At 37.5% G+C, this 72089-nt stretch overlaps 4 protein-coding genes, 1 long non-coding RNA gene and 1 other non-coding gene across 6 annotated transcripts; 3 read left to right on the top strand and 3 right to left on the bottom strand.

Annotated features, from left to right (window-relative positions):
- The first annotated feature begins 3161 nt into the window (after positions 1-3161).
- On the top strand, positions 3162-14082 carry LOC143858745 (uncharacterized). The gene is made up of 4 exons (XM_077369457.1): positions 3162-3338; positions 4931-4982; positions 5113-5274; positions 13968-14082. Exons 1-3 carry the CDS (start codon positions 3236-3238, stop codon positions 5267-5269), a joined length of 312 nt encoding a protein of 103 aa, XP_077225572.1. The 5' UTR covers positions 3162-3235; the 3' UTR covers positions 5270-5274; positions 13968-14082.
- LOC143858746 (uncharacterized) lies at positions 6742-11393 on the bottom strand. Its single transcript, XR_013239027.1, has 3 exons — positions 11315-11393; positions 7617-7775; positions 6742-7149 (listed from the first exon to the last, which is right to left on the bottom strand). It is a non-coding gene; the product is annotated as an uncharacterized LOC143858746 (long non-coding RNA).
- LOC143858469 (potassium channel KAT3-like) lies at positions 14045-26135 on the bottom strand. The gene is made up of 9 exons (XM_077369118.1): positions 25871-26135; positions 22361-22576; positions 20936-21097; positions 19304-19361; positions 16744-17061; positions 15594-15833; positions 14853-14951; positions 14725-14757; positions 14045-14167 (listed from the first exon to the last, which is right to left on the bottom strand). The coding sequence occupies exons 1-9, from the start codon at positions 26050-26052 to the stop codon at positions 14045-14047; spliced, it is 1431 nt and encodes a 476-aa protein (XP_077225233.1). The 5' UTR covers positions 26053-26135.
- A 2889-nt stretch (positions 26136-29024) lies between these two features.
- Positions 29025-29096, top strand: TRNAD-GUC (transfer RNA aspartic acid (anticodon GUC)). The gene has a single exon. It is a non-coding gene; the product is annotated as a tRNA-Asp (tRNA).
- Positions 29097-29684: 588 nt separating this feature from the next.
- On the top strand, positions 29685-31756 carry LOC143858527 (phospholipase A1-IIdelta-like). Its single transcript, XM_077369175.1, has 2 exons — positions 29685-30251; positions 30792-31756. Exons 1-2 carry the CDS (start codon positions 29837-29839, stop codon positions 31640-31642), a joined length of 1266 nt encoding a protein of 421 aa, XP_077225290.1. The 5' UTR covers positions 29685-29836; the 3' UTR covers positions 31643-31756.
- Positions 31757-33331: 1575 nt separating this feature from the next.
- Positions 33332-57215, bottom strand: LOC143858398 (protein ROOT HAIR DEFECTIVE 3-like). The gene is made up of 23 exons (XM_077369051.1): positions 56962-57215; positions 54806-54955; positions 52151-52217; positions 51932-52034; positions 50583-50653; positions 50133-50196; positions 49983-50048; positions 49810-49857; positions 49661-49723; positions 49501-49557; positions 49110-49268; positions 48954-49022; positions 48774-48865; positions 47710-47788; positions 45214-45379; positions 42834-42958; positions 41776-42038; positions 41586-41682; positions 41301-41462; positions 38073-38177; positions 34335-34429; positions 34152-34248; positions 33332-34045 (listed from the first exon to the last, which is right to left on the bottom strand). The coding sequence occupies exons 1-23, from the start codon at positions 56963-56965 to the stop codon at positions 33797-33799; spliced, it is 2451 nt and encodes an 816-aa protein (XP_077225166.1). The 5' UTR covers positions 56966-57215; the 3' UTR covers positions 33332-33796.
- Between the last annotated feature and the right edge of the window lie 14874 nt (positions 57216-72089).

The raw sequence follows: 72089 nt of genomic DNA on the forward strand, positions 1-72089 counted from the left end.
CATAAGAAATGCAAGTATAATCCACCATTGATCTTGTAGACGACCCCCATTCTTGATCTCATGCCGAACTGGCATCCCATTCATAGAATAAAGGTTTAGGAAAAGGGAAATGATATATTTGCCCCCTTCTCTACCCTGGCGTTAAAAAGAGTACGGGGGTTGAATATATCATCTCCCTTAGAAAAAGGGGAATGGTATCCCCCCCCCCCCCCCCATCCTCCCCCGCGAACGTTATTCGTTAAGTTATAAAGGCAAAGAAAAACGTTAAATGGGGTGAATTTATCCTAACGCAGTGAACCATTCTGACAGAAACGTTGGGGTATCATTTTCCTAGAAAATCAATGATTTATGAACTTTTCTTAACAGAGGCTTGATGGATCAATTTGAATAGTTTGATCAAGATATACAAAACGGTAATTACCTTAGAATAGAACTTACTTGTGATTGAAGATTCCCATACTGAACGGACTTCCCATATGTAAGCTAAAGAACTATAGAAATCATCAGTTTAGCTTTTGTTGTCGGAGGGCTCCGTTTGGTTGCCAGTTAAATTTTTGTCCCAGGAAGAGTTAGTTAAATTTTGGTCCCATCCCATGTTTGTTTGCCTTTTAGCACTAGGTTTTTTTTAATCCCACTCTTGTAATGATTGCTTGTGTGGTGAATTTTTTAATCCCACTTTTGTAATGATTGCCTTTACATCCCATCCCAAAATAACTCCAGGAACAAAAATAAACTTAGGAACCAAAAATAAGCTTGAGAAGAATTTTTTTCTACCCAACAGTTCAAGCAACCAAACAAAGGTTTTTTTTTTCCCCGCCATTATCCGGTCAACCAAACATGGGATTTTTATTTTACCAGGATACTTCTAGGACTTTTTTTTTCCCACCTATCTCCCAGGGTATTTTTTTCTCCCACATAACTCCCAAGAACAAAAAAAACCTGGCAACCAAAAAGATGCTTTATTAGACTTAAGATCGTTGATCAGGATGTACTCAACATCATTTGGCACGACTTCAGATCACCTTACGGACCAAGGAATCTTATCACATAGAAGTAATTTCGATTGGCCGTTGGACCGAAGGATCCTATCACAAAGAACTATAGACGTGGCAAAAGCAGGGCCCACTGAGTGTCTTAGGAATGAGCCTAACAACCACAGTCCTTATAATATTTGAGTATCAAAGCTACCCTACCTTTTTTTTTTGGATGCATATGGTATCCCCACGCTATTTTAGGGCAGGACTAATTCCAATGGATGCGTGCAATCAAGGTTTTACATTTCGACCGAAATCTGAAATTTCGGACTGAACTTTCGAGTTTTGGTCAACCCCGAAATCGAAATTGGGTAAACTCGAAATGGTACAAAATTTCAGACCGAAATTTTAGGAAAATCTCCCAAAAATTCTGGATTTTAATCTTTAATTAAAATCTGATCTTGTACGTTATAAAATATTATCTGATTTGATTTAGTCCGAAATTTCAAATTTTCGGCTGAAATTTCGGTTTCGGTCACCCGTAAACGATGCGCATTGGGTTTACTACAGGGGATTCGAACTCTCGTCACTGGGAGCATACCCTTGACTTTAAGCCAAAGAGCCGAAGTTACCCTGCCTTCTAAAAGTGGAGAGATTAGGATGACATTTGTTTGATCACATGGAATTCTTTTCCAACCATTTCAATTTCAAAAACAGAAAAAAGAAAAAAATAGTTTGCATATGGAAGTGGCATAAGCAGAGCCCAATGAGCGTTCGTGGCTCTGTTTGATTGCAAGTACTTACCTTGTAGATTAGTGGTATAAGTAGTCAACAAAGAGGAGACAAGCATTGGATTTACGTGGAACTTACCTTGCAGAATAGTGGTATGTAGTGATTGGTTGTCAACCTTGTAGAGTAGAGGGATGGGTTGTCATTACCAATGTAGAGATAGAAGAGAGAAATAGAAAAGGGGAGAGAAAGAAAGAAAGTAAAGCATCATTTCTAGGAAATCCAAACAAAATTACACCTCTTGGAGGGATTTTGGCTTGGATTTCAAATGGAGGGGACAAGACTGACACACCACCGGACATGAAGCAGATTAACAAGGAGACTTGAGACATCCATAGTAGTCTCCTGGAATATCAATGCTAAATTGGCAACCAAACAAGGAGTTTTGCTTACATGACGCCCAAATGCCAAGCTAAACTGCAAGCCATCATTCTAGAAAGGAAACAGGTGATAAAGAAAACCCCAAAATGGGAGCCTCCCCCAACGGGATTTTTGAAGCTTAATTTCGACGGAAGTTCGATTGGCTACCCCGGAAAAGCTGGAATAGGGGGTGTTATACGTGACGAGTTGGGCAGAGTTGTCATGTCCTACTTGGGTCCAGTTGGGATATGTGACGCCAACGAGGCGGAAGTACGGGCACTTTTGTTCGGGATAAAGTTGTTCTCATCTACATGCTCAAAACGGTTGATTGTCGAGGGGGACTCCACAAACTCGATTGTGTTGGCCAATAACTTTTCAAAAGCACCCTGGTGGATACATTGTCTCGTCGCGGAAATTAAGGATCTGGTGCGTGAGTTAGGACCGAGGATAGTGCATAGAAGGCGCTCGGCTAATGAAATGGCCGACGAATTGGCGAAAAAGGGTGTAACATCGGACGACATGGTCATCCATTATGTACCCGAGGCTTTCGGGAATAGTTTTATGTAGACTAACGGAACCATCATGATGTAATTGGGATGTTATATATACTATTTCAGGGCACATCTTGTCCCTTGTTATAGTTTTTATTAATAAAAGTCAATTTAAAAAAAAAAACAAAAAACGCAAGCCATCCAGGCTTTTATGCAACAATCACTATTTTTACTAGCATATTTTCCTTTTAAGCCCTCTTCATTTTGGATTTTGAGAATCGATTGAGTCCAAAACTGATTATTGGGTAAGTAATCTAAAACGAAGGGAGCCTTATAACAAGGCCTTAGAGTTAGAGGCGAGGTTGTTTCACATCATCAAAACTTCAAAAGGCATGAATAGTAAAAGGCTGATATCTGGGTTACGGTCCAAGCTTTCCTAACTTGGTAAACGTGGCAGCACCATAAGAGCTGTTTGGGACAATCGTAAAACAAACGCGTCTTGGTATCGTTCTAAATTTTAAGCCCCGCGCCCCACATTTCCCTCTAAATATCATTCAGTCATTCACCCCCTCTATCTATATAAAGTCGAAACCCTATCTCGATCTCGATCTCGATCTGGACATGGAAGCTTCAAAAGCTCTAGTAACTGTTTCTTCTCCCTCGGAAAATCTTCACCTTTCTTCCATTCCCGAAGCAGATTCTCAACTTTCAACTCTCATTTACGGTACGCTCTCTCTTTCCCTGATGATCTGATTTTTCTTTCCACATTTTCTAAGATCTAAACCTGATGAATTTGTCCCTAGCATTTTGATCTTATGTGAAATTACGCGGATTTCAGTTTGATTAGATTTTGTTGAAATGAAAACAAAATTCATACGGTATCCTTCAATTTTTCCAAAGATAGATGGAAAATTCACTCCAAAAGTTAATTTCCTGTCAGATCTTGTGATTTTCAAAGGAATTTTTGTTACGAAAATGCGTATAAATTTGTAAATATCATCTGATCTTACTACGAGATCTACGATTAAAAAAATTCATCCAGTATACTTAGACTGAGATTTCATCCAGTATGCTTAAACTGAGTTAGTGATGATTTTTTCAAAATTAGACTGAGTTAGTGATGATTTTATGGAAATTAGACTGAGTTAGTGATGATTTTATTGAAATTAGGTCATATAATTTCAATACAAACTGGTAGATGGTATCTGGATCTTATTATACAATTTTAGGCTTGAATCTTATGAAATCTGTCAAGATATTTTAATGTTTTAATGAGTTTGTGCGGTGTTCGGTAGGAATTAGGTTATTTTATTTAAAAGAGCTTCAGTTTCCTTATTTATTTATATATTTTTCAGTTTTTAGAAATTTTGATTGGAAACTATAAGATTGTGTGATTTTCGAAGGATTTTTTGTTACGAGAATGCGTATAAGTTTGTGAATATCATCCGATCTTACTACGGGCTCTACGATTAAAAAAATCATCCAGTATACTTAGACTGAGAATTCATCCAGTATACTTAAACTGAGTTAGGGATGATTTTGTTGAAATTAGACTGAGTTAGTGATGATTCTGTTGAAATTAGGTCATACAATTTCAATGCAATTTGGTGGATGTTATCTGGATCTTATTATACGGTTTTAGGTTTGATTTTTATGAAATCTCTCAAGAAATTTTAACTTCTAATGAGTTTCTGCGGTGTTCAGTAGTAATTAGGTTATTTTCTTTAAAAGAGCTTCAGTTTCCTTATGTATTTATATATATTTTTTAGTTTTTAGAGATTTTAATTTGAAAATAACCGTTTTTTATTATATGCATAATGACTTAGAAAATATTGTCGGGAATTGGTGAACTGCTCCAAGGTTATGTGGATGTCCTTGACGTTCTGGTCATATGATTAAGGACTTCCTACAATTGTAATATCTAGTTTGTTGTGCGAATAAGCAATCGGTGGATAATCATGAAAGAACTGGTTAGATGGCTAAAATTTAAAACTTGATATATTCCATCAATTCACTCCCTAAAGTGTGTTATGTGGAAAATCTATTTTATATGTTTCAATTTTTTGACTAGAATGATCAAAGATCCGATCATCTGCTCAATGTTTTAAAAAAATTGCAAATCTTCTGGTTTTGCAAGTAAGTTCTTGGAGCTTGGACCTATGCTTATTTTTCTGATAGGTTTGCATATTGTTTGGATAGATTTTGCTGTATCATTTTGGACGTCAAGATTTTTACGTTCTTGTTCTCATGAAATATTCTTATTATCTTCCTTGTCTTTTTACTTTTATTCTTCTTCTCATTTCTGGATAAATTTAGATGTTTCACGGCAGGTTCAAGTAGCAATGGGGAACATGCTTAAGATGATAAGGTGAGATGTCTTCTTTAATTTCACATCATTGTAATTTCTTGTTTTTTCTGTCAGCTTCTTCTTTCTTTTCTCTTCTCTTTTGTTCCCCTCCTTGATGAACTTTCCAATTTCACTAAAACCAAAATTTCAGTGAAATAGAGCAAAGCTCTGCTGGAATAATGGAAGAGATAGAGAAGTGCAAAGAGTCTGCAGTTGAGAGAAGGAGAATGTTAAATGATGAGAAAGAATGCTTCCAAAAGGCTGCTTTCACTGCATTGGAGATGCTGAACACTGGAGAGATCAGTTAAAAGCTGTGAGCTTCCAGTTTTTTCTCTCATTTCATGCATACTTGTTATTCAATGGTTTACTTATTTGTTGGCACCAATTCCACATATTTTTGTTTCTTTGATTCACATCACATGATGAATGAAGTGCACTAGGAGATTGAGAGAAACTGGTTAAATGAAAATTTTCAAATGTGCTGTTGTCATGAGTGATTAGTACCGACATGTACTATTGGAACAATTTGGATGAGATTGATAGAAAGCAATAGGGTTATCCACTTCATGTAAATTTTTTTCAATTTTGTTCCTTTTGTTCTGGTAAATGCCATCTCATGTTTGTTAACGGTTAACACTATTGAAACTATGACAATAAGATGTCATATTGTTCATACGTATCTTGTACAAGTGACTGCATACAAGAAAGTGTTGAAGTGCAGAGATGGGTGTCTTAGGAATGATGCTTTCTAGTTTCTACCATTTGCATAATGCTGGAAAGTTCACTAAACAAGTACTTGAATGAAGACCTTTTTACTTGTATCTTGTTGTAAACTAGTACACGAAAGAAGGATGGATTGGAAGCCCTGGCATTTGATCGCATAAGATTTCTTGTAGACGAGCCTTGCACACACCTTTAGTCAAAATATTAGTCACTTGTTCTTCCATTCTAACATAGAGTGTACAAACCTGAGCTGCCCCCAGTTTCGTAATAAAGTTTTTATCAATTTCAATATGCTTTATATGATCATGTTGAACTGGGTTGTGAGCAAAGCTAATTGCTTCCCTATTATCACAATACAAACTCATAGGTTCCTGAACACTAGTCCCAATTCATGTGGCATTTTCTTTAGCCCCAATAGCTCACACGCCCCATGAGCCATGGATCTGAACTCTGCCTTTGCACTAGATCCAGCCACCACTGATTGCTTCTTTCTCCTCTAGTTAAACGGATTACCACCAGACTAATGTAAGGTTTTTTCTCAACCAGTTTCAATTTTTTAATCTCTTCTTGTATTTCATTCTTGGTGTAAGTTTACTAATGCAGCATATGTGGAACCTCATGCAACCTTACCCTATGGTTTTGACCCTTCCTCATAGTTGGCATCTCGTATCCTCTTGGCCTTTAGCAGTCTTTTGCTAAAGTTTCTCATGACTCATCAAGGTTTCTCATGACTCTTGTCAAGCTTTTGAAAGAAGAGAGCAGATATACTATTCACACCTATTTTTCAAGGAATAGTACTTCTGGGCACATGTATAAGTGGGGTCCACCTGTTTGATGATACAACTCGTGTATATGTTGGCCCTCACAATGTATGGGCTGTCCACGGGAAATCTTTCCAATTGAGAAATGCTAGCCATCTGATCTTTGTAGATTTTGTTGCTGAATTTGGACTTGTTGTTGCCCTTTTTATTTCTTAACAGTCCACATAAAGTCCAGACAAAGACACATATTATCCAATCCAGAGATTTTTGTTTCCTGGTCTGTCCACAATGGGTCTAGGAAATGGATGGTTTTGGATCATTAAACAGGTACCCCATCTGTACCTTTACGAACTGGTATTTTCACTTGGAAAATACACACAAGCATCATATAAACTCTCTTGAAAGAATCTAATAGATATTAGGAGTTTCCCAATTCTTCAGAGGTCATTCAATTTGTTGTTGATTAGTTATTAATTTTATTTTATTCTTCTTTCATATTCAGGTCAAGCTTTATCTACAATTTTGTTATAAATGGCCCCTTATACCAACAAGCATTGATAGATAGGCACCTGTTGCTCCAAGCAATCTTTTTTTCCCTTTTTAACAGAGAAACAAGTGATCATTCTCTCGTATGACACCCAACTCTTCCACTTGTGAGCCGTCGCCAATGAGAATTTTACTCCCTGCTTTCCCAAACTTTTTCTCTGCATCCACCAAATTTGATAATGTTAATCAGTCATTCTTTTCATTTGATGAGCTGTAAATGTTATATGCAAACCTAATGCCAATTTTGAATTTCTTTTTTATGCAACTTTTTATAAAATGCTTCAAGCAATTCCAACCATCTAAAATCTATTTCCTGAAAAAATGAGACATTTTCTTTATTAGAATGAGAGATTAAACACTGCTAAACTTTTCTTGAAAACAATTAGGTACATTTTGAAGTCTAAGTAACTCATTTATTTATGCAACCCATGGGGTTTCATGTTGGTCAACTTGGAATAATAGTGACTAATTTTATGAAAATTGTTATTTGTGAAGGAAAATTAATTGCGGTTTGTATTATGGACAAAAATCTTTGAATGTTATGTTTTTATAAGAAACTTCTCTTGGGTGTAATATATAAAATCAACTAATTTTGGAATTTGTTGTGGCACGGATCTCGTATTACCTGCCAATTGTAAAAGCTCTTTCATTGAGTCTGGAAGATGGATAAGTTTTCCCAGCTTATTGCCTTCCATTATATCAAATTCATTTGGATGATGCCCATGAATTACCACTCTCATGGGTTGTTTGCTTGAGCATTGACTGGAGGAAGTTGTTGTTGATCCTGCAAGATTGTAACATGAATTCATCTACCTTTTTTATTTCAAAAAATAGAAGTATTTATGAAACTTATAGCTAATCGTAGCTATTTTGATAAAAAATGACAAACATGTTTCTGTTTACAGTTGATTACATCTACTATTTTAAGGCTACCCATGTCCCTAGGTTTTCCCTAAATGAGAACTATATAATTCACAATATACAATTGGTATTTTCTCTTGGATGATGAAGTAAACTTATATTAATGCAAAATAACAGAAGCTACAAATGCATTCATGACCAATCTGGTCACGAGAAACCAATCCATATACTGCAACAGCACCTCATACATCTTCTTCTAATGGGAAATAATCTCTTAACAACCAAAGAACCTCTAGAAATACCACTAAGCGCCAGAGAGTTAGCCTCTGAGTTCACCGAGCTTTCGGCATGCTGGAAAAAGACACTATGACTCCCAATGCAATCAAATACCTCAATGGCATCAGAGAACCTTCACGTGAATTCCTTCTTAGCTTTTATCGTTCTAACTTCCATAAGCAATGTAACAAAATTGGAAAGAGCAACAACTTCTTCTCTACAACAATGAAAGGTTCACATATTCAACCGAATCCTTGATACCAATAGACCCAAAGAACACTCATATGACATGCCTTTCATGCCCTCTAGTGTCCCCCATCTCATCAGGGTCCAATTCCTCAAATTGGATCCGTCAAAATTCAGTTTAAGCCAACAAGGGGAGGAGGGGACCACCTCAAATTTAGCTATGGCGCAAGGTACCCCATGAGACGTGCATATCAAAGACTGATATCCCACCAAAATCCTTCGAAGCAGCAGTTCATCATATGATAGTGCTGAAAACTGTAATTTTCAATTTGCCAATAAACTTTGCCGATCCCTTGAAGATTCGCCTGTCGCACTCCGACCACACTAGCCACATCAAAGAAACCATAGCAATGTTTGACAAAACCTTACCTCTCTCAGGAGCAAGGACAGCGCCACAGAGTCAACCACTTCATCAATAAATGCTGGCATCACACAATCCAACCCTCACAACTGGCAGAAAATCTCCAAAGCTCACCATCTGGCAATAAGCAAGTGATTGGCTGACTCAACTACTGCACAACACATGATACATCTAGTCACAATGAATTGATTACGGTTGATCAAGTGATAGGGAATAAGAATCTTGCCATGGCAAACCGTCTAGCAAAATGCCACTACACAATGGGGCACTGAAACATGCCACAATCTAAAGGACAGAATACAGCTACTTCCTTATTACGTAAGGCAATGGTACATTATTTTTTTTGGGTATTTTGACTATTTTCACTTATGAAGTCCCAAAATTTTCAGCCTGACTCATAAACACATGAAGGAATGGATGTTCCTCCTCTAAGGAGAATAACTTAAACCAACACTGCTCAACGGAGTTTACCATTCTCCCTTTCAAAATACCAAGCTACCCTTAAACACCACTACCGTTACTTAAGTGGTTTACCTATTGCTTTAGTCTTATTAATTGTTGCTTTGCGCTTAGATGGGGGCTGCCTCTAAATCCGTGTACTTATTGATATGGATTTAGAATATATTTATTGACATGCTATATAGATCACTCTATCATGCCATTCATGCAACTTCTCTTCTTCTTACTTCACATTCAACTTCTCGTCTTACTTCACATTCAACTTCTCTTCTTACTTCACATTTGTAGGGGTTAAGCCCTCATAACCATTCATAGGAACACTAGTTTTCTTGAGTGTGGTTGGGCTTCTCTTTCAAGATGATGGTATCAAACCACTAATTTTCTTTCGTTGCTTCAATTCATAATCTGTGAATTTCAACTCACTCGGAATCATGGTGTTATCTCTCAATTGCTATATCTTGCATGCAAGGTATTAGGACTGAGTTGTACTTTTTCAGTCTCTAGATTGAACTTGCGGAAACATACCTTGCTGGAATTTAAGATTAATGAAATTTGATTAACTGTTCATGGCTTTGTGTGGAAGTATTTTTAATCCACTTTTGAGACCTTGCTTCAAGACTTTAAAACTCATAACCTCCTGGTTCATGCTAGCTTTACCTACAATTCTTAACTCACAGCTTCCAATAATCATGTTCATGAAAACTTGATATTTAACTTGTCATTATGGTTTCAGGAGGCATGGATTAATGTTTTCTCTCTAATTCAAGAAATTGTGGTTACACTACTGAGTTTGTTGTGCATCTCTCCTTGTTGTTTGGCTTTTGGATCTCATGGCAAACTACCACACTACAATTCATATGTCATGACTATTAAAATTGGTGTATTTATCTATTTTCCTTTCTTCCATTCATCTGGTGTTGAATAAGTTCTATGAATTCAATCCCTAAAATACCTGCAATGACTCATCCTTTGTAAGATCCCGCGATTCTCCTATTTGTTCCTTATTGCATTATCACATTAACAAGTTTCATGCTGTTTGTTTTACATTGCTTCTATTGATCACTGATAGCAATCCTTGAATCTAGTGCTGCAGTACCTATTGGCCCTTGCAGACTTACACCATATTATGGAGTGTCGTGAAGTAACTGATTCTCTCATTCAAGTGTTGCCCAATAGATTTCTTTGCAGGTCTAGTGGTTACTTGTTATTTAAGTCTTTTGTGGACATCATTTTTTTTTGGCCTCTTTGGCTTAGGGTTATCACATCACGTGAGTTGTGTTTCAGGCTGTCAACACAGGATTCTTGATTTTCCTCACCTTCTCTTCGTCTCTATGGCCAAAAGAACACTTTTTTGTGGCAGTCCTACTGGCTCACAAACCTTCCATTTCCCACTTTAGCTTATTGATATCTTATGCCTTGCACAGAGCTTTGTAGGAAATAAGGGGAATTTCTTGTATAGGAGTTAAGATTGTATTTGAGAGGTATTTATGTCTTCTTCATGTCATGCAGGGTTTTATCATTAATATACAGGAAAAGCCCATCGTGGGAAGTATTCCATTCATTCCATCTCTTCTCTCTTCTGTCTCCCTCTACTATTTTACCCTCTAATAACTCTATCTTGGTATCAGAGCAAAGAATTTTTCACATTTTTAACTAAATTTTTAAACATGCCATCATCCCGGCAATCATACCAATAGGGTTTTTTCACATTTTTTCCAAGGGATATCAACGCCATTGATTGTATGATGCATCAATGATATCATCAGGCCCTATGACTAACATTAACAGTCATATGACCATCGAGTATGCCTGAAACGTACATGTGGTCGGATGATGCATGTATAATCTGCACATGTGTTGGTGAATTGCTAGGACAAGAATTGGTCTCATGTTTGGAAAATGTAGGAAGTCAAAGTTTCTCTAATGTAGGCTCAGATGGTAGACTAGATGTCCCCTCACTTTGGAAAGTTTGTGTGTTATCGGATGGATTATTAATATTTAAGGAAAAATTCTCTCTATCCAGTGTTTTACGACATGATTATTTGGATCTATTTTTTTCTCTGATAGAAACGTATCATCCATATAATTCAAGAAGTTAGTCAAGAATAGACAATATGAACCTTCTATGTTGGCATCTCCACCACAGCTTGTTGTTGATGCTTCACAATTTTGTTGTTCCTCGATTGATTTGGGATCCTGTTTAAAGCAATCATAATCATAATTACTATAACTAAATGGTTTCACTTTAACCTACTAGGTTATAAAAGAAAATCAGATATTTCACTGTTGCTGTATTAGGAAGCATTTGGTAACACTGCCACACAGCTATCATATACGCAAGAGAAAAAACATCTTCCTATCTCTTCAAGAATAGATATATTTCTTCTGATACCGTTTGGATCAGCGAACGCAATTCCTTAGGGTTGTGGAGGGAAACAAGAAGTAGAATTTTGGCAAAATGCTTAAAAAGCTTTTCTTCTTCAACTAAAACTTGCATTACAGATGTTTGCTACTCTTTAAATAGATAAATACATGAGAGAGGACGTTCAAGCTTGCCCACTAACTAGTTTAGGGACTTACAAATATAATAAATAGCCAAGGAACTCAAAACATTGACTAGTCAAGGTTATCAAAACACACAGTCTACTAAAACTGACATAACTTTCTAACCACTGCTCCAATTTCTGACCATGAGTACTTGTTGGAAAGATCTCAAAAAGACCTAAAACTTTGTAGTTTATCATTTTCCATAATTCTTTCATTTAATAGCCCAAAATCGTTGTTGAAAAACGGTCCAGAAGCTTGTAATGGGAATGCACCTGCATCATCTTCACTTGTTTTGGTGGCCGTTGATCTCGTTGTTGTACTCGCTGTGGCCGTTGTCCCTTTTTTTATGTATTTCACTATGTATTCACCACACCAGCTTGAGGGGAGTGTTGTACCAGGTTGGATGTGTGCTTTGAGCTCACGGTTGTCATCATGAATGAACCTTGAAGAGCATTTATATGTGATGTGTCCCTATCTTCCTTTGCATTCAACTCCTCGAAAATTATGGGCAAGTGAAGCGCACATCACATTTCTTTACTCTAATTTTTTCATGAGAAGGGGTTTTGTTCATTTGATCATGTTCTTAAATTTTCTGATGCTGACAGATGTGGAAAACTGAAAATGGGTTGATAACCCTTAGTAAGAATAACTAGCATATCTCTAATCTTTTTTTAATTTTTATTTTAAGGGAGTTTAATCCATTTACACTGAAAAGTAAAACTGATGAAATCTGGAGTCTCCCTGGACTAACAGAAAGATTTATAGAAAGACGAAGACAGACGTATATAGAACGTTAGTTCCCAACACGTTGCGCCAGTTATTTCTTGATCTGAGATGAGCACTTACTTGAGTGTCCGTGTCTTTGAGAAGTTCTCTTTTAAACTTACCTCAGTATCCATGTCTTTCAGCAATTCTCCTATAAATGGCACTTGCTCCAGAGTTTCTTCTTTTAGGCCTTTCAAGTGCTGAATATGGAAGAGTCATCAGTATTATAAATTAAAGCTGAATATTTTTCCATTTCAAAATTGGCTAGTAAATTCAGGCTGGATAAAATATGTTATATGAGCTAAAAATGCACTTAATTTTGCAAGAAAGATTGGAGTGTTCCACCAAATGTAGGGAAAGATTGGGACATTTATGTGAGCAGATCCATGTAGGGAGTTTTTTTTTTTTTTTTTTGAAATATTAATAGGGAGTTATTGTAATCTGATTTTAGTTTATTTATTGAATTATTGAAATGTCAATTTAGGCTACAAGTAAATTTGGGATGTCATGGATAGGACATTTTAGGCTATCCAAAGTCACAAAAAAAAATGGAACTTGTGAAATAAGGGCAGTCCAAGTTTATTTAATTTCACTTAAAGCAGCTATTTTTAATTTTTGCCCAGAAAATAAACAGGACCATTTTTTTGAGATAAATCTTTTTTTCCCCCTTTCTGCTCCATACCTGAAGAAAGTTCAAAATAATTATCCTTCTATCTGTAATATGGTGCTGTACAATTTGCTTAAAATCTCGATGACTTATCCGAACAAGCTGGGAAAGCCTCTTGCTTCTCACTGTGTATGGTTGGGGGATATTGAAAATCACCCCAATTTCTCCTGCCATGTCTCCAGCTCCTATTTTTGTCAAAAACTGAAAATTGACATGAATTTGGTTAACCTCGACATTCGAGGAAAAATAAATCATAAAAGCTGTATACTACGTACATTCTAGCTTCGATTACTTATTACCTATTCCGTTCAATAGTTATTTGGAGTCACAGCTTATCTATATTCTATGCTTAGAAATGACCATACTAATTGTAAACGATTCAAAACTTTTAACATAACCATATTAGTGGTAGCACAAACTTATTAAGTTTGTAAAAAAGTTGGTATTTTCCAACCTATAATATATACCAATAAATTTTTACCTATCCCCATTTCATAGCAAAACTGCCATCATCACGCGATGCTGACTTTCCCAAGTGCATGTCTTCTTCTGGAAGTGTCATGTCATTTCTTCTCAGTTTTTAGCAGTAGCTTTATGGATATTAAGGTTCATCTGTAGGAACTCTATTTTTTTTTGTTATCTTGTGTGTGTTTCACCTGCTCCTGCAGAGCTCCATACATGATTGTATGTTTGTAAGCTGTAATGATCATTTAGCTTGAAACTAATATCTTTTCGTGTTTTTCTAATGGTGGTAGAGCTACCAATTAAAGCAGTTTGTTTGTTGTCTTTGACAGAATGATTTTGTGGTTGAGTCAGAAGTACCTCTCTCTAATTCAAAAAGGTATGACTTCGCATTGTTTGTGTGTTTGTATCATCCTAAGAACGCAGCAAAGTTTATCATTGGCACACAATCTGTTACCACTGTAAAGGTTCTCCAGTTAGAGAATTCAGTTTTGTGGATTGTTGCTCTCTTCCTTCTATGGGAGATTGAAACCTGAAAATATATCATGCTACTGTAGGATGATTGATACCATTTAAATGATTCTTTCCCCTAGATATTTGTATTAATTGAGATGTGCATTTGCCTCCAACACATGCACACTATCCAACCAACACTCTATCTTGTGTGTTACAAAAATTGTCGAACTCATAGCATCATGTACCCCATTTATGTTGCTAAAAATGTTTATGGACGATATCACGCTTCAGTGAAATTATTTTTGTTTTCTTTTTTCTGTTTTGTCTTCATGTTTCTTGCAGTCATGAATTTAGTGTAAAAGAGCTCAACTTCTTCTGGATTTCTGATTTCAAACAATGTTGTATACATTGTAATGACTTATTCACATTTCTTGGTGCAGCTCTGCTGTATTGGATTTATTCTAATTTCTCAAAACATGTCAATTCTTACAGCTGAGAACCAAATATGAGTTTTTTTTTAAAAAAAAAAAATTGTGAGAATGTGTTTATAATATTTTACTTTTTAATATAAAAAAGGACAAAAAGAATATAAGGAAATAAATAACCAACTTGCGAGACAAATCTCGGAAATACCTGTTCTGTTCCATCCTTATATGTTAGCAACTCCTGCAGGATTAGGCGGTAGTTTTAGTAAGCAACGCTTAAAGGGCTCACAGAAGGCATCTATGTGATGCATGGGGGAGCAAGGGACAGAGATTTACCACTGCACCTGAGACTACAAAGTAGAAGTCTGTAGGGATCTCATTTTGTAGAATAATATCAACTTTAGGTGGGAAATATTCTGCTTTCATCTCAGAAACCTGCGAATAAACTTTAATCAGATTTTTATAAACAGTAAGAACTTTGAAGAATCTTTACCTACTTACTTTTACAGTAATATTATTGTCCTTAATGGTATACAACAAAGATATGTTGTTGGTACATCTTAGTATCTACACATTAATCTTGAAGAATGGGGCACACACAAGATTGATAGAATGCGTATTTGTAAGTATTTGTGCTAGGGATTTTAATATTTAATACTTATAATGGTATTTAAATTATTGCTACTGCTTTCAATGTTGCTTTGTCATGATTACTATTCTTAGGGAAAGGATACACTCCCTTGTTTTGATAATGGCACTTCTCACTTCATTAAACCTTCTTTGATTAGCTATTGACAGAGCTTAGGAATTGTAACAGCCTTTAACAGCTCATCAGACAGTGTAAAATATAGAAAGGAGTGCCATTATTAAGAAAAAGGGAGTGCGGGTTTCATTTCCTTATTGTTGTTGTTGTTGTTATTATTATTATTATTATTTGTTGGTTGGTATTATTTATTATTTATTATAATCATTACTTTTATTATTATGATGATGTTGATGGCGACGATGTTGATGATGATTCTTGTCATGATTGGATGAAAAACCTACATACTGTAATCACATAGGGAGAGAAATTACCAACTGGATTATCAGATCTTGAGAGACTCCTTTGAAAAGGTAGCTACTTTCAACAGTTCTTTGGAAAAGATGTTGTGCGATGCTCGACCTTATTGCCTTTGGAAGGTCTGCAAATACTTCATCTTGCTGCAACTCCACTGTCTTGAACTTCAGTTGCAAGTGTGCCATCATTTGCTCTTTAAGGCCCTCTGGAAGTCGATTCATGCTTGCATACCGCGAAACCTCATTGATGGTATCCCTCTGCACATCCAAACAGAATTAATTTCTCTCAAATCACTTGATAAATAAGTTTATCACGATATGAATCAGCTTATGATAGGTTTCGTTAGATTGAAATAAAAGGATGGTGCAAGTCACTTTTACAAGGTTGACCTATTTTTTTGGTGTTTAACGTAGTCTTTTTTTTGTTCATTTTGATAAAAGTTGGTCTTTGATGGTGGTGCTAAGAAAGTGATATCGAATAAATTATGATATAGAAGTAAGATTTTTGCAGTGGTGTCAAGCGTGGTTTTAAATTTCTACCAAAACCAACATGAAATGACCAAAATGTTTCCGTTTCCCTCCCTACCGAAACTTCAAAACATAACTAAACCAAAATCATAAGTGTATTAGTGGTATATTATATTAGTATGTGTTACATACTTATGTTTAGATGAATGACATGTAATAGATTTATTATGTATACATATTTATATGAATTACGTTTGAAATGTGGTATGTACTGAATTTTCAGTCATGTTTGATGTTGCTAAATCATGATGGGTGCTTGTATTTCGTATGTAATGGTTTCTAAGTGTGTATTTGTGCTTATTCTAACATTTTCTGAAGTTTCATCTTAAAATTCAATCATTTGCATATGTTTCCATGCATTTCTGTGATTTTACAGGATTTCCACCGAAATTTCTAACCGAAACCGAAATTTGAAACCTTGGTGTCAAGGAGAGTTTCATCTAGAGAGTCTAGTCTCTATTTTGTATAGTCTATAGTCTTTGTAATACCTCGTTTATTAACTGAATCAACATAGTCGATTATTGTTCTATTATCTCAGAGTTGCGCCCATGGGTGCATGCTTAAGTCCTTTATGATAATCAGAACCCTCAGCATTTAATCATACTTCCTCTAACAAATAAAAGAGGATAGGTGGCCTTACCATTGTGAAGGTTCGTGTGGCACTGTGTACAACAAGATTTGTCATGTTTCCGATGAGATAAGCATTGAGGCCAATGTTGAAGAGCATAAAGCAGATATTGAACATCTTCTCCCCAGTGTTCTCTGCATGCAAGTCTCCATAGCCCACGGTGGTGAGCGTGGTGATGGACCAGTACAATGCATAGGTGTAACCTAGCCAGATGCTTCTGTTTTCAAAATTGTTTATCTGTTTTCCGATCCAGGTGTTCTGTTTTACTCGGTATTGGGTGGCCTGCCAGTAGTAGAAGCAACCTGCTGAATGTACTATGAATAGAGTGACCTGCAATAAATGCATAAGATGTTTAAATTGATAAAGTTTTGCTGCAAGTGGTTATCATAACTAAACACAATGATAACTTGGTGCATATTTTCTTGTTTGACCTGATTCCCATCCATTCTAAAAGACAAAAGGACTAGATTCTTCTGTAAAGTAGCTGAAATATCCCAAAGTTTGTCTTCTTTGGTGTTGTTTAGTTCATCTTGCTCAACATTCACATATTAGGGTGTTGCATTTATGGATGGATGTGTAATGGTCAAGGGGTTCTGCAGATATGATTACCATGTAATGTGGAAAAGCTTGAAGAGTTTTACAAAGGCATACCTAATTTGACAAGACAAGGACAATTGGTCTTTTCAAGTGGGCAGAAGCAAATGCAAAATGCATTAATTGCTAGAGTCGGGTATCGTGGTCTTGACCCATCAATGAAATGGATAACCTGGTTTTGGAAGGCAGAACAAAGTTGAATGTTCCACAAAGTGAGACCTCCTTCTAGGGAAAATAAGAATATGAGCATATGACAACAAAACAACCAACTATAATATAAATTTTGATGTACCCTGTTTGTAACCTGTGGCAACTTCAATCATCCATATGAAAAACATGTACTGATGAGGTTATGCTGATTTGATATTCTAAAATCTTCTTCTCAAAAGTTGGAGAACCATTTGTGAGGTCTCCCTAATGAAGAATGTGAGAAGAAGCCCACCATTCAATATGACCAACAAGATCTTTCCTATTACGTAAAAGAATATGCTTCCATGACAAGAAGAAAGAGTGATCGATAATTTGAAGAGTGTTGTATATTGAAACATGATACTTATTTTATCAACAAAAGTATTCATGAAGTATCCCATACGATTGTAGGTATCGTGTCAGAGATGATACATTGAAACTCGGCAAGTATCCAGGCATCATAGATGGTGACGAGACTATATTATTGTAACATTCGTCTTCGTTGCAATCATTGTCTGACCTTTCTTTAGAGTACACCCATCTTCTCTCTCTCTCTCTCTCTCTCTCTCTCTCTCTCTCTCTCTACAACCGTTCAACCTTGTCTCCCCACCCTGGCATTCCCATCACCCCATCCTTTTCTCTTACCACACTCTAAGGCCCTCTTTGGTTGCCAAAACTCTGGATGACGGCTGGAAAATTTGTGGAATATGGAATGCCGGATGCTGTTTGGTTGCCAAATTTTAGTGGAAATTCCATTTGACTTCTAGACATCAAGGGGACATATTCATGAGATTTTTTCCTACGTGGCACCCTACTTTTTTAATCGTTCCCTCCTCTCATCTCCCAAGCAAATTTCTCCAAAAAGTAGGTTTTTGGGTATCACTTCGAATGACGCCCTTTTATTTTGAAATTTAAAATCTTTTCATCTCCATTTGTCCCCCTCTATCTATGGGGACCATCTCCCTCCACTCCTCTACCATGTGTAGAAGAGGAAACTGAGACTCACAAAGGTCTCCCTCCTCTCGCCTGGTAGCATCTCGGTGTGAACTACCAATTTATGCATGTAGTCCCCCATCACCACCTCGTTTGACGAAGATCCCAAGAGAATACCCTTCTTTTCATCCCCTTTTTTATTGGGCCACAAATAACTCCTCTAATATCTCTTGTATGACCATAACTAAGAAGAACCCGTCATCCATTCGGAGTTCATTGCGGTCCGGGACTATCACCATCCATGTCGATCCTCATCCTTGCACTATTCTTTCTTGATCTCCTTTTTCTTGCCTAAATCTATTCTTTTGGGTAGTTTTGGCAATTTTCGTGCCTTTATCGTCTTGTGATAGTTAATTCAAATTTGTGATTGTTTAGATCTGTTTCGGCAACCATCTGACTTATCTGGCTCGTAAAACCCTTCCTGGGACTGCATCACCATTTCAAACAAACACTTTCTCAAAATTGTGATTGTAGTTCTTAGACTTGCCCACGAAAGGTACAAATGCCCCATATTGGTAAGTACACTGAATAAATTCGGACGATTAGATATTGCTTGTTTAGAACCTCATCAACATTCTAATCCAGTCACAATTCGGGTTAGTCATTCTGGCTTTGGATACAGCAAGAGGAACCTCAACCACTTGAATAGTTTGAGAATCTCATATGCTCAATTGAAAATTGTTAAAACTTCAACCAGATATATTTGTAAGTTTGTTTGAGAAATAAAAATTCTACTGCCATAACATTTTGCTCAATAGGATGATAGCGGGGAGGATTTTTTGGAATTGATACTTACACAAATAAGTTTGCAGTATCTTGTCCAAGAGTAGCTGAAACGAGTATCTTTCTCTAGCCTGCAAAATAAATACTATTTAGAAAAGGTAATTATTCTTTTCTGGTTGGTTAGCTGGTAGATAATCTTAAACAATAATTGCCAAAACTATTCCTATTTTATTCTAAATAGCATGATTTACCTTAAATGCTCTCTCTACCCACCCCCATCTCTACATACCTATCTTTCTACATGTATATACTGACATATTTATGTACATATATAAATATAAAAAGCAGCAATTGACATTTAGCCTGAAGTGTCCACAAATTAGATGGTTAAGATCGTTTTATGGGGGAAAGAGATATTTGGAGCATGACCATCCATGGTCACTCAATACGTAACACCGACTTGAACTTTTGCGTGCTATTATTTTTAAGGGAAAAACATTCGCATGTACCTGTAATAGCTCATATGTGTGTAGATTTATCATAGAAATAAAAAGGGGATTTAAGAGCTGTAAAGACTTCATTATTGACAAGCTAGAGAAACCTTGAAGGAGGTTTTCTCCCCAATACCTTGCTTTTGGCCGCATCAAGTTGAGTATCAGAGCATGAGTAGATATGAGATTCACTATGGAACCAAGGTATGAAGCCAAGGACGACAACGTGAGATCTTGAAGATGCTAAGATTGAGAAATTCACACACGAGGACAAACTTTGCAACGTAGAGATATAGCAAAATGCCGAATGGTGTTATCAGAAAGCGACCATCACCCACATTCTAATGCTCATTTCATACAATGTTGCATTTTCTGGTAAAAAATTGATCCCAGGTATTCATTTGGATAGGAATACCTTACAAGAGATCCATTGACCAAATGATAGCAAATGTGGGAGCCATGCTATCCTGAAAGTGTATTATTGGAGAGTGGAGACATGATTTCTATGGAAATTGAGAGGATGTCTGTCATGGGAAATTGATAGAATTGATTTTTTTAGCATGAACACCATTTCCAAAGCTTCATGGATCCCTTGTAACAATTTCAGAGCATCACGTTTGGGTGTTGAATTTTATCGTCATGAGATCAAGATATTTGATAAATCTGAATAAGCTCAGCATTATCAGAATGAGATATGGTTGTATTATAGAGTTGTAATGTGTGATTGGTGGATCAACCTTTCTTCTTTACATGTTATCGATAAGGGGGAGTTGGGAAATGGGTATGAAACCTTCCCCCGATAAGGGGGAGTCGGTTGTTTTATCCTGCATGAGTGGGGGAGATCATGTGGTTTTATCCTGCATGAGTGGGGGAGATCATGTGGCGGCAATTCTAATCTCTTGAGACGAGAATATGATGTTTTAGCTGGTAAAAAGCTTAGCAGAACTTTTAATGGAAAATAGTGAAGCCAAGGTCGTTGAAGCTTCAACTACAAAGAAGATCAGAAAGTCCCCGATAAAGAAGCAGCATATAATTTCATCATATAAACTGGATATTTACTTGATTTGTTATTTGTTGGCTGGAAGAGAATAGGAAACATTTTTTGTGGAACTCATTTCTTCTATAATTTTTATGTATGTCAACTGCCTACGTACATGATTACATAGATATAGCATTTGTTTGACAGATATTTCAAAGTAATATGATGATACTACCTTGCAAAAAGATCACTAACACGCCTGAGTCGCCATAGCCGGAGCAAATTGAGAAAACTGAAAACGGCACCACCATGTAGTTTTCCGGTGAGAATGCGATAAATATACTGAAACGGTAAAGTTGATGCAACGTCCATGGTGAACCATAACCTCGAAACATACCTGAAAAAAAAATAAAAAAATACAAGTTGAGCTAGCTTTTATTAATCTATTTTACCTGACAAGTTTCTTTCCTAAGGAAGGTGGAGACATCCCAGAAGAAATAGGAGTTAGGATTTGCATTATCAAGAATAGGATGTAAACACTACCCGTTTGGAGGACACAAAATCTTGGGATATTTCTATTAGTGCAATTTTGAGGTGCATCCATAGCTTACTTAACATTTGGTTAATTAGTACATTATTCTTCATTATGAATCATTCTAAGAGAAAGCTGGTTTACATTTCTTGCTAAACTGGTGTGGCACTGTACTTGTGGAGACGATCAAGGATTAGGATGATCCTATGGAGACGATCTTTTGAGCACATCCTATGTATGTCAGGGCCCATCAAATGAATGGTTTGCATCGCCCAAACAATATGGGCCGCAAAAGAATGCTAGGCAATTTCACGGCTTTTGCATGAGAGAACAACCACATGCTCACTAATTCATCTGAGGTGGCTGTTCTCTCGTGCAAAAGTCAGCCCCAAAATGCCTTTCAACATAATTCCCTAGCAAATCCCATATATGGTGGCATTACCATGTTTTAATAATTGCACAAAGTCAGCTTGCCTTTTCTTTTTTAATCGGCTTATGATATCTTTTTGGGAAGTGATATTAATGCCCCTTCTGATTACTAGGGACACCCAGCGCCAGGGTATCAATGACTAAAGGGGGGCTGATGTACTTGGCGTCAGAAGAATCTAGTGGGTTTGATTGCCACGTATACAGGTGCTGGGGACACAGAATCTAGTGGGTTTGATTGCCACGTATACAGGTGCTGGGTGTCCCCGGTGATCAAAAGGTGCGTAAATATCACTTCCTGATTTTTTGGGAACTGTAATAACCTTCGACAGCTATTTAAATAATATCTAAACATGGTAGTGCCAATACGCTGCCATGTTTTGATAATGACACTAACTCACCTTGTCTTTTCTTTTTAAATGGACTTTAGAGACTTTTTTTTTGAAATTGTAATAACCTTTGACAGCGTGTTAAATAATAAAAACAAGATGAGTTAGTACTAACAAGCTAAGTACTTTACCCAGAAATCAGCCTTTCTTATCAATGAGAAGGGCTGAGGTTAAGAGACATATTTTCTAGTGAGATTAATCTCAGCCCTTAACATTGAATTGAAAGGATGATTTTGGGGAAGCACACTTAGAATAGACGGAAGTGAAACAAGCTCTTCTCTGTATATTAGCAATTAAGAGTGGGTGTGTGTACCGTATAGCAATCTTCTTAGGATCATCAACGAGAAGAAAGGTCGATTTGTCCAAGTAGGCCACAAAGAAGGTGGTAATGATATCAACGGCAAAGATTGCATCCACGACCATATCAATGAACAGGAAAGTGCCAGATGTTGTATGTTGGAAAGCTACCTCGAACGGAGATGACCACGCAGAGTAGATGACCAGGATTACAAGAAACGTTTGCCACCATCTGCACAATAAAATGTAACCCCCTCCCAACTTACTAGTAATCACAGTTAATGATTTTAAAACTAGAGATTTTATATGGTGTAAGCCCTTATAGTCCTGTATTTTTCAAAAGCCCTTATAGTCCTGTATTTTTCAAAAAGTATTGTACGGACTATACTACAGCACCGTCGATCTGATGGGCCACAACGTAAATAGGTGTTCCCAAAAAATCATTTCTATAGGATGATATCAACCCTCCGATCTATAGTGGAACTGTATGGGACTATAAGAGTACACAATATAAGATCTCTTAAAACAAATAATTATATTTATCTATATTATTTGAGGAAATGGTTTGTGAGCAGCTGCTCAAATAAGCTTATCTGAGCAGATCTCACAAACCATAGGAGGCACATTTTTGGAGGATCCAAAGCATTCATTTGGAAGGCCCTTCCATGGATAGGGTGTGTACAAAAAACCGGCTCTATGGAATCATCCTAACCTAACCAAAGGTGGAGGGGAAAATGGGCAGACACTGTGTGTCCATGTTTCTGCCCAGTTTTCCCCTCCGCAAATGGCAGGGTTAGGATGATCCTATAGTGCTGATTTTTGGTACACACCCTATCTATGGAAGGGCCTTCCAAATAAATGCTTTGGATCCCCCAAAAATGTGGCCCCCATTGGTTTGTGTTAGATAAGCTTATCTGAGCAGTTGCTCACAAACCATTTCCTCATATTATTTATCTATAATATGGGAATGTCTAGGCGACTATGCAAAACCCATTTCACTGCCCCTCTTTTTCACTAGAGAAATGCCACCTATGTGGGCTAAGAAGGATGCTGGATGGGTTTTGCGAGATTTCCCTACACACTTCCTTATAATATACAATATACTATCTCGGACTGCATAGGCAATTTCGCACAGGAATATGCTGGCCTCTCCTTTTCAAGTCAGAACTGCCACTTCATTGCTGAATGCCTTGCTCATTTATTCTTATCAGAAAAGAGGGTCTGCAAAAGTGCTTTTGCGAAATTGCACACTACCATAATATCTACAGAAGTATTAAGTGAATCAATTAAAATCAATTTCCTAGGCCATCTATAGATTGGAGGAATTTTCCGAAAAAGTTTGGAAAGGCACAATATTTCTTAACTTGAACTGAACCTATCCAATTTTTACTTAGATCCTTCAATTTATAATAATATCCTTGCAGTCCAAACAGCATAAGTTTAAAGTGAATCTCCCCTTTTACTTTTTAGGGAGGCTAATTAACATTAATTTCCTGAAGTTTGGGTGGAGGGACTTGGACTTAGGCGCACTTCTATCCTCCACCTTACCCAACTCAACCCTCTTTCTTGCTAGTAATTAAATAATATGAGAACTTAAGGCTACCACGCTTTCTACTTTTCTGCCCTGCTTTTCCCTGTTGAAAGCAATACTTCGCCAAAAATATGGTACAAAAATCATTCTCGTCATCTCACTACCTTTCATGCTCAATAGTAACTTGTGAAAGTGGAATGGTGGCTAATCTCACTCCAATAAAGCTAATAAATAAACAAATAAAAGCAACCATCTATGGCAGATTTCAATCATTTGTCTAGAATTAGGAAAGACCATAGTTAGCAAAACTCCGTTTTAATCGGTATTTAAAAAAAATAAAATTGCATTTTATTGGTGCACATTTTGTTGGCCCCCCACCATATTTTGTAAATGACAAAATTCTAAACTCATTTTCTTGTGTTTCCGTTTTTTTTAATATGTTTTATGAACCAGTACTGTATTAAACTCGAATTTTTGCCGTCCTGTTCTTATGCCGAATCACGTTTTGCTAACTATGGGAAAGACTTCCCAATGTGTCTAGAAACGTTTTGTTTGCAATTGCACCTCTTCTGCTTTGGCTATGTTTCTTTGGACGTAAAAATAGGACGTAAAATTTGTTTTATGTTCATTTTACAACATAAAACAAAATTTACGTCTATTTTTTACTTTTTAAGAAACGGAATGTGATTTTCGTTGGATGTTCACCAAATAGCGTCGATAAAGAGAAAGCTTGGTATACACAGATTAGTGGAAGTCGGTCACTGGATATACACTGAATAATAGTAAATGCCCTTCTGATTAATTTGATGATAATAGCCCTTTTAATCCAAAACATAATACCCAAGCAACTGCTCTTTCGTAAACTTCCCTTCTCACCTAATTGACTAAAATTTCACCCTAGGGGGTGTTTGGATCTAGGGGAAAAAACCTTCCATGGAAAATAATATTGGATGAAAAAAAATGTCCAGGGTATAGTAGGCTTACAATTTCCCCTGGAAACTGGGAATATTTTATATATTGAGGAAATAATTCCACTGGAACTTGAAAGAAATTTTCCTTGGAAAATGAGTTTACCAAATGCAAGAAAATTTATTCCAAAAATTGAAAAATTTCCCTATTTTCAAGGAAAATTAGAAACCCACTAGACCATGCAATTCTATTCTCTATCAAATTCTAGAAAAATAAGAAGTTAAAAAACTAAGGGCTTCTTTGGTTTTGATTTGTATCAAAGTTGGTCCTTAATTATTTACAAGTAAAATTATTTTAATTTAATCTTGTCGGGAAATGGAATGTTTAAGGCCTCTTTGGAAGTAATTAACTATGGGCCGCTTTGGATGCCTTGAATTTTCATAGAATCTTATATATAAATGGTTTAGAAATCAAGTAAATTTATTTTCAAATAATATTTATTATTGTTTTAGAAATGATATGGGCCTTTTTAATTGGATACCTTGAAATTCTCTGCATAGAATCTTATATACAAATGGTTTACAAGTCAAATAAAATATTTACAAATAATGTTTATGATAGTTCTTGAAATGATATAGTTAATGACTTCGAACGAGGCCTTAACGTCCCATTTGCCGACAAGATTAACCTAAATTAAAAATAATTAAGGACCAATTTTGAATTCACCCAAAGAAGCCTTATATCATTTCTAAAAGCTATATTACACCTATTATTTTCAAATAATCACACTCAACTTCAAAACCATTTGCTAATAAGATTCTATGCAAATAATCTTTAGAGGCGATCAAAGAGACCCTAAACAAGCCATAGCCTAGTTTAAGAGAGTCTAGAAATCAAGCCTATCCTTGAATAGCATACACACCGAACATTAGTGAACCTTATTAACTAACTTCTTATTGTCAAAACAATATTAGAGTGGCGATTATCAATGTATTGGACTCTTAGCAAAGGATTTCACATTGTCTGATCTCTTAAATGATGCTTCAACAAGGCAAAAACAAAAAGAAAGTAAAAAGGAAAGAATACCTATAACGTCGATCATATGGGGCGATTATATATTTCCGAAGCTGCGAGTGGCCGTCGTCTATTACGGTTCCAAACGCAGGCAAGAGACTGCTAGAAACTGTAGCCGAGTTCTTGATTTCTCCCCTTGATGCTCGCCGAGCTAGCAAAGAAGTTGGCAAATTCTCTGTCTTTTCGGGCAGCATCTTTAAGTTAGAGTATCAGAAAATGAAACTAAGGTTCTTGATAGAGGGGAAGAGAAGTTGTTGATTGATAGAGGTTGCTCATTGATAATTGTTTATATTACCTGAATAATTTCAGATAATGGGGTAGTAGAAGCTCTAACAATTTTATATTGTTATAGATTATAATATAATGATAACTATATTTTATTGCTTATTATTGAAATCAATGCCTCCTTACAAATCTGGGTATCTTTCCTCAATTGGGGAATTGTTATGATTAACAATCAATAATCCACTCTTGAGATTAATCAGCGAACATTTTAAGGCCTTGCTTGTTTTGGATTTTGAGAATTGATTGTGGACCTATTTGTTTTGGATTTTGAGTCCAAAACTGATGATTGGACTCAAAATCGATCTCGATCAAAGGCCAAAACAAATAGGGCCTTAATTTTGAGTCCAATACTCAGTTTTATACTCACAATCACTTCTCAAAATCCAAAACAAACAGGGCCTAAAAATGATATTTTAAGTGTTTAGACTTAAGATCCTGCATATGAACTCTACACTTAAATTCAGTACATGCCATCCAATCAGTGCACATCTCTTGGATGCCCAACCACACCCACTAAATCATCCAACAGTAGTCCAATTTTTGTCTCTTTGTTGTGGAACAAATGGGGGGCGAATTTTAAATTCTACGCCCCATATATTTTTCCCTATGTCCAAATTATCGACTCTTTTTCATTATTCCCCAGTGTTTTTTTTTTTTTTTTGTGGGTTTTGTTAGGAAGGCTCTTTTTTAAGGCTAACTTCCAAACGGCGTATACCAAGATCCCACAAGACTCCATTATCACCACGTTGATGTTTTAGCAAGCAGACAATATGCTATATTTTCCTATTTTGCATTTCTTATGGAAGTGATATATTTGTCCCTTTTCTTCCATAGACCCCCTCTAGTGTATTTATGACTACTCTTTTTATACTACAAGGGGGTGGCCAGGGAAGAAAAGCGAGTGAATATAAACTTCTTAAAGTTACCAAATACCTCTATCTTAGGGTTAAATTTTCTTAACTTAAATACGACAGTTTGAGCCACTTTATTGAGGGTGGAGTTTTTTTTACTAAAAAAAAAATTATATTCTAAAATAGGCAACCAAGCCCATGGCCTTATTAATAACAAATTTTTTTTTTTTTTTTTGACATAAGGTATCCCCACCCTATTTAGGGCAAGATTATTACCTACGTATGCACACAATCACCTGTAAACCACGTGCATCAGGTAAGCTCGGGGGATTCGAACTCATGTCTATGGGGAGCAAAACCGTGACGCCATTCGAACTCGTGTCCATGGGTCAATTTTTTTTTTTTTTTTTTCAAATTGACAAATAGACAATCTCATCTTGATGAAAGGAAAAAAAGTTGACGACTCAATGCACAAATGACATTTGTTAGTCTATCACATGGTGATCCAATGGGTCCAGGTCAAGGTCTGATGTTGAACGGTTTCATCGTACTTGATCAAAGGTCTAGAATTATCCAATAGTTGTAGCACCAACGGCCGGATTTGAGATTGCCAACAATATCGACGGACCAGATCACCGTACACACGGGGTCATGTGTATTATGAATGTTGTTCTTAATGAAAACAAGGCTCGTTGAGAGAGATAAAGAGCATGAAAAAAAATATCCACGAGTTGCTAGTAGTTTCTCCCATTTGATTTAATCAAATATTTAGAAATTCCCCACCAGGATGTATTTTGTTTTGGATGGTTTTGATGGTTATGGCCCATTGAGACATGCTTCAATGCCTATGACCTGCTGCATGTAGACCTAGCAAACGGGTGGGTCGGGCCGGGTCAACCCGCGGGTGATGCGGGTGCGGGTCAGGAAATTACCCGCATTTTTGCGGGTCAGAATTTAGGTGACCCACGGGTCACCCGCAAATTCAAACAGTTGTTTATTTTGGGAAATGTTATCACTGAATTTTGATGAGGACGGTATGGCCGGCACCGTGGGATGATCCAAACCGTCCATTAGATGGCCCACAAGCTAAATAGGTGTTGCCCCAAAAATCATTTCAATAGGTTGATCCTAACCCTCCGATCTATAGAGGGTTAGGATCAAGTGATCAACCCTCTAACATTCAAATCGGAGGATTGGGATTAACCTATGGTGCTAGCCATAACCTATTCAGGCATCAAACCCTTAAAAAATAGATTAGCATGACAAAGTCATCATCCTTTGCATTAGAAAAAAAAGCCATCTAACTAGATTAGCATAACAAAATCACCACCCTTAAAAAAGCCAAGTGACCCACGGGTGCCCGCGGGTTGACCTGATCCGACCCGTGTTTTTGCGGGTCGGGTCACCCGCGGGGGTTAGTTTTGACGGGTCACTAAAACTCAGACCCATGCCCGCAAATTTGCGGGTGGGTCGGGTCGACCCGCCGGCACGGGTCGTGTTTGCCAGGTCTAGCTGCATGTAGTTGGCAATTGAAATTTCAAAATCAATTTTACTAGGCGGGCCCAATTATTGATGGGACCCACTGATCCAGTACACGAGCCAATTGAAATGGAGGCCTAGTGCTGCGTTGGCTCAATGCCGAGCAGAAGCCCCAAGGTCCTAAGGTCCTGTTTGTTTATGATTATAATAACCAATTGTGAGTGCCAAACTGATTATTGGACTCAAAATTATGTTTAAATTTGAGTCTAATAAATGGTTTAGAACTCACAATCTGTTGTGCTAATTTTAAATGAACACCTAACCACTATGCCTCGTGCAGTGAACCTCGTACAGATAAAAGATAAAGATGGGTTACTGATGTTGGCACTACCATGTTTTACCAGCTGCACATACTCGACTCGTCTTTTCTTTTTTAATTGGCTTCTCATAATTTTGTGGAAAGATTGAGATGGAATGAATAAAAGTTTATTTGGGTGAGCGTTTTAAGATCGAGTTAACAAGTAAAAGTGCAAAAGGTTTCCATCAAATCGGTCGTTGTAGTATAGTGGTGAGTATTCCCGCCTGTCACGCGGGTGACCCGGGTTCGATCCCCGGCAGCGGCGTTATTTTTGCACTTTAAACATATGAATGCAGAGACTTGGGTTCGATTCGACTCCCTCCTTCCCTATTTGGAAACACTTTTAAAACGTTTCCAAATTAAATTTTTGGTTTTTGTGAGGATTTATTTTTGCAACCCTGCACAGGTTATGGCCTTATGGGCACCAAACCTGACAGTATTTTTCAGTCGAAAATAGCCTCAACTTATTTCCTAAATGACCAATATACCCTTACGTTGCAACATGGGATTTTCAAGAGGTCTATTCGGGTTGGGCCTCGACTCGCCCATGTGGCCTCGTATTGTTGCCTTATAAAATTACCCACTGCATCACCTTTTCCACATAGAAACTACGGATTTGGTCTGACTTTGATATTTTATACCAGAGAGAGAGAGAGACCCATTAATGATGGTAGGGCCCACTAGAAGGATTAGATGCACCTGGTCAAGTGGCAAATGTGGAAGTTTTAAATGTGTTCAGACTTCAAACAGCCTAGATATTTGATAAATTAAACGGGTCTGTGGTGGGGCCCTTTTCTTCCATCACCACCCATATTATATCTTAAAAAACTAGCCCTCCCTGTTTTTTATGCGCCATCTTTACTTACCTTCATCCACAGGGCCTTTCCTCTCTTGCTCTCCGCATTTTCATTGAAACTAAGCCCTTTTACTTTTCATTGAAACTCTCTCTCTCTCTCTCTCTCTAATCTCCCACTAAAAGGCCTCTCTTAGGTAGATTTGTTAGACATGGAAGATGACCATGTTGAGCCATCCTGGCCAGAATTGCTAGGGAGCAACCAATGGGAAGGTCTCCTACAACCTCTCAACCTTAGCCTGAGGAACCTCGTCCTCCTATGTGGAGACCTTTGCCAAGCCACATATGATGCATTCAACAACGATGAACACTCTAAGTACACCGGTAGTAGTCGATATGGCAAGCGCTCCTTCTTCCAAAAGGCCGCCCTCGAATCAGCATCCAATTACGAAGTCGCCAGCTTCCTCTATGCCACAGCAAGTGTTGATGCGCCTGAAGGATTCCTCCTCCATTCCCTCTCGCGTGAAGCGTGGAGTCGCGAATCCAATTGGATCGGCTACATCGCAGTTTCCTCAGACGAAGCGAGTCGGTCGACCGGTAGACGTGAGATCTACATTGTGTGGCGAGGTATTGAGAATTAGGCCGTGTTCGTTTACGATCATGCCAACCAAAACCAATTATTGGAAATAATTGGTTTTGCACTCACAACCGGTTGGCATAATCTCAACCAAACGGGGCCTTAAGATTATGACAACCGATTATGGGTTCTAAACCGATTATTGGGCTACAATTACGCAATTTTGGGTCCAATAATCGGTTTGGCACTCACAATAAGTTGTCATAATCTTAAACGAACAAGGCCTTATTGTTATTTAATCATTTGTACTTCAACACTCCACCGTCACATGTAGCTCCTCTTTTTTTGTTTGACCGTACAAGTGAATTTTTAATATGAAGGAGTTGTTGGGTTTAGAGTCCTTGTGTCCCCTCTATTTTGGGTTGACCTTACACATGTGTTTTAATTTAATATCAAGGAGTAGTTGGGTTTAGAATCCAAACCTGCCAATAGGAAATAGGAAATAGCTCTGATACCATGTGAAACAACTAGTTACTCCAAAAGCTTAATCTGTTAGAGTTGGTGTTATTTAATCATTTACACTTCAACAGGTACTACTAGAGACCTTGAGTGGATTGATGTCCTTGATCCGGAGCAAGAATCAATAGAACCATTGTTAGTCCCGAAAGAAAGCCGCCATTCCCACTGGTACGACATTCTCTTAGGCAAATCTGATGAGCCGCCCAAGGTCATGAAGGGTTGGCTCACCATCTACAATTCAGTTGATCCCAAGTCCACCTTCACAAAATTGAGTGCTAGAGCCCAAGTTCTAGCCAAGATCAAAGAATTGGTATCACTATACAAAGATGAGGACATTAGTATAACATGTGTAGGCCACAGCCTTGGAGCTTGTCTAGGGATACTGAGCGCTTTTGACATTGTCGAAAATGGGCTGTCTAAGGTAGGAAACAAGCCCGAATTCCCAGTATGCGCCATTGTTTTTGGGTCACCACAAATTGGTAACAAGGCCTTCAGTGAAATCTTGAAGAAGCTCCCAAGCCTCGGAGTGTTGAACGTAAGGAACGAGATTGATATAATCCCACACTACCCCAGTAGGCTGTTGAATTATCAACACACGGGCATTGATCTGCTTATTGACACGAGGAAATCGCCTTACTTGAAGGATTCGAAGAACCCGAGTGATTGGCATAACCTTCAAGGTATGTTAAATGTGGTTGCAGGTTGGAATGGGAAGGATGGGGAGTTTAAGATGCAGGTTAAGAGGAGCATTGCTCTCGTTAATAAATCTAGTCAGTTGCTTAAGGATGAGTATTTGGTTCCAGGGTCTTGGTGGGTTGAGAAGAACAAGGGAATGGTGCTAAGGGAAGATGGGGAGTGGGAGTTAGCAGCACCATCTGATGAAGACATTCCTGCCCCTGAATCTTTTATGGTTGATGCTTAATTGAAGGTGCACTTTGTATGGGATTTTTCCTTTCTGCTCTACTCTTCTTTGCTCATTTGATGTACTGAATTTGTAATGACTGATGTTATTAGAACTATGGTTGCCTTTTAGATCTATCTTACAATGTTGATTATGTAAGTAATAATTCTCTCTTTGTCTTGGGTTTTTTTTTTTCTCTGTTGGGGATAGACTAGCTAGTGGTGTTACATAGATGTATCAGACGTGTTTGCAGATTAGAACTGTTGATCTGATGGGTCATTTTGAGAATAGGCTAGCAATGGTGCATTTCAATAGAATTCCCATTCTGATTTTCATAGTGTAAGCAAACAATAAATATGGGAGATCCTAAGATCTCAGTTATTCTTTCTGACTTCGCTATTATCATACCATACATTCCATTTTCAGCAAAATTTTACAGTTTTTTCTGCACCTGAGAATGAAAAAACGAAAACAAGACATTCTCCTTTCCTATGTTTTCTTTTATCTATTTCTTGTAAAAGCAATTTACCCGATTAGCCAAAGTTTTCATGCTTTGTCTTCTCACATTAGCATAAGAAAATGGCATGGCCAGTAAAAAAAAACATAGGAGCGGAGAATGTATTTCCAGACATAGGAAAGGAGAATGAACACTTTGGATAAAAAGCATGAACACTTTGTCTAATCGGGTAAATTGATTTCTGGATTTCCAGACAAATACTGTATTGTACTTGATTTATTTTTCGCAGAGGCGGAATTTCCATCGGACCCATTTCAAAGAGAATACGATGTTGCAGATTTATTCGCTGGGACGGCCTGAACTTGATTATTCTTTCATTTTTAAAGAGAAAAAATGCAAGGTATATCAGAAGTTCAGCATCACCAAAAACTGGTTTAATAGATGAGTATTGAATAATGAAATGGAAGGTCTCAGGTTCTCCTGAGGTCATGCTTTTGAGGGATAAACCAATGGATAGATTTAGGGAAATGATTTCAGCGCTCCAGAAATATCGCGTAGTATTTAAAGGGCTTTAAGAGCTTATTGAGAACCGTAATATTCCTCTGACAACCCTTTAAATACTACACGACAAAAAATGGAGCGCATGTTTTTCAAAAAACCATAGCGCATAAATCATTTACCTAGATTTAAGATTGATAAAATGAGATTTCAAAATCTGGGTTTGGATTGCCAAACAGATATCTCATCCTAGCCTTGCAAAGAATCCATTCCCACTTGGAGAGGAGCTATCCTTGAAAATCTCCCCTCTTAAAATGAAATTACTCATCTATTTGTGACTACAAAATGATCAATTCTTTAGAGATAATGGCGGTCTAGATTCAAAAACAAAATTCCCATTTATCAGAGAATAAGGATTCCTGATGGAAGAGATTTCTAGGGCACCCCATCCACAATTAGGTAGTTCACCATGGAGATAGCAAGCAGAGGTTTATTTTATCTTTGGATAGACTTATTATCATCTGTTAATATCAATCTTTGGTCTACGATAAAATTTTACAACAAAAAAATTGGATAAACATTGGATAAAGATAATTTCAAGATAAACATATCCAAGAAGGATAGCTAATCTTAATAACAGCTTATCCAAGTATTTCTATCCCCGCGATGAACATCCATTAAGGCCATATAAGTTCTCATGAAGATGAAGCATTTTTGGACAACAAGATAAAAACAAACCCAACTTATCTAAAAAGGAAACCCAACAAAAATCATTTTTTTATAAAACATGGAACAAAAACAAACATTGCATGCAGATTACAGACTCAAAACAGATTTGTCATGGAAAGTCCAACTTACAATGGGCAAGGGAAATGTAAGTTAGAAAAGAACTACCAAACTTTCCTAACCAAGAAAGCAGAACAGTGGCTATTGTGGGGAGCATTACAACCCTCCTCCCCTGTGAGAAAATAAAACCTCATAGACAAAGCCATCTTCAACCTTCTTTCAACAAACGAGAGCTCTATCCCTACCCCTCACAAACAGATGAATCATTCTCTGCCCCTCAAGACTTACAGATAAATGGACAAGAGAATTCCAACACATAATATATAAGTATGAGTCAAATTCTTCTCCGACCTTTAAGGAAGAGAAATCACATCTCGACGCGAAAGGGCTCTTGCATGGTCGTAACCAACCATATCCAGTACAAATGAGCTGTTCTAATTGCTTTCATCTTGCCTTTGCCTAGGAGGGCTCGAGTACTCGGCCCCACTCTCCGTTGATGTTATATTAGATGATGCGTCTGATGTTGAATCACTATATGTGCCATTCCTAATACCATTCGATTCCAGCACAGGGTTCCTCTGAGGATCAGAAGTTGTTGCCTTATGGCCTTCCTCTGCTAGTCTCTTGAGTATGTTCATTACAGTTGGAAGAAACTTGGTCGATAAGGAGAGAAGACCAGGAAGCTGCACTCAGAGATAAAGCTTGATAATCAGGTAATGGGACTTCTTAAAATACATTAAGCTTCAAGGAAGAAGGCTATAGTTAATAGTTCAATTGTTTACTACTCACAGCGCCATTACGGAATTCGCCTGAGATGTCTAGCTGGACCCAAAGGGCTTTGCCCAGCAGAAAAGCAACAAATATAACACCAAGATACAAAGGATTCCTGTCAAGTAAGATAGATCAGTGTGGGAGAGACAAGAATTAAAAGATTCAGCATCCACACTAATTACATAAATACATGGTAATTACCTCAAGAGCGTCATAAATTCATTGAATCCCAGGATAACAATGGCAAGAATTGCCCATGGTGGCGGCAACCAGTTGTTATTACGCTTGTTGGCTTCCTGCAAAGTAAAATTAACCAGAAATGCTTGATGGTTAGGGCTTTGTCTTACTGAATGTAGAGGTGATATGGGTACAATTATCTATGCATTTTTTCCTGAAGAAGCTAACCAGATTCATTAAGGCTCCGTTTCTTTCGACGTAAAAATGGACGAAAAATTTGTCTTATGTTGTAAAAATGAATATAAAAAAAAATTTACGTCAAAAGAAAAAGAGCCTAAAGAGAAAAATAGAAAATACAGAAGGACAGAAGCCCACCCAGAAAAATAAAAATTAAAGGCAGTTAGAGATTGCCCCTCAATAAAATCCTCACGACAAACACCGGCTTCAGAAAATCTTCAACAGAGATAATAGCATATTTAATTAGTTATCTCGGCAATAAATAGATGTCATCATAGAAGTTAAGGAAAACAGTTATGGGGAACTTGTGTCCTCCATTTACATGAGAAGCAATTTAAATGAAGTTCTGCTCATTGTACTATGTCCCTTGCCAAAAATCCATTAGTTCATTTGCTAGTATTGGGATTTGTCAAAACGAAAGATTTAGATCACTACTCAAGGTTCTTCCTTGAAGGATTATTTCCAACAGTTTCCACAGCTCTGGACTTGATCTCTTTGCCCAAGCAAGTGCATTGGTAGAGTCCCCTACTACCAGTGAGCTTCATGGTGAAGTTCCCTTTGAAGATGGGCAGCCCGGTGATGAGTGCTGATTTCTCTGCCCTGTTTGAATCTTTCGTGCCAATTGGCCGGGAATACACCTCCACAAGATCTACGCCCAATGTGATGTCTAAACTGCCATTGAAGTTTAGTTTGTAGTAGTTCGGAGAAGATCATCAAGCTCTGAGTTTATATGGTCTTTGATAATAATATTATCCTCCAATCTCTAAGCACATTTCCCCACCAAAATGAACATATTACTTTTCTTGCTGAAATATCATTGCACTATCAGTAGCTTGGTAAGCTTCTTATTCTTGTTCATTAATGTATGCTTGGATGCAACATCATGGTTCAAGATCATTGAACAGAGAAAACGTCATCGAATTTGCTGTCAGATGTCACATTTGATAGTTGATTTGTAAGCAAAAACATCACCGATTTCATTGAATGTACATCATCTATCCTTCTCCATTGTTGACCATGTGGTTGCTTGCATTTAGTTTGGAATTCAGATCCATATTCAATTATGCTTGTTGGTGCCGATATTATTCTAAGGAATCAAACAAGCTTTCATGAGTGTTCATTATCTATCTTTCTCCGTTGTTGACTGTATGGTTGCTTGGAATTAGTTTGGAATTCAGATCTGAATTCCATTATGCTCTTTGGAGCTGAGTTCATTCTAAGGAATCAAATTAGTGAAAATACACTTTATACTTTATACCCTGTTCAAACAGGGAATAGCAGCCACAATGATTTCTAACATATTGTCTTCCATAGAATGTAGATCTTGGAGGAGATTTCCCAGATTTTGAATAGCATCAGGAATCAAAGGAAAAGCGATTCTTTGCTTTCTGCAAACTGTCGTTTGGAAGTGTACGAAATTGTGGAGTTTTGTTGGAGTTCTGAGTTTTTTACTTGGAAACAACAAGGTGAGCAATGATGGAGGGAGTTTCTTCTTATTCCTGAAACCGTTCTGTGATTGTTTGAGTTCTGTTCTCTCTATTAGACACTTTGATAAATCTATGCTCAGTCTGCAAAATAATTTTCTAAGCAAAGATTTATGTTGGATCCTAGGGTTTGGGATGGTTTCAACTCATTGATTACATTCTTGGATTGAACATCACTATTTTGCAACCTTCTTTGAACGAACATATGTTACCTGGATACGGGTGCGGTTACCGGATAATGCAAGGATCTAGTGCTAAGATTCTCTAAGCTCCATAGTAATAGGATACAGATATGGCAAGGATTCAATAGGTAAGTGGAATATAACTAAGAATCCTTTAAGAATATGTTAAAATAGTATGAACCAAACATGGATTTGAATTTTAAAAAGCGCACACATATCTCTCATACAACATATAATATTAGGATATAGATATGGCAAGGATTCGATAGGTAAGTGGAATATAGATAAGAATCCTTTAAGAAAATGTTAAAATAGTATAACCAAACATGGATTTGAATTTTAAAAAGTAAACACACCTCTCTCATACAACAAATCAGCACCTATTCTAGAGACCCCTCTCTCTAGCTTATAAAAAGAAAAAAAGAAGGTTTATGTTCAAAAGGTCATCTTTCTTTTGTCTATACTTGAAAGACTAACACCTAACCAATAGCAGCAAAATCAAAGCAAAAAATAAGGATAAAGATGAGACATATCCGACATGTATCTCACAACCTTATCCTTATCATATCTTACTGAGTCGGGTACCCCACGCATTTGAAGGTTCCTGGTTTCATAGGAAACTGTCTCCAATTCATGGATTTGTTGTTACCCAATAAATATAGAGATTGTAGAGGATTTACATGGAACTTATCATGTTTGGCAAACTGATATGCATATGGTTCAGATCCTAGAAACTATTTGGAGTGTAAGTTCTGAACTTGGGCCATCATTGTTGGATTGGGTTATAGATTCGGATAAAGAGAGATTCATTAACTTAATTCCTTTAGAGTGCAGATTATGTGAATTATTACCTTATTTCCAGCAAGAGCATTGACGGAAATATCATCATATTATCCCAAGCTTTGTATGTATTCACATTATGAATTGAGGAATTATCATCATATTATCCCAAGCTTTGTATGTATTCACATTATGACTTTCGGTGAGAATACTAGGGGTTTCATTCTTAGTTGTTTGCACTTGCTTTTAGGGAAGAAAAAGGTTGTTGATTAACTATGAGCTTAGTCGATAATTGCTTTTCTTATATAATTGACGGGGTTGATAATCAGTTGGCTGAGATAGTGAACAAATTGGGATTATATCCGTTGACTGCTGAGTTCGGGAAGGAAAGAGGCCAGGTATTGTGGGCTCCAACTTCGGGTACATTTCATAAAATGGGTTAACGATATCAGATTTCAGAATGACAGCATCCATATAAGCAGTGGCTTAACCTCAATATAACAGAAGGGAGAGTTAGAAATATGACTCGAAGGTTGACTTTAGAAATTGAAAAAGGGAGGAATGATTTTATCATTTACCCATAGATTAATTTAGATGCTGCCACTGAAAACACGAAAAAAAGATAACCCTACAGTTTTAGAAATTAGATGTTCCACAAGTTTCTTTGCCTGCAAAAAGAAAGTTGATGTATTCTTGTTTCATAGTATCCAAGAAGACTTGTCAGAATTGCATTTCAACAAATAACTTTATAAGTTCACTCAAACTAGGTAGCGGAAAGGAATATAACTTGCACCCCTCACAGGAAAATAGGAACTTTCAGAAGACTATCAGGCACTTCATAGTACCACTTAAAAGAAAACATCTCGATTAAGACAGCCAATTTAAATGTTAACACTATTCATTAAAATCAAACCTACGAATTCTACCAGTTAAACTGAGAATGATTATATTACTACAACAAGAAAATGAGTATGACAACCAAAGGCCAATAATATTTCCATTTCAACATGGATAACATGAAGAAATTAACAGAATATAACAAAAATAGCATTGAAAAACATAATACACATGAGGTTTACCTGTGCAGCAATGGCCTGAGTGACACTGTACTCTGTATCTGTGTTGAATTGTCTCCACAAAGATTTACATTGGACAGGTGAAATCAAAGTTTTCGTCAAGGGAACCTGGTAAGAAAATATCAACCGTAAACATAAGTATCACAATACAATAAAGACCATTCCTAGAAAATGATTCTTTCCAAGAAATGATGCATTTCTTTGCCCCAAAATGCATCTCTCTCTCTCTCTCTCTCTCATGGTATAAACTCATAAGACTCTTTCTCATAGGAACTCAAAAACCAGAAACTTCCTGTTTTATATATTTGGACCAGTGAGCAATGCATGCAGTCATATGTTGATTCTCATGTTTATTTTTAGGTTTCACATGTCCAAATTTGATTTCTTCATTAAACTTCAGCATGATTCTTATGCTATTCCTCTAGTTATTCAGCCCTTACAGAACGTTGATGCTTTATGAACTAAAGAAACAAACACAAACTTCATAACCTGTTAGGTCCAGGATATGGAAGTAAAACAAAAGAAAAAATAATAACAATAACAAAAAAAAAATGATAACAAGAGCCTTACTAAAGAGAAGGAAAAAAATTACAAAATGGGTAGAGATTCATTCCTCCACATAAAGAACATTGTAATTTGGTTGGAACCATGTTTCAACAAAGAGACAGCTACATCTTATCATATCTCTACAAATATGAAAAGGAAATACCAGCCTGGCCAATGAAAACGCACCCAAGAAATCACATTAGATGAAATTCCCTAAATCTTACATCTATCATCCAACTAAGAAAAAGATCCGATAAGTGGAAAGCAATGCTCTTGCCTCAACTTTGCTCAAGTCGGCCATGCCAACCAGATCAGGAAAACCTTTAAGAATCTCACCTTGATCATCCCTAACGGTATCCTTATTTTTCATGAATTCTGCCCATATGATTACTTATACGTTAAGCAATTACCATACATTATCCAGGTATAAATGTATAAGGCACAAGAATGTCATGTGTACAGAACCCAGATGAAAGCATCTGGGTTACATAATTGATCACTACTGAAGTTATCTAGGATCCAAACATCTCCTAAGACTCATAGTGACTGAGCATGAAAAGTCAGCAGTATGAGAGAACTCATCCAAGACAAAAAAGATACACATCTGAACCAAAATTTCAAATAACAGAGTCAGCAATCTTTGATTAGGAATTTAGAAGAAATTATGACATTTTCTAGTTGGTTGAAGCTTCCGTAATTTCATGATAATCTCCCAGACCATAGAGATCCAAGATACAGCAAACTATATTATAGTCGATTAGGAATTTTTGCATCCATGTCATGGTCTCTGTAACCCATCAAATGCAGTGCTGAAGATGGATAGCGAACTAGATTATAGTTGTCTTTTGAACAGGTTCTAGGAACATGTCCTTCATATTTATTTATTTGTTTGTTTTTAACTTCAGAAATTTCAATATGAAGAAGCACCTAGGTGGATGTAGCAGAAAAGAGAGAACTTGGTGTCAAGATGGGGAATCATTTAGTTCACCAATTGCATAAAATTGCAGATAACCAAGATAGAATTATAGTAAAGTTACACCCCTACACTGATACCATTTTAAATACCTAGGAGATTTAGGGTTTGCATTCATTTTTCTAAAGAAAAGTCAACAGAAATATTACTGGCACTATTAACATTAAACTGATATACCAGGTTGGGTTTAGAAAAAACTATGGCCGCCATGACGGGGTTTCTTTCTAGATTTACACGAGAATTTTAGTTCTATTCCAATGATGTTTTTCATTGTAGCTTGCTTTGGGATCCCTTTAGGTAGAAACGTGAATGCATGTATGTAATAAACTAAAAGGTAAGGAATTCAGATTTGTTAGTGGATGTGTGTCATGTTAAGAAGTACTTAGATCACATTTTTATTCATTGAAAGGTAAGGATTGGGACACCATGCTCAAATGTCTTGGCAGGGTTTTTAAGGGTAGGGTATTTGAGCTATTTACTACATGGCAAAAGGGCTTATCTCTCTCTCTCTCTCTCTCTCTCTCTCTCTCTGATATGTTGGGTATCTAAAATGGAAGAAATAAAAGAATCTCTGATAGCCATGAACCTACTACGTGAAAAGTGAATGGAAAAATCAAATTGTCTATTTTTTTTTTTTTGAAAATTAAAATAAATAAATCAAATTGTCTATTATTTATAAGGATCTTGAAAAGAAAGAATTTTGCAGCCTATTGGTCATAGACATAAGCATTGGAAGGATATTTGTATGTGCCACTCTACATTGAATGTGATTGAGGCTAGATAGACACCTACACCGCTAGGCACCATTAAGCGAAATTTGGTGGAAACTCTTGTGGCTATCCAAGTTGACGGTGATTGGAGAAGCATTTGATCTGAAGGACGCCGTCTTGGCATTTCCAGGCCTATAGGCAATTAAGACTCGGAGAAAGTGGAAGTGCAAACTTTACCTATTGGATGCTGGATTTTCAAAGAGAAGACGGCAGGTCAGTTATGGGACAAGGGGAATCAAAGTCAATTCTCACTCTTACCAAATACAATTTTGGAAATAAGGGACCTACATAGAGATTTATTACCTAACCTCAAGCACAATATGAAAAGCATAATGAAGTGGCAGACTCATTAGCAAAGGAGAGGATTGAAATGGCAGAGCGTTGCTCAGAACAAGTTATACTACTTCTATAGTTTTGTATTTGTCGTTTCCTTGTGGTTATTTATTGTTTGGGATTGTATGGAATGGGCCTAGAATCAATGGTAGGGATCAATCCTAGGTTTTAGACTTATTATGAGGAGTATTTAAAACTCCACCTGTGTTTTTCACAGCCTGTCTCAAGCCAGGATAAAGGAGGAGGCTTGGCGTCAGGTTGGCAGCCGGTCGTAAACTTTGCCACTCTTCTATGAAATGAATCCTTAGGCTTAGTTGAGTTGAGTATGAGAAGTATTTAAGCTCCTACAAGGGATTTTTTGAGAGTCTTTTGGCTAAGTTACGAATTTGTTTTGATTTATTGTCGATTTTCCCCATCATGATTTGTGGTCCATTTCTAGCTATTTGAATTAAAGTTATTGTTCTTTTGATTGAGATTTGTTCTTCAATTGGTGATTTCATTGCTAAGCATCTGAAGAAATCAAATTGCATCATAAACACACACTAGCATAGCTAAAACAAATAATCACAAATTTAACACATCAATAGTTTCAAAAGCTACAAATGCTACCTCTTCCCAAGTGCTAGAAGCCAGTGGGTCAAATGATGTGATGCTCCTATCGGTAACACCACTGTTACCAGAACCCACTAGACAAAGGGAGAGAGTATTCTCAATATTATCCGCATGGTCATCCAAACGGACTGCTGCCATAACAGAGAGCAACTTCAAGGACTGCAAACAAGAATAAAAGATATTCAGAGATCCTCAAGCTAGAAGAAACCAGGAGTTCAAACATTAATTATAATGAACTCCAGATGGTTATTTTCAGATATCAAATAATCAGTTGTGATATACCGCAGAGCGAGCAGTTTTTGTGATTGCTCGGATATCTTCCTTCCCAGTCCAAACTCTAGGCATTGAGTCAGAATCCCGATTAAACAATGTAGCAAACCTACAAACAGTTTAAATTTTTAGTTCCATTTTGTGTACAAGAAACAACACTTTCTATAAATTAATGCATGGCCATCCCAGCTTTTTCTCTTACCTGTCCTTCATATGGCTCAAGACCCTCCCGGCTTCTTCTTTAGCCTTCAACTCAACCACGTTTCTTGCATAGTCTGCAAGGCTTTCAAGCATTTTATCCATGGTTTTTTGGTCAATATCAAAGCCAGATAGGGCAGAAGAAAATCCAGAGATAGCTGACTCAGTCTCCCGGTGAAGAAGTACTCTTATTGCAGGCCAGGTATCACTGCCAGCTGCATCTAGAAGAGCTTCCACGGGTTCTGCAAGAGCTGCTTTGAGTTGTCCCTGCAAACATATCAAGCTTCCTTAGCCACCAGTGGTTCCATATCCATACTTAATTTTCATTCGTTAATTCGTAAAATGATGATAGTAAATGGATATATTGAGAGAGAAAATCGATATCCAGCACTGGAAAAGTTCTTTCTTGAGAGAAAATGGTCCATCCCATGAAAATTGTTAGAAGTGTTGGTGTAATGAAATACCCATATGAGGGTATTCTTGTCATTCTACTCGTAACCCCCACCCACCACACACACACACGCAAATATATATATAGGAAATTGTTTGTGTGCAGTTGCACAAATAAGCTATCTGTGCATGGCTGCACAAACCATAGTGGGGGCCACATTTTTGGGGGGATCCAAAGCATTCATTTGGAAGGCCCTTTTCCATGGATAGGGTGTGTACCAAAAATCAGCCCTATAGGATCATCCTAACCCAATCAAAGTTGGAGGGGGAAATGGACAGACACTGTTTCTGCCCATTTTTTCCCTCCACAAATGGCAGGGTTAGGATGATCCTAAAGGGCTGATTTTTGGTACACTGGAAGGGCCTTCCAAATGAATGCTTTGGATCCCCCCAAAAATGTGCGCCCCCCCCCCCCCCCCCCGCCCGCGGTTTGTGCAGCCATGCACAGATAGCTTATCTGTGCAGCTGCACACAAACCATTTCCTCAAATACTCGTGTGAGAGGGAGACTGGCAACTCTCTCACCTCTTCTCCTCCATCTCTTCTCTTCTTCTCTCTTTTACTCATGAAAGATAGAATACCATTAACAAAAATGAATACCAGGATTTCATACCTCATACAAAGAATTAAGTTCAGACAGTTTGGCAGCACGAACAGAAGCTACATGTGCATCAATATCACGTCGAAGCTTCTCCCGAACTTTGGAAGAATCCCAATTCGCTTGTTTAATAGCCGCATCTGCAGTTTTAACTAAAATCAGCAATCTAAAGATTTATACATGAGTAATTAGGCAAACAATGCTTTGAAAACTTGAGATTAAAAGAAGAAAAAGTGCCAAACGAATGTTTTGGTTGGAATTTAATGTTTTATTTGGTTATGTGTAGGGAAAGTTCAGCCCATTGACATGTCATAACATCCTTTTATATGCCCAAAACCGTATGAAAATTCAGTTTTTTCATCATTCTCATCTGAAATACCCATTTCTTCACAAAGCTAGGCTTTGTTACTTCCACCCTCTTTCTTGTTGATATCGTAATGACTTTATGTTTGTAGACCAGGTAATTTCAGTCCTGTTGTATTACTAAGAAATTGCCATTACCTTTGGGGTATCTTGGTAGCCATGCCCAATCTCATTGTATAACCCCCCTTTTTAATAGTTATCTCATTGTATAACTTACACCAAGTAATATACTAACTATTATGCCCACAGAATATTCATGGCAGGGTCAAAGTTCTGTAGCAAAGTCCAACTAACCCTCCTACAATTCTGTAAATTGAACTCTTACTCTAGCAGGCCAATGCATTCTGTAAATCAAATCAGGTGATTATATTCATTCGTATTCATAACATTCATGGCGGCAAAGCAACATATAAAGGTTTTGTGTCGCTCAGATCCACCAGCTCATCTCAAGAGCTATTACATCTGAAGCTGCTTAAAGAACATGCAGGAAAGAGATGTAGCAGTTACCTCACGACTTTATGGGAATCACTGATTTTGCCATTAGGAAAGAAGAAAAGGTCAGTTCCTTGATTTTGATGGGTCTATTCCAAAGAAGTGGTAAAGCGGCATGATGTTCCAAAGATGATCATTTCAAATCACAGTCGTTTAGTTTTGCTAGAGAATATGAGGTCTCAATGTTGAGTATATGAGATCACCAGATCTCAACATTGAATCATCTAGGTGTTAGATTACACAACTACACTAGATGAGGTAGCTGTGTTAGATTAGGATTATTCTGTTCTAATCTATTTCCATGTTTATCATTATCTTTTTGTGAAAGTCCTTTGAGTGTTCTACAAAAAAACTCATTAGGGTCGATTGTAATCATAAGAAATATTAGTGAAATTGTTTTCTAACATGGTATCAGAGCAGGTTCAACGGATGGTGCCTTGAAAACTACTCGAGTAGCTTTGTTTTTTGCCGGATGCTTGATCTAGTAGTCCGCTCATCCCCGATCAACATCATCGATGCCGCAATCTCATTCACCAACAATCGTGGACATGCCAGCCTCGACGATCGTCATCACTCATGACTGCCCATCGTCTTCCTCAAGACCATTAACACCATGCGTCAACGGAACACCCTGGCATCTCGCCTCTCATCACCAGTTACCCTCACTCTCGCCGCTCTTAAAATATACTGACGAGATCTCACCGTTGGATGTAAGAGTATACGAGATCACCAAAACTCACTGTTGGATCATCTGGGCATTGTTTTAGGCAACTAGACCAGATGAGGTAGCTAGGTTAGATTGGAATTATTCTATTTTTTTTCTTTTTCCATGTTTATCTTTAGCTTTCTATGATTACTCTATATAAACACTCATTAGAGTTGATTGTAATTACACGAAAGGTTTATATAAAATAGGATGAACTGACATAAAAATGAGGAAGTCCATGTTTAGAGTTGTTCTATATAAACACACTCTGTGAGCCCACATTCCATGCTTATCATGTTTAGCTTCTAAGGTCTTTCCGATTGGATCAAAATTTTAGCCCCCGTGACATGGCGTTGTTTTTGTTTCTTTGCTTGTGAGCAGCTCGGTCTGTGAGCGTTGTCTTGTTCATTCAGAAAGAAAATATTATTATCATGTCCCAAATCATGCATTACTAGAATGTGTTATGGCCAGGCCTCAATTGGCATGATATGTTATTGATGTAGGAAGTTTCAAAATGAAGGCTTATAATTCCATAAGTACCATCTTTCAGAGTGAAAAATGAACCTTCAACGATTCCTAAAAAAACAAACCCTTGGGACTAATTTTATATGGATCCAACAGGACTGGCACTCATAGCAGCTACTGAGAGGATAAGGAAGAGAAATTGGAACATACTGTTTTGAGAAGGTTAGTGATAGCTGATTCAATATAAAATGGGATGAACTTACACAAAAGACATTCAATTTTATTGCAAGCTGACTCTATGTGATGATCAGAATTAAAATTTAAAAGCGAAAGAATATGAAAAATAAATAATCTGATGTACACAAGTACCTGCAACTCCTTCATCAAATATTGACATAAAAGATTGAGTGCAATCACGAGAAGCCACAGCAAATCCTTCCCCTTTATTCAGAACCTTATCATATGCTTCCTTAAAATTTTCCAGAGTTCTTGACCGCAGGTGCCCCAACATGGATTGATAAGCAGGGTGGACTAGCTACAAAGTTCAGCAAAATATGACAATAAAAAAAAGTGTAGACGTACATTTTCTTGATTTAAGCAAACTTATATCACTCAAAAAATTGATCGAAACCCATGAAAAGTAACATAGTTTCTAACTTAGGAATTTAAGAATGAGAAGAACTCCAGATAGATACCCTGGACTGGTAACTTTTCTATACTGATGGTAATTAATGTAATTATGAACCAAAGTTACTGGACATGCCAAAACTGGAAACCATCTGTTTGATCAGAAATTGGCACCTGCAACAATTCAGGCATGCATTTGGAGACATCTCCAACAGACTTATTTGTATCTCAGATACATGTTTAACTTCTTGAAATGCTGTACATGAAAGAAAGTCCTAAAAATGTTGTCTATTTATGCAAATCTCATATACAGTGATCAATGAAAACAAAAGAATTGCTTCTTGATAGAAATATGTATAGGCAATGCTATGTGCTACTGCCCGTCATTAAGGGTAGTTTAGTCATTTGGTTCAAAAATTGTATCTAGGTCTCATTGTGAAAAAAATTTATGACTTAATAAAATGATTATCTATCTCCCCTTGAATTCTCTCCTCTCCTCATCTCTTCTCTTCCCTATGCTATTTGATGCAAGCAGTTTGTACATGGTATTGGTACCAAGGCAGGCAAGACCTCAACGCCTCAACGGTAGAATCCATCAACTGTAAGAGGTACTTTGTTCACTTCCACATACTTCTCTTCTTATTTCAAGGGCATATATCTTCTCATTCCCTTTCTCATTCACATCCTGTTGATAAAATATCTCTTTTCCTTTAATCCATCTTTCAACATTCTTCCTATATTTTTTCCTCTCCACAAAAACCCAAATTCCCCTTCCCTAATACGTACAAATTTCCTTGGCCTTTTCTTCCCTTTCTTTGCTCTTCTGCACCTCATTTAAGTTGAGGCGCGCACCCAATGTAACCCTAGTTTCGCCCCTCAATTCCCTCTTCCATCTCTGTCTCTCTTCTTTCTTACATATGATACCCCTGCCTTTTCTCTTTCTTCTCTCATTCTCTTCCTTTTTGATATTTTCTTCCCTTTCAATTCCACCCTCAAGCCTAAAGTTCCCACACAAATTCTCAATGTCTCCACCTCTCAAGATCTCTAGAAAACCATACCTGATTTCTATTCCCAGCAGTCAGAGTCTCACACCATAAAGTTATGAATGGAGCTTCAAAACTGTCTAAAAGAAAAATATTCTTCCTCAAAGTTTCTGAACAAAGTTCAGTTGTTTGATTGGTTGTGGAAGCGGATTTATAAAATTATTCCACCGTAGATCTTCTTAACTAGACATGTAGCCACAAATTATCACAATCGAGACCACAATTTGACAGAAGTTTTTTTTTTTTTTTTTTGAGTGGCACCTGACAGAAGACAATTGATACTAAGAAGGTTGAAGGGTGTGCATACATGCACCTCTCGGGTGTTTGTACCTTTGCACTCGTTAAATCTCAGAACAATAACGATGGATGACTGAGATCAAGGTGGAAGATGAGAACTTAGGGAAAAAGAACATAAAGAGAGAAGGGTTTTTTAAAGAGTAAAATGAAACTATAGATGTGTTTTTTTATAAACTCCTACTAGGGTTTCATATCAAAGCCCCAACAGCATAATCAATCACAACCACAGGTAAGCATGCCAAAATATAAATCATCAAACTTCAACTTCCTAACAAGGTGACGACTGACGAGTTGCTGACGGCACAAGGGTTACCTAAAGAACCACCTTCTCTCACATTAATAGGAATTAGTGATTAATCTTTGTGCATAGGCTATGGTCTCCAACACGTGTTGGATGATACACGTCATGGTGTAATTCTAGAAAACTGACAATGACCTTGAATTAGATTTATTTACACCAAGCAGAATTATCCTCAATGATTGTTAGGTTTGTTTGACTCATCTCAGATTCCCTATCTTCGATCTTAGCAGGTTAATCATCCTAATCTCCAGATAAATCAGGGCACCCAATCACATCCGCGTGATTGACCTCATCCCGGACAGACACTCATGCCGTGGTTGCTCTTTGTTGTGCTAGTAGCAAGCCTTACCTGTTGACGATTATTAATTAACTAATCTAGTGCTTATATATGCATCAATATAAGCAGAAGCTAGAAAATGTATAGTTTCCAGAAACTCCTGTTGACAGAAGAAATGAAAACCACTATGGAAGAGAGAGGAAATTCCAATTATGTTTATGGTAATGGTATTGAAGACTTCATTGTGGATATGTATAGTTACTAAAAAAAAAAAAACATATCGACAAATTCTTAGAAGAGTAGAGGTATGTATAACATACATGCAGTAATTTTGCTTCCAACTGCTGCCGCTTTGCAGTCCTGACACTTTCCTCAAAATAATTAGCTTCCATGTCATACCTACAGAAGAAGATAACGTGTCTCGGCATTAGAACTAGGTACATATGTTACAGCTTTGCAAGCTACTCTTACTACCATAAAAATGGATGTGTTGACAAACAAATTTTTTAAATGTTTAGAGCCTTCTATTACAACTAATTAAGTACATTAAATTATAAGAAAAATTCACGTTTTAGCTTTTTTTAATGGTAATTCAGGTTTTAGCTTTATGTTGCCATTAGTAACAGGTAAGACGTAGAAGTAATGAATTATGTGCCATATAAAGGGATTATGTTATAATATGAGTATGAATATTATGACAATCCAATCCACAAGGTTCATGGGAACACCATTCAAAAAAAAAAAAAGGTTCATGGGAACATCCAAAACAAATTTTCTATTTAAGTCACATAAGTGACATACAAATTACATTCAGTATGACTATATTACCCCTACATTACAAGCCATTTAGGAACTTTTCATGGAAATAATTCAGTATTTTTCCATTTAATATATACCTTTTCTTTTATAGGTGCCTCTTTATTTTGCTACCAAAACAAAAGTCTGTCTTTAGCTAAGGGTAAAATGGGTAGAGGAGCATTATAAGTTATTCAGGAAAATGATTGTTGGGCGGATGGGGTTGGGGGGTGGGGGTGGTTGATTTTAGTAAACAGAAAGTGATTAAAAATAGGTTACTTAAGGTGAAGAAAACTGAAAATTGCTTATTTCACAGTAGAAAAGAAGCCAAAAAGGTTTAAAGATATAAAACGATACTTAAAAGTATAAAACATAATACATGTCTATGAGATCAATTTCTATGAAAACTATCTAGCAAAGTGAATTGGCGTGCTAAGACTAATGTGTAATAATACATGGACATCCATTTTTTGTGAAATGAAGACAGGTAGTAAGCACAAAGTTGAAGTAAAACAAGTCATGGTAAAACTACATCACAGAAACTGGAAAACAGATTTATGTCCTTTTGGGGCCAAAAAAGAATGCTCACTCTGATAGACATCTTTCCAGGATTAAGCTGAGCTGCTTTCCAAAGACTGGAACTGGGCCAGATTTTACACCCTCTTCCAACAGAAGCCAATCCTGCAATGTTTTCAAAGAATTTCTGATTTCATTACAAATGTCACATTACGATACAAATGTTACACAGTACATGATGAACATCAAATACCTCATTAGCAGTGAAATGACTAAGCTTTTCATTGGCAATCTCTTCACAACGTACAGTAGCAACCATAACCTACAAATAGAATGATGTAAAGTCAACACAAAGAGAATCCACATCTTTTAATGTAGCTTCCAACAAAGATATTATTTACATCATGACCTTGTGGGCAGGAAGATCAAGGTCCTTGTTCTCCTTGATTATTTTCCAGATTTCTTGTGCACTAAAAGAAAATCCTGAGGCAGGAACGACGCCCCGCCGATCTCCAGCAAGTCCACCGGGAGTAATAGAATGAAAAAATTGTTGTCTTAGACTTGCGACCTTCATTAGTGATTAAATTAAAGTCAAAACTAATAATCACATGTCAAAAGAAGTTTGCCAACAAATGATAGCTACTAGACTCCTGTATAGCATTCTAGAAGAACATGATACAGGTTACAAGATAAACTTACATCTTCAAGGTAATAATATCGAACACTAAAAGTTTGGAAAGAGGTTTTACTGAATGCAGATTACATTGATGAAATCATTGGCATCAAATCTGGTAAATTACCTGCTCTTTAAATTGCTCTTCCTTCTCTTCATAACTTGAAAGAGCAACAACTTGAACCTAGCCATTTCAAGGAATAATAAAAAATCCATGCAAGTACAGAAGCAGTTATGGGTAATTAAAGAAAAATACAGGTTATATTGGTGAGGTTAAACTATCTTACATTAAAAAATTCACTAAGTTGGGTTTCCTTGTGAGCTTGTGGTTTGGGAACAGAATCCCATATCTGCAAGCAAAATATCGGGTCAGGCCACAACATTAGGAACAATGATATGAAAATCGATTGAGAGAACAGAAAGAGTGGATCAGTACCTTCTGAATATCTTCCCTCAGAACAGGTTCCAAATTTTCCAATGGGGTCTGCGTATACCCAATAAAAGAATAGACAATGTAAGAAGCAATTACACAAAAATAACTACCTATAAAAATAGAAGAGTTTTATCCAACTACCCCTCTCAATAGAGGATAGAAACTGGAATATGCACCTTAGTTTTGTCACGTATGACAAATAGTAAAGTTGTTTTACGAGGACTAAACAACCGCATCATGGCCTGTTGTAACAAATTCATAACAAAAGTCAACAATTGGAATCTTTCAATTTAATGGTTGCTTGCATGCATATGCACCAAAAATACCTGGAATACTGTCTTTAGAAGAGGCTTGTTTGCAGCCTGTTCACGGCCAATATCATGACACCACCTAAAACAACGAAAAGTATTTCAGAGAGTCTACCAGTGGAAACTAACAAAGCATCTCGCTACCATGGTTTTAAATTTCGACTGCAATCTGAAATTAAGACCATAACCAAAACTACCTGAAACCGATATTTCGGCCAGATTTTTTCCAAATTTTCGGCCAAAATTTCGGTAATTTCAGCCGGAATTTCGGCAAAAGTTTGAAATTCATTTTCTCACCAAATTTCGGTTTCGGCTATGTCCGAAACCGAAACCGAAATTTTAAACCTTGCTCGCCACCTGACATCAAGAAAATAGCAGGAAAATGTACAAGAGGAAGAAAGAAGCCGCCTTGGTTCATTTTTATTTCTTTCTAATAAATGGCGAACTTTAATAAAGTAAAATACTAACATATTTATAAGCACTATATCTGAAACTGTAAGAGCAAAAAGTGCACTCTGCTTCTCAAATGCAGTGTCATCCTGAAAATAGCATAAACAATACATAATACGGAGTAAGTGGGAATCTAGATTTTATTCAACTTCAGTTCAATAATGTAACCAGAATCCAAATAAAAAAGCAAGAATTACTTGCTATGCATTTGTCATAAGACACTGTAAACAATCAATTCTAAAAATAAATTATTATAAAAAACACACACACACAGAACATAACCCTGACCATTTCAGTAAAGTAATGAGGTTTGTTTAAGAATGAGAAGAATGAACAAGGAAGAGAAATTATAAGCTGTCTTATTGGAACACCAAAAGACTCATTAAGCCCTAGCAATTCATTAACCATTACAACATGATAGAATAAACATATTGAGATCAAATTTCCCTCTTTAAGAAGAGGTTAGCTTAATTTTTGGGAACTTTACAATTCCAACTCTAATGGTCATTAATTGCATTCTCTAATAAAAGAGAACACCTCTAATTATTCATCGAGGTTCCTACAATTAAATGATTCAGAAACGAAATGACAACGGAAAAATTAAATTTATGTCCATGTTCTGTATTTCCTCTAGACATCATTAAATATTCGGTGGCTCTAAGAGAAGGCTTTCTCTTCCTGCTACAGAAATTTCGGAATATCCACATGGAAGGTCTCTGTGAACTGTAGAGTTTTTTAACTTTCTTCCTTTCTGGACCATGAACCATGCCAGTAATTAGCCATTAATTTTGTTTAACTGTAGAGTTTTTTCTTTCAGAATCACCATAGCTACCTATATTTTAAATGAACCATGAACCATGTCAGTAATTTCCCTGTTCCTCTTTACTAAAATATTTCTAAAATTTAATTAGTATGTAATTAGCCGTCCCCAACTAATTAGCCGTCCCCAACTAGTTTGGGACAAAGGCTTAGTTGAGTTGAGTTATGTAATCAGCCATTTCCTTCAAGGTTGGTTCTTGCTGAAAATAGTGATCAACTAACTTTCCCAAATTCCATTATAAGCTTGATTTTCATCCATCTTCTAGAAGCATTCTGCATGATAGTCACTTTTCATTATGACATTATCAGCAAAGGGTATATGGTTCAGTTGTATATGTATATGTTCTATCAAGTGGTCAACAACACTAAAATTAGAGCATTACAACTCAGTAAATTCCATAATATTATTGATTGGGTGGTTATCACCAGCAATGCATAAAGATAACGCCTAAAATGAAGTGATAACATGATATCATTAATTCCTCTGTTGAGGTAAGGCCATGAAAATAAATGATAATGTCAAAGGGTATAAAGATTTGGATAAACACCTCTCCTCGTTCCCTTCCATCAGTACCCTCCAAATCCATCACAATTGTACAAGGGTCGACGTCAACACACTTTGCCATCCAAATACCTTTAGTAGTTTGGGACCTGAACATATACGGATGCAATCTTTATTTTTTCCAACATTCAAAAAGTTCAACTCAAGCATCACTAAATAAAGTTGAGGCCGTCTAAAGTAAGAAAACAATAATGTGAAAACTTACCTCCCCTTAAAAGTATCCATCTCCCGAAAATTGGTACGGAAAAGTTGATTCAAGAGAGTACTCTTCCCTGCCCAAGAAAGTTGTAACAGATGTTATGAAACTCTCTTTGGACAACCTCAATCTGAATGATGCATTAAATAATCTATAGGGATTTTGGCATGCGAATAAAGGAAAATATAAGAACACATAAAAGTCACAGCATTGGGGTGCCAAAAATAACTTCGGTGTCTAATAATGAAAAGGTTCGCACTCCAAAGTCCAACACAAAGAAGTAGATTGAATAATCTAACATTCGAACCACAATATTTTGATACTGCACAAGCTTGGCCCTTAACTCAGATACCAGGGTTTGAGATTGGGACAACTTGAAAAATGAATCACAAACAAGCTGTAAAAAATTAAAAATTGCGAATAACTTTATTGTAACCGTGAAAAAACATTGCAAAACAATGCAACCCACAAAATAGCAAAGCTAAAAAGGATGAAGCTGATGTCAAACGGCCAGATATACAATATACAAACATCGTGATACTTGGCAAAATAAAGAGAGCAATAATCATCATTGTTGAGTGTAATACACCTTAGGGCATCTAGCCTCCATCAATATGATAATATAATGAGATGGCATGCCAACACTCCAACCCAAACTTGAGGGTATTCTCCTAGTCTTTCACCACTCAATAGCATAAATACAATGACAAATACTTGGATCCACTGATTGATGGGTGGATGAAAATAAAGTTCTGATGGATAAAAGGAAGGCCCCCTGGAGCAACAAGGACTGGAAGCATTTAAGAAGGTTGAATGGGAAAACAAGAAAATGTTGTGTCGCTCCCCTGGTTATAGATTTGATAAATAATGAGGTCACAACTCTGCTTCTTGAGCTCTGACTATTTCTCAAGATGCATCCCTGCTTTCATGGATTGACGAAGATGAATACGCACTCACTGAATAGCCCATAAAGTAATCTGATGAGTTTGGAATTGAATCTACGGAAATCTTTTTAGTATCAAACTAGATGTGAATGACTCAATCACATACATACATTAAGGAGTGAAGGAAAAGAGATCACCAGGCAAATATTGGTCTATCCAAGTCAGTGTCTACTCTCAAGACACCCATCCTTTTGTATAACTAGATTTGTTCGAGGTGGAATTACTTATTAAGCTAGCTCGCTTTTTTATCTCCCTCATTCGGTTCTCTCCCTTTAAAACATTTCCAAGAAAACATTATTGTGAAAAACAATCAAGGAAAATGACCCATGCTATACGGAATCTTCTGAATGGGTGAAGTACCCATGTCAGATTCCAATACTTCGGGAACAAATAGTCCGATTAGAAACTTCATTATGTGAACCAAAATTCGCCCGAATTGGAACAAATAGTTAAGGGATTTTTATGTGTTCCCAAGCTGAAGTGTAAACTGCATTTCGAACTGGGTGAATTGGCACGTCCATAGTGGCTTGTCATTCACTTCTGGAAGACCCAGCATCAGTTCGGAAGTAGCCTATATGATAAGGGGGAAGGAAGTTACCCCAGTTGCTCATAAGCCCTTGACAGGCACATATGATCCATTAAGAAAGCTAAGAAATTACACAGATTTACATCAGTGTCAAAAATGAGATACAAGAATCAAAGAGAACATACGTGTAGGAAATCTTGCATCTACATAGTCGAGTTCAAATTAAAATCCATATGAACAAGTTATCTATACTTATGAACTACTTGCACACATACCATGATGGAAGCTTTCCCCTCACTAAGCATAATATACAAACTAAAATGGAAGGAGTAAAAAACAAGAAATAAAATTGATATTAAGAAGAAATGCGTATTAGTATGTGTTAAAGTATAAAAGATAAATAACGCCTTTCTCCAACAGCTTAATCTTTTGGAGAAGTTGGTACGTTAACATGGTATCAGAGCCCAAGGTCTTTTGTTCAAACCTCCTGGATAGCAAAAATCCACATGCGATGGTCGGCCCAAAGTGTGACCACATGCGCCACGTGTTTGCCAAGTGGGCCACACGTGCGGGGGAGTGTTAAAGTATAAAAGATAAATAACGCCTTTCTCCAACAGCTTAAGCTTTTGGAGAAGTTGGTACGTTAACAGTATGCTTGCTTGCTTTGTGATCAATTATTAAATGAATAAGTAACATGTGATTATTGTCAAGACATGCCCCATCAAATCTCCAGCTATTTTACCTAGATATGATCATCAACAAAAATTCATAAAAGGTACAACTCTGGATGATGGGCAGTCATTAACCCATCCCTTTGCACAAAGAATCGTTAAAATCATCCCCAACTAATAGCAAAAGTAAGGCCTTAATTAACAAGATATACATTACAATAAACAAGTAGTCTTTCTAAGAATTCTACAACATCCATCTACAAGTGAAACCTGACCAACAGTGCAGAAAAGAAAAGGAGAAATTGCTATGATAGTCTCCTTGGTCGAGAACGTTCCTAAGAGTAAGTCCTACCACCACATGAGGAAATTTCAAAATAACCAGGAAAGAAAGTAAAATCTTCATGTAGAAGTACATCAGTTCTCATGGAAAATACCCCTAGACCTTATCACAGTAGTACAGATACTTAACAAAGATGGGATACTGAAGGTTCTAAGTATTAAATTTAAAAAACTAGCCACATACCACTACTTTGAGGACCCATGATGGAGACCACAGCATAGGAGAGTCCACATTCAGCCAGCTTCACTGCTTTCATAAAACTTTCAAGGCCAGAGACATTAAATACACCATCTCCATCAATGAGGTGGGTAGAGCAGCATTCATCAACCATTTCTGGACGGAGAAATTAAAAATTAATTAAGGAACATAATTCATGAATGCCAAAAATTACATATGCAATGCTTCTAAGTTCTAACATACGCCACATATCTTAGATTGTGTAGAGAAAAACAATTCCACTCGAGATAGATGTTTTCAATTTGATATTCTTTTGTAGTTTCAAGAAAGAATCCTATGTTCAACTAGGAAGAAGATCAAAAGGCCATAGTAACCAATGCTTCAATCTCACATAAATATAATTTGACAACAAAATTTTCATTTGAGATAATTCATAAGATATTAAGTTGTCACTGGCACATAAATGCAATGAAATCATCGAAAAAGAAAAAGAATAGAAAAACTAAGAAATAAGATGGAAGCTAAACAGCATCCAGGGAACAGGTCTACCAAAAATTTAGCAGGCAGGGGATAGACATCAGAGGATGTATGAAGCAAGACGGTGAGGAATAATAAGTCAGAAGGTTGAAGGACATAGAGGGAAATATGGGAAATATGGGTAACATGAAAAAAAAATATATATCAAATTTGCCAAAGTCAATGTACGGTGGAGTATATTATAATAGCTAATGAGGTAGGAAATAGGTTAGTGATTAACACAACTACTTTCTCAAACCTCCCTACATATTTTATGTCAATCTACAAAGAGCTTAGTCAAAATAACTTCAGTTTTTAGGGTGGAAGGTGTTTCCAAAACCTAAAGCAAAGAAACGGTTGGCCATTATCCAACTAAGTGACTTTATTCTCACTTATTCAAGCAACATTCATCTAGAAGTTTTTTTTTCATTTGTGAATGAGGGGGTTTGGGTGGGGATGGAGGGCTTGTTTGTATTGCTAGCAAGGAAGAGTGCTGGGAAGGATCCATTTTAAATCAGCAGAAGGTGGGATGATTGGCTTTTAAAGGGAAACTAGGTTGTGTGCATTAGACCTTACATAGTAGACTTTAGGCACTGTTCAAGGTGTAGGTCCTCGTATTGCTGTCTTAATTTGCAAATAATGTAATTAATTTTCAAATATCACGTCGATACTCATTATAGGTGCAACATGTTAGAAAGATCCAAAGAATCTGCCTCTAGAGCTCTTCCACAGCTAGGTTCTTCATTACGATTAGTTAACACATGGATCTTGCAGACAAACAGAAGTTTCTCATTGTTTTCTACAATATTCTTACAAAAAGAGGATAATGTATAAGAGGTACTGATTATATGACTGGATTTCTTCTCCTCGAGAGGTTGTTTCATGGTAATCATGTTAACATGCATGCTACAAATAGATGAATCCAGAGCAGGGCTTCTTAAAAGAATGATATTGCATTGCTATTTGCGTACCAACCACATTAACAAACCATTTCATTTCTACACTACCAGGTGAATCCAGAGCAGTGCTACTAAAAAGAATGATATCACATTGCTAGTTTGGATTTTCACTTAAATGATGATGAAATATGAAAATGGGAGCTAAAATGCAAGGTTCAAATAGGTGGCTCCAGCACAGTGATTCTTAAAAGAATGAAATTGTGCAATTTTTCAACCCACTTCATTTCTCTTCCGTGTGCTTCCCCAACACTATAGCTCATAGCAATTTGAAATTAAATCAACCCTCAGATAACAAATCATCCACAAACACAGGCTTATCAGCATGCACAAGACCCCCCTTATAATGAAAAAAGTCGTTATTTCGATATGAATTTAACCTAGAAATCAGTCTATAGAAAGCCAGAGCCAAGGAAAATAGAAATATACAGACCACTTATACAGAAAAAAACAATCAAACCCAGATCACAGATTACCTAAAACAGATAACACTCCGACCCAATCACCACATAAACATCAGCTTTAAACAAATTTCCTCAACACCCAGATCACAAAATCAACTAACACCTTTTTTTTACTCATACCCATCACCAAAAACACTTAAATCTTTGAATCAAACAGCATAACAAGACCAAATCCTGAAAGAAGAAAAACAAAACAAACAGATCAAGAAAAGATAATTCACCATACCCATCAAAGAAGGTAGATCTTCCTGGCTCTAAGTATAATCAATTGAATACTCTCAGATCGAATTGCAAGAAAGAAAAGGGCGATCCAAGCTTCACATAGGTTTACCCACTTTTAAAAGGAGAAACTACTCTGTAGAAAGATTAAAAACTCAAAAGGAACATAAAAAGAAAAAAAAAATGGGGTCTGACTATACGTAGAGGAATTCGTATATTCTATGTATAATCCTACGGTTTGGTGAAGGGTAAGCTTGCAGAGATTGGATTATTGCACCGACTTTTATGGGACCCACCAACCGCCCACGTGTCGTTTTGCCCACGAATCGATTCCTTACACCGTATAATTTCTCTGCCTTCTGAACTCGAACTTTTGAAAAAATCATTTTACTTGATTTTTTTTTTTCTGCTTTTCTGTTATTCCAATTTCTAATTTCTAATAGCTTTTTAGTTTTTTCTTGACTAATTCATTTTTTATTTTTTTTAATTAAATTAGAAGGTAGTTGGAAACTTGGAAAACGGAAGCCGCCTACGTGGCAGCTGCCGAAAGTTGAGCCGGCTAAGTAAAAGACGTGTAAAGATGGTCCTTGAGAGACTACTGAATTATTTGGTAAACGTTTGGAAAAGAAAAAATTTTCCATTGTTTGATTACAAATGAAACAAAAAAAAAAAAACAAACAAATCAAGTGGACCATATAGCACTTTAGGTTTTATTTGTGGGCCCACTGTGTTTTTGGTAGTGTTTGGATTCAGGTACGGGCCCACATTGTTTGGATGATCCAAAACGTTCATTTGACTGGTCCTGACATAGATAGGGTGTGCCCAAAAAATCAGCTCATCGGATCATCCGAACCCTTCAATCCGTGGAACCTTATACAAATTGAAACCACAGGGGGTCTACTTGTAACTTTTTAAACATTAGGGATTAAGTTGAATGTGTCAGAAACCACGGGGGTCTAAGTGTATTTCCCCTCCAAAAAACAAAAAAAACAAATCAAGCGGACCATATAGCACTTTAGGTTTTATTTGTGGGGACCTTTGATTTATAATGATATCCCAAAAATAAGCCACGAGTATATCATTCCCTCTAAATCGTGGAGACACAAAAATTAATACAGCTTTTATTTTCTGGGACCTTCAATTTGTAATGATATCCCTTTAAATAAGTCAAGATTATATCATTTCCCTCTAAATCATGGAGACAAAAAACATTAATGTAGGACTTCAGGTTTTATCTTTTGGGATCTTCTATTTATAATGATCTCCCTCTCTCTCTCTCTCTCTCTCTCTCTCTCTCTCTCTCTCTCTCTTTCTCTCTCTCGCGCGCGCGTTGGTTTTGTGCTTTTATTGTGTCATCTTTCTCTTTAGGTAATAAATCGATAGGGGTCCCCGCTAAACCCCATCTTACCCATAAAAAAAATCTTCTCCCTCTAAATAATCCACAAGCATATCATTTCCCTCTAAATCATGGAGACAAAAAAAATCTTACGAAAAGTTTTTTCACAAGAAATACTTTTCCTTTGATTCAAATCTTGTTTGATTACAATCAAAACCTAAATGTTGGTTATATAGGGTACTTAGGAGATCAATAATCAAACCCTAAATGGTGCATAGAATAAAATCATCCTAATCTATCATACCTTACCTCATCTAGCACCTAATCCAACGGTGAGATCTCACATATTCTAACACACTTGACACAGCAGAGTTGTGGAATTGGTAATTTCAATGGAATTCTGCTAATTTTGTTGTTTGATTGATTATTTTCCGTAGAGGAAAAATGAAATTATGAATCTGAGTGATGAGACAGGTTTGAAACAATTTTTTTAGTTTTAAATCCTATGAGGCGGAGAGATATGATTTATCATTTTTACAAGATGAAAGAAATGCAATTTTATCACTACAGCACCTCAATTCATAAGAAAGATTTTGATTTAACAAAAAATACCCTCATAACAGTGAAAAATGATAAGAATGCATGACTTAATTAGGCACAGTTTTGATTCCAGGAAAAATATTTTATGCGGAAAAAAAATTCCTCATTTCCACTATTTGGAGGGAATGAAATATGGTTATGGCTTAGGTATCTTTAAAAATGAATGGTCCTGGTAAGTAAAACTTAACTCACCTTTTTAACTGTCTAATCAAACAATGGAAAAGCAATAAATTCTGAAAAGGAATCTTCTTTTTCAAGCTTTTCCCAGAAATCCCTGCAATGGCACTTCAAAATCATGTGGTCTAGCAGACTATCAAAACACTCACCAGAAATAAATAAATGCGCCTCTTTTTTAGAAAACCTGATGGCGAAACTAATGTTGACTGGTGACTATCCCTTTCTAATGCCTTTGTGGGCCTCATGGAAATTTCTACACAAATGAGTATCACGGAAAAAATTCATGGAAAATGAGTTTACCAAATAATCTCGTTCCTATAAATACATGCTAGTTGAGGATAGAGCTTGTGTACCCAAGGAGGAAAGGTTGCAATGGATTCTCATCGGAAGCTTGCACTAAACCCTAGAGAACTTAAACCTCCTGATCCCGGTAAGTTTCAATCTGAGGATGAAGAAAATGGAAGAATGGGGACAGTACAGGGATCCCTTTCTTCTTTTCAAGAGGCAAGGGAAACTGTAGAGGAGTATTGGCCTTCAGAGGTGTATCATCTGGATACCGTCTCAGCTGGTCTTGGGAAGAATCCAAATGACAGGAATCTAAGTAGTTTATCTGGAAATAAAGATGAGCAAGTGACCCACTACAAGAGAGGAACAAGGAATCATAAGATATTTGAAAAACCAGTTCCAAGTCCCCCTAGAAAACAAAAAAAAAATCTCAAGAAGGAGGCAAGAAAGATGACTGGTGCAAATCCGGAAATTTCTCGAAAAGAAGTTAGTCATCATGAGGCGGCTACTTTAGGAGACTTCATCCATCATGGGAAGATTACAGTTGCAGATGCTATCACCCCTGAAGGCGAGAGGTTGAAGAAGACAACCCAAAATAGAAATGAAGGTTTAGACAAAAATGGTACTACTTCTAACGCTGGAACTTCTGACCATGAGTCAAGGACAGCAGGCACGGGGCTCCAAATTTGCGAATATTATGCAGCTCTTAACCAGCCAACTCCTTTATCCATCGGGTATCCCCAAATGAGAGCTGGAAATAGTCCTTTGAGTGCTTCCGCTATTCCTAATGCCAGGTTGGTTAATGCTGAAAAGTTTGAAATTGTTAGTAAATTAGATGGAGGTCAAAAAACGGTCCTCTTGGGAAAAGACAGAGACAGAGCTTTGGTATCCTTACCATGCTTACCACCCACCATTGAGGCAGTTCAAACTTCAATCCAAATTATTGAGCAGGCAAATGTTGAAAGTTGGCCAGCACTTCCAAATGCCACTAGCAGAAATATTCCAGTCCAAAGGAAGGAGGTACCGTGGAGTTTTTTGTTTGAAAACAAAGAAATTCTTTCTGATTCCAAGCTTAAGCATCATAAACCAGAGGATCAATCTGGGACCTCTGGGTATGACTTTGAGGATGAAGAATTGGCGGAAAATGATCTAAAATGGCAAAATTCCATTGTGGGTTATTTGATGGGCAAAAGACCATATTTTGTGGCTCTTATGAATCACCTAAAGAGAACCTGGAAGCTTAAAGGGGATTTTCAAATGTTCAATCTCCATGGAGGTTTCTTCCTATTTCAGTTCAACAATTCCGAAGACTGTGAAAAAATTTTAGATGATGGAAATTATAACTATGGTGGTCGGCCGTTGGTGTTGAGGAGATGGACACCGGACATTGAATTGGAAAAACTATCCCTGACAACCATCCCTGTGTGGGTGAAATTTCCTGGTCTGAACCTTAGATTTTGGTCGGCGCACTGCTTGAGCAAGCTTTCTAGTAAGATTGGCATCCCTCTGTACATGGATGTTCAGACAACGGGTGCAACTAGACTTAGTTATGCTCGAGTGTGTATTGAGGTGGAGGCTGGGATGGATTTACCGGATCAAATTGAAATTAAAACATCTCTCGGTACAACTTACCAGAAGGTAGAATATGAGTGGAAACCTCCATCCTGTAATGAGTGTAAGACTTTTAACCACTCTGATTTATCTTGTCCTAAATCCCATCATTCTCAAGCTGGAATGGCTAAGAGACAAGAATGGAGACCTGTGCAGAGAGTGTCTCAAAAGTCTAAGGGTAATTTGATAGATTCTGAAATGGAGGCTGCTGATCTGCCTCAGATTAATATAGAAGATACTGGGGAGGAAAAATTGGAGGAGTCTCCTAACCAAACAGAACCTGTTATATCCCATGGAGGTCAGAAGCCTCTGAAAGGCCCGGATTCGCGACCAGAGACTAGAACTCTGGAGCAATCTAATATTACTTCGATACTACAGCCTATAGATATTGAAGTATCAAATCCGTATGCTATTTTGGATGAAATGGGAAATGAGGGTAGTGAAGATCCTGCAAATCAGAACCAATTGGAGGAACCCAGACAATGTCAAGACTATCTGAGCGAGAATAGAGATCACATTGTAGATCTACAATGTGCTAACACTTCCATACAAATCCATAATGATGAAGATGGGAATTTGGAATGTTAGGGGCTTGTGTTCGTCAACCCGGCGAGATGAAATTCACGATCTTATCAACCGGGAGAAAACTCCTGTTTTTGGGCTTCTTGAAACGAAGGCTTATCAGGATAAGCTGATTCCTTATGCTGGGAATATCTACATGAATTGGGAATTCTATGCAAACTATTCCCATACTGATAAAGGCAGAATTTGGGTTATATGGGACGGAAGCCAAGTTAATGTGAATGTGTTGAGTGATTCTAGGCAGCATATTCATACGGAAGTTAAATTCATTCAGCAGAATGTGACCATCCTTGTTACTTTTGTTTATGCAGCTAATTGTGCTACTGAAAGAAGACAGTTATGGGAGGCCCTTGGGAACATTGCATCTTCTACTAGGAGCCCCTGGGTTGTTTCAGGAGACTTTAATGTTATTCGTTTCGATAATGAAAGGCATGGGGGAGCGGATCCGAATAGAAGGGAGATGGAAGAATTTAACAATTGTATCCAGAATGGTGCTCTTCATGACCTCAGATGCTTTGGGCAAACTATGTCGTGGAACAATAGTGCTAAAAATGGTGAGATTAAGCTACGAAGGTTGGATAGAACTCTAATCAACACTGAATGGCTGAATCTGTTCACGGACTCGCATGCCATCTATCGTTACCCTGGAACTTCTGATCATTCTCCCATTATAATCAATATAATGGAGAAGAACAGAGTGTTTAGAAATCAGTTCAGATTCTATAGTGCCTGGCTTCAAGATACATCTCTTTTTGAAATTGTTGAGAGAGCGTGAAATGCAAGGGGAATCCTATGTTCCGTCTAACTCAAAAGCTTAAGAATGTGAAAGCACATATTAAGGTTTGGAATGAGGATACCTTTGGGAGAATTGATCGAATTCTGCCTTTTGTGAAGAAAGAACTGGATGATGTTCAAAGAGATCTTGCCGCTACCCCTACGGATGTGGATCTCCGGAACAAGGAATCTACTCTTAAAGAGAAGTATTTTAAAGTTGCGAGAATCGAAGAATCAATGTTTCGTCAGAATGCTCGCGTTCAATGGCTAAATTTAGGTGACACCAATTCAGCTTACTTCCATTCTGTCATGAATGCCCAAAGGAATCGTAACTGTATAATGGGGCTTCGGGATGCAGATGGTATTTTGACAACGGATCCGCTTAAGATTGAGGAGATCATTGTATCCTACTTCAAGAATCTTTTGAATACAGGTAGACAAGGTGAGGTTTCCCTTCTCCCCCATCCTACAAAGAGATTGACCATGGAGGAAGCTGAATTTATTACCAGACCTGTGCTGAAGGAGGAAATCAAATCGATCATTTTTGATATGGATGGCAACAAGGCGCCTGGACCAGATGGGTTTAATGGCGATTTTTTTAAAAGCTTTTGGTATTGTATAGGCCCAGATGTGGTAAATGCTATCCAACATTTCTTTAAGCAGGGGATCCTGTTAGCTGAAGCTAATGCTACCAACATTACTCTAGTCCCAAAGTGTACTGATGCCTCTTCTCCGGATATGTTTCGTCCCATATCCTTGTGTAATTTTTCCTATAAGGTCATAACGAAGCTGATGGCAAATAGGATCAGAAATGTGATGAATAAAATCATTGGGCCGTATCAATCTGCTTTCATTAAAGGCAGATCAATTCAAGATAATATTCTCCTGACTCAAGATTTGCTTCATAATTTCCATAGGAAAAAAGCCAAACCTGCTGTGTGTGTGAAAATTGATCTCCGGAAAGCATATGACAATGTATCTCATGAGGCTATCCTTGGGTACATGGCAAGATTGGGCTTCAATGAAAAATGGTGTGGGTGGGTGAAACAGTGTATCACTACTCCATCCTTCTCTGTTATGGTTAATGGCAGCCCAAGGGGGTACTTTAAAGCAACCAACGGTATCAGACAAGGGGATCCCCTATCTCCTCTTTTATTCTGCTTTGTTATGGATATCCTCTCCTGTATTTTAGATGAAGCTGGGCAAATGGGTCGTCTCACCACCCCATTTTCCAAGGGCAATATGTGGATAACTCATTTGTTTTATGCTGATGATGTTATGTTGTTTGCAGATGCAACTGTTGAGAATGCTAATCAGATTATGAGCTGCCTTAGCAGGTTTAGAGAGTGCACAGGTTTGGAGGCTAATGTTGGGAAATCGGAGGTGATGTTTGCTGGATGCAGCCACAGGCTTAAAAATCATATTAGAAGAGTGTTGCAAATGGAGGAAGGAACCTTCCCCATGAAATATCTGGGCCTTCCACTCATAACTTCCAGGTTGACGAGTTCTGATTGCATCCCTCTAATTTCTAAAATCAGAGGGAGGATCTCTTCTTGGGCAAATAAGTTATTATCTCGTGCTGGAAGAATTGAGCTAGTAAAGACTGTGTTGAATGCTTTCAGTATCTACTGGTCCACAGTTTTCTCCCTGCCGATGGGGACTCTCAATGAGATTGACAGAATTTTCAGAGACTTCATTTGGGCAGGACCTTCACTTGCAAAGTCTCTCCACACTATAAGCTGGGTTCAAGTGTGCTCTCCTAAGGAAGAAGGAGGAATTGGAATTCGAAGTATTTTTGAAGTCAGCAAGGCCCTTCAAATCAAAAGTTTATGGAGGGTGATCAGCAACAATGAAAGTCTCTGGGCGAAATGGTTTCTTCTGAAATATGTTAGAGGAAAAAACTTTTGGAGTATTAAGATCCCTTCTAATCCATCAGGGGGGGCTAGAGACATTCTCCAAGCGAGGGAAGAAGCAAAAAACCATATTTGCTATTCGATAAGCAATGGGGAGGGAGTTGACTTTTGGAATCAACCTTGGCATCCCTTGGGGATGATGTATACCCGGAACTTTAATGATCCTCGCATCATCTCGATCCCTACTCATACTTCTATCAGGCAACTAATGGAGGAAGGGTTATGGGAGGAAAGTACTAATAGTTCAGAGGTGGAAGCAATCAATCAGTTGATATCATCTGCCCTGATTCACACAGATGGCAACTTTCCAGTGTGGAAACCTGAATCTCATGGCAAGCTTACTCTGAAATCTGCTTGGAATTCGATCCGGACTCAGAGACCAAAAGTGATCTGGACTTCTTCTATTTGGTTTAAAGGCCATATCCCTAAGCATAGCTTTACTGTTTGGCAGGCCATTCAAAATCGCCTTCCTACCAGAGATAGACTCATCTTTCTCGGGGCTTCAAGAGAGACCAGATGTGCTTTATGTAATTCGGAGAGAGAAGATGTGCACCATTTATTCTTTAGGTGTTCCTTTTCGGCATGGATTTGGAGATCGATATTATGGCGTTTCAACTATAGAAGGCGTCCAAAGAAGCTGATTCTTGAAGAGGAGGAATGGATCAGATCGCATTTTCGAGGGAAGGGGCAGTGTGCTACTGCAATGAGAGTGGCCTTTGGGGCGGCAATATACTATATCTGGGGTGAACGTAATGGCCGCATTCATGGAGAACCTCACAACCACAAGCAATCAATTCTTAGGCGGATTCTTGCTCATATCAGAGACAGAGTTCGGTTTTTGAAGCTTCCGGATGAACTCTCCATTCGAAATTTGAGGTTTGCAAATTTATTTAAATGCTCTCTGTTTGATGTAGATAAGGTGCAGCAGGTGTGTTATTGGGAAAAACCAGAGGAGAACGTTACCAAATTAAACTCGGATGCCTCTATTGCTGATGGAAGTGCTGGTATTGGAGGAATTCTTCGTGATGATGGTGGAAAGCCGATTGGTTTATTTTCGATAAGGGGGGAGATTAAACCAATTCACATGCTCGAAATGGAGGCCATTTTGCAGGGGTTAATGCTGGCTCTATCTAAAAGGATAAGTAATATTTGGGTTGAAGCAGATTCTCAAGTGGCGGTGGAGATTCTTAATGGTGGTTATGAATGTCCGTGGCGGGTTAAACCTCTAAGAAACAGAATTCTATCGTCTCTTGGGAGATTTGAAAATTGGAAAGTTACTCATGTTTGGAGGGAAGCGAACCAACCGGCAGATTTTTTATCTAAAGCTGATTGCCCATGTAAGGGGGTGGACATAGAGGCTATGGCCATCCCCCAAGATCTCATCATGTTGATCGAGCAGGATTCCGTTGGAACCTGTTATCATAGATTGTAAATTCTTTTCCTTTTAATATATTCTGGTCGGGGTCCGCCTTAACCCCAGCTTGCCTATCAAAAAAAAAAAAAAAAAAGTTGAGGATAGAGCTACTAGAGATGGTCTTCGTTACTGTGTTGCTTTAATTATTAAGAAAATCTGGATTGAATCTGATAGTTTGGTCCTTGTCAAGATCATAAAAGATAAAACCAGAGTCCCTTGGGGCATTCACTATATTCTAAAAGAGATAAGGGACATATTATATGCTATAGATTTTATGATTACTCACATTTACTGAGAAGGTAATCTTGTTGAGGGCTGGCAATCATGCTTGCGACACTAACACTAAAGCAGTTTTTTTGGGAATATGGTACTCTCCCCAAGAACTCTAGAGGAGCTATTAGATGCGACCAATTATGTGTTCCTTATGTTCGCATTAAATAAATATTGTTTTTGCTTATTTGTTAAGGGGAAGTGATATTTACGCCCCTTTTGATCACTAGGGACACCTAGCGCCAGTGTACGTGGCAATCAAATCCACTGGATTTTTCTGACGTCAAATACATTTGCCCCCCTTTAGTCATTGATACACTGGCACCGGGTGGGCGTAAATATCACTTCCCTTTGTTAAGGGATTAAGGGGGCTTTTTTTCCCTCTTATTGTATCTCGTGGGGTTAGAGGCAAGGTTCTATGTCCTCCTCTTGAACTTTCTATTTCTAATTAATAAAATTTAAGGTGCTGCCCGAGTTCCTAGATAAATTCCAGGTTAAAAAAAATGATGAAAAAAAACCTGGTTCTTATATAAATAGTCTTTGAGAACATTTTTTTTCTGAATGGGAAAGAATTATAATAATAAAGAAAGAAACCCGGGAAATCACCTTGTAACAAGCAAACCAAATACATGCCAAACCAAGAACCCTCGATGAGGGAAGAAATCAAAGACTTCCAATAAAACCCTAGAACCTCCCTCCCTAGCTAACGTATCGACCTCACTATCAGCCGACCTCCTCACGTGATGCAAGGAGATAGAGGATGCCACTCGATTCAAAATCTCATCAATGCAAAACGCCAAGGGTGAGAGAGATTACCATTCAACCATTTTATCACATTCAAAGAATCACCTTCCACTTCTACCTTATCAAGCATGCTCAGTTCAATCAACCTGATTCTTTGATGCACAGTTCTAGTCTCTGCCTCATTTGCGTCTACAATCCCTATAGGATCTGAGAATGTCCATACTGTCGAACAGTCATGACCATGCAAAAGACCACCGACTCCGGCAGGCCCAGGATTCCCTAGACTAGAACCATCGAAATTCAACTTAAAATGTGCATGACACGGAGGATCCCATGGCTAAACAATGATCGGCCTCCGCTTTGAGAACATTGTCACTCAACCTTGTCCTTTTTATGAAAACAAATGAATGGAGATATATTTGACTGTAAAAAGCCATAAGTAGTCTTTGAGATTGAGACTCGCAAAGTAATTAAATGAGTTGTTAGTGGAAGATTAAAATAACTCTTGGTTAAGCATGTAAAAAGCCATAAGTAGTCTTTGAGATTAAGACTCGCAAGTAATTAAATGAGTTGTTAGTGGAAGATTAAAATAACTCTTGGTTAAGCATAAAAGGACATTCGTCAGCCCATTTCAAAAAAAAATATTGCTGACCTCGATCCAATGGAGGCCCCTTGAGGCTGGTTACTGCAGAGGGCGCCCTTTCACATAAGGGTTTTTTGCAAAAGAAGTATCCTAGTTTGCCTTACTTGCAAAAGCAGTTTCTGGTATGACAATTTACAAATAGAGTCATCACTCTTGAGTGAATTTTGCAAAGGGAAGTGATATTTACGCCCCTTTTGATCACCAGGGACACCTAGCGTAGTGTATCAATGGCAAAAAGGGGGCTAATGTACTTTATGTCTGAAAAATCTAGTGGCTCTGATTGCAAAGTACACTGGCAAATGGGTGTCCTTGGTGATAAAAGGGGTGTAAATATCATTTCCCTTTTGCCATCATTTTCTGACCAAATTACTCATGGCAGATTTTTTTTTACTCATATAATGAATAAAATATTCAAGACAAAAATTACCTCAAGTAAACCTTGGTTTAATCTGGGAAATGATATAAGTATCTCCTTTTTTGCTCTTCCGCCCTTAAAATAAAAAACATCTAATGCCAAGATATTCCTAAGATTAAGCTATTTGAAGGTTGCTATAATTCCAAACAAGCTATCATTGTAGATAAAAAAAGAAGTGTTAATAAGAATAGGAGTGACATTAATGCGATGATATTCCAAATATTAAGAAAGGAAGAGACATCCTAACTTCTTATTTTGATAATGTGATATCCTCACTCCTTATTTTGATGATATCAATCCTTTTCTTATTAACACCTTTTTTTTATCGGCGACGATAGCTTGTCTGGAATTATAGCAGCCTTTAAATAGCTTAATCTTAGGAATATCATGGCATTAGATTTTTTATTTTAAGGGCTGAAGAGTTAGAAAGGGGATACTTGTATCATTTACCAAATTAAACCGAGGTACACTTGATGTAATTTTTGTCTTGAATATTTTGGTCATTATATGATGTTAAGATTTGTCAGATCAGACCGTTGGATTATCTTGGTGTAGATTAGGCAAGTGGGTTGAATATGAAAGGTAGCTAGATTAGGTCGCTTAATTAAATTAGTAACTAGATTAAATTAGAATATTCTAGTATTATCTCTTTCGATGTTTACCAGTCTTCTATCTATCTTCAGTGCTCTATATTGATTCTCTCTGTAAAGCAAATCAAAGTTTAGTGAAATCTCTAGAATTTAACATGGTAGGATCGACCTTGCCCTGAGCACAGCATCTTTGATCCCGTCCTCCAGCGGACGGCGAATAGTCGTCCGCCGGACCAGTCCATTCCCATCATGATCTTCATCCAAACCACATCTTTCTGCGTATCACTCTCTTAGATCCACCCACAAACAGTTTGTGGGTGTCTCGCACCCGTCTTTTTCCTTCCTCGGCTGGTCATAGTAACACATCCTTCCTTTGACAGCACCTACTTTCCTCCGTTCCCATCCCAAACTTTGGAACCTTGGAGACAGCAGAGGTTCTGCTCCATGTGGGAGCGTTAATGTCACGGCGTCTTTACTAATATATCTGTAGTCGATGGTGGTAATAGGGGCAGCTTCTCCATAATTAGAAGTGAGTTACATTAACTGTTGATGAAATCGTCATCCTTAAACGGTTCCCTCTCAAAACCCTATTCCGCCGACGCCCTTAGACCAAGACAGCAGATAGTCCTAAAGATGCAAAGGTTGCAGATTAAAAAAAAATGAGATCAAAACCGTGCTTCTTAAGGCTCTAAAGATGGTGTTGATGCTACCGTGCCAGAAAAAGGTGTTTTGCCTGTGGTAAACTACCTGCAACCTATCTAACCACCAAGACACAGGTGACCACCAAGACACAGGAAATCAGGAAGAGACTTCTAAAGAGAAAAGGGTAGAAGAATATAACTCATTTCCTAACTTCTTTCCTCTGTGCACTCTCTTATTTTGTCTTTTAGTGAAATTAGCAACCCATTTCATTCCTCTATCTTGGTCGGTTTCCATTCTATTACCTCCTTTTGCCTTGAGCACTACGCCAAAATTAATATGATCACCCTTCCTTTTTTTGCCTTCACGTTATCATGTTGATAATAGCAATCCTCTGTCTTTTGCAATAAGCCAGTCCTCTTATGTTGATAACAACACCCCTTTGTTGTTTTTTTTTTCTTTGGGTTCCTCTGACCTTTTATGTTTGCCAATATTTGTCTTGTTCTTAAGCCACTAGTTGACTTGAAATCTTCTTTTTCCAATTTATTTCAGTCGAGGTACCTCTATTTGAGGTGCGTGCCTGAAATAATCACTCTACTCAGTTGAGCTGCTTTAGTCACTTGGACCCTCAGAGTGCGTGTCTAAGAGAGTTGTCTTGCCCGTCGGGCTCATTCTCACCAATTTTGGCATTAGTCCATAGTGACTCATTTTATAGAGACTCGCTCATCGAGGCCTTGAGTCTCATATAACCCATTGTGGCTTCCCTTCAGCAACTGTGCCTGAGAGAGTTTTCAACTTCTTTGTGGATCGTTCCCAAAAGTCGATCCATCTCTTTGCCCGTTGTGGCATTGGTCCATTGTGACCCGTTTCATGTAGACGCATATCCATAGGGGTCTTGAGTCTCATCTAGTCCAATGGCTTCCTTTCGGCAACCGGCTTTGGCGTACATTTGACAAGAAGCATCAATCTGCTGGGTGTGTAGGGGACATTTTATTGTAATCAATTTGGAAAATTTTATTTTAAGCAAACGTTTATTGATTTTCAATCAATATAAGTTTGAGGGGGCGTGTTAAGATTTGTCAGATCAGACCGTTGGATTATCTTGGTGTAGATTCGGCAAGTGCGTTGAATGGGATTATGCAAGTGGGTTGAATAGGAATGGTAGCTAGATTAGGTCGCTTAATTAAATTAGTAACTAGATTAAATTAGAATATTCTAGTATTATCTCTTTCCATGTTTACCACGATCTTCTTTCTATCTTCATCATGTAAGTGCTCTATATAAGCACCATTGATTCTCTTTGTAAAGCAAATCAAAGTTTGGTGAAATCTCTAGAATTTAACATATGAGTAAAAAAAAAATCTGCCTCTGTTCATTTGGTCACAAATTGATGGCAACACTGGATCTACAAAATTCATTCAAAAGTGATTCTATTTGTAAGTAGGCAACGTAGAAGACTATTTTTGCAAATAAGAAGAAGTACGACACTTCTTTTGCAAAGCGCCCATCGCAGAAGGCATTTCACGGATGGTCTGTTGCATCTGAAAGCAGCCATAGAGGCTCACTTTTCAGCATATTTTATCGTCATTCACTGTGTGGCTACCGTCAGATGCAACAGACCATCTGTGAAATGCCTTACTGCAATTGACGCTAGCAAATTCCTTGCTATAAATATGTTTTGCTTTGCATCGAACCATGCCCAAGCGGGGCCAGCCCGCCCCTTACTAGGAAACAGGTGGCCGGAGGAATTACTAAGACAGCCTGAATTAGGAACCCATGTTGTAATCCTCTTAGATTTATGGGATCATATATTACCTATCCGCGTGCCACGGCCATAGAATATAGCCACAGATTGCATGTCCATTTCCAACTCATGAGAGCCGTGGATTACATGTCCATTTACAGCTTATGCTCAGCCGTAGGATTGTTTCCCAATCACGCATCCAAGTTATTTCATATTTGATCCACAGGTGATCCAATCACACGCCCCAGACTTCCCATATTTGTACCAAAGGGGCTCTAATCCACAGGTGATCCAATCACCACTAGTGCCTCTTCTGTTCATCATTTTTAGCTGCAAAGGTCTACATATACAAAGTAGCAGTGGAAAAAGAAGATGAACGGAATAGGAGCTGGTGGTGCTAACGATGATAGTTCTCCAACGGTGAAGATGTCACCTGAGTTGCCTACACTTCACGCGTGGACGATCAAGGGAGTTTGAGAACATCACCAAGTTATTGTCTAAACTCAGTTCAAACGAGAATGCTAAAACGATGGAGACGATTAAGATCAAGGCAAACTTAAGGAGGAAGAGTCTGGTCTATGGTTGCTATGAACTCATCCACGACCTCATTGCCGAGGTACAGATGTTAAAGAGAGAGCTCCAAAACATGATGCAAAAGCTCCTCTATTGCTAACATATAGAGTGACAATTGCGGCAACAACAACCAAGGTTTTCAATTTTGGTTTCACACTACCGAAATTGAAATATTTCAGTTTCAATTAAAATTTGGGCTGAAATCATGTAAAATTCGGTTAAAAATTTCGATATGTCTAAAATCTCAGTGGAAATCTTGTAAATAAGCGAAATTTCGGAATTTCAAGGAAAATTTTCACAAAAATTTTGTAAAATTCCTATTCTATGTGAATTTCATGCCAGCGTCAACCAAAACCGACAAATTTTAGCCGAAATGACACATTTCAGCCAAAACAACACATTTAAACCGAAATTTTAAACCATGACAGCAATAGCAACAACAACAGACGTAGATGGAAAATTTTGAAGAGTTGTCACCTTCACCACAACAGCAGTTTTGGGGGTATAATTCCCCAAACCCACTTATGATCAACCTAATAAGAAGACGATGTTCATGGCCTTCTTCAGCTCCCTGACAACATTCTTCTTGTACATGGATGATCCAACGGTGAGAATGTTTTTGGCAGTTAGAACAAAGTCATGTATTTCCCACGAACTGTTTTTGTGATTCTTGGTTACATCTCAACTGAATGAATTAGAGTGTCAATTTAAGATGGCCTTGTGAATAAGCGAAATTTCTGAATTTCAAGGAAAATTTTCACAAAAATCTTGTAAAATTCCTATTCTATGTGAATTTCATGTCAGCGTCAACCAAAACCGACATAT

Source organism: Tasmannia lanceolata, unplaced genomic scaffold (genome assembly GCF_043159265.1).
Source record: "Tasmannia lanceolata isolate RefF3 unplaced genomic scaffold, GAP_Taslan_0.1 ptg000026l, whole genome shotgun sequence".
In the NCBI taxonomy this organism is placed as follows: Eukaryota; Viridiplantae; Streptophyta; class Magnoliopsida; order Canellales; family Winteraceae; genus Tasmannia; species Tasmannia lanceolata.

What these genes read in the sequence shown, in the direction of transcription:
- LOC143858745 (XM_077369457.1), top strand. Translation starts at nt 3,236, where the DNA reads ATGGAAGCTTCAAAAGCTCTAGTAACTGTTTCTTCTCCCTCGGAAAAT. An exon ending in ACTTTCAACTCTCATTTACG is followed by an intron (nt 3,339 to 4,930) that starts GTACGCTCTCTC and finishes GGATAAATTTAG; the next exon opens with ATGTTTCACGGCAGGTTCAA. An exon ending in AACATGCTTAAGATGATAAG is followed by an intron (nt 4,983 to 5,112) that starts GTGAGATGTCTT and finishes CCAAAATTTCAG; the next exon opens with TGAAATAGAGCAAAGCTCTG.
- LOC143858469 (XM_077369118.1), bottom strand. Translation starts at nt 26,052, where the DNA reads ATGCTGCCCGAAAAGACAGAGAATTTGCCAACTTCTTTGCTAGCTCGG. An exon ending in CCTAAGAAGATTGCTATACG is followed by an intron (nt 21,098 to 22,360) that starts GTACACACACCC and finishes TTTTTTTTTCAG; the next exon opens with GTATGTTTCGAGGTTATGGT. An exon ending in GTTAGTGATCTTTTTGCAAG is followed by an intron (nt 19,362 to 20,935) that starts GTAGTATCATCA and finishes TTTATTTTGCAG; the next exon opens with GCTAGAGAAAGATACTCGTT.
- LOC143858527 (XM_077369175.1), top strand. Translation starts at nt 29,837, where the DNA reads ATGGAAGATGACCATGTTGAGCCATCCTGGCCAGAATTGCTAGGGAGC. An exon ending in GATCTACATTGTGTGGCGAG is followed by an intron (nt 30,252 to 30,791) that starts GTATTGAGAATT and finishes ACACTTCAACAG; the next exon opens with GTACTACTAGAGACCTTGAG.
- LOC143858398 (XM_077369051.1), bottom strand. An exon ending in GATATAGTGCTTATAAATAT is followed by an intron (nt 50,197 to 50,582) that starts GTTAGTATTTTA and finishes TCGTTGTTTTAG; the next exon opens with GTGGTGTCATGATATTGGCC. An exon ending in CAAAAACTGCTCGCTCTGCG is followed by an intron (nt 41,463 to 41,585) that starts GTATATCACAAC and finishes TCTTGTTTGCAG; the next exon opens with TCCTTGAAGTTGCTCTCTGT.